Source organism: Puma concolor, chromosome A3 (genome assembly GCF_028749965.1).
Source record: "Puma concolor isolate L17-30 chromosome A3, mPumCon1.1.hap2, whole genome shotgun sequence".
Classification (NCBI taxonomy): domain Eukaryota; kingdom Metazoa; phylum Chordata; class Mammalia; order Carnivora; family Felidae; genus Puma; species Puma concolor.
The window spans coordinates 73,361,072-73,413,708 of record NC_141669.1 but is presented as its reverse complement, the minus strand read 5'-3'; the positions used below and the strand labels follow the sequence as shown (position 1 = coordinate 73,413,708).

General features: G+C 43.5%; 1 protein-coding gene across 5 annotated transcripts; it reads left to right on the top strand.

The window, feature by feature from the left end:
* Positions 1-748: 748 nt before the first annotated feature.
* Positions 749-51,763, top strand: STON1 (stonin 1). 5 transcript variants are annotated; one of them, XM_025932130.2, is made up of 4 exons: positions 749-843; positions 36,559-38,533; positions 46,215-46,417; positions 48,733-51,763. In XM_025932130.2, exons 2-4 carry the CDS (start codon positions 36,604-36,606, stop codon positions 48,805-48,807), a joined length of 2,208 nt encoding a protein of 735 aa, XP_025787915.1. In that variant the 5' UTR covers positions 749-843; positions 36,559-36,603; the 3' UTR covers positions 48,808-51,763. The 5 variants fall into 5 exon arrangements, with proteins under 5 accessions (XP_025787915.1, XP_086557267.1, XP_086557268.1 ...); XM_086701141.1 differs by lacking the exon at positions 749-843 and adding an exon at positions 9,743-10,345; XM_086701142.1 differs by lacking the exon at positions 749-843 and adding an exon at positions 16,999-17,338.
* The last annotated feature ends 874 nt before the right edge of the window (positions 51,764-52,637 follow it).

The following is a 52,637-nucleotide window of genomic DNA, read 5'->3' as shown; positions in this document are numbered from 1 at the left end:
CTAACCTCTCCTGGGGAGACAAACTCCCCTTATCTCTTCTGTCCTCTGCAGGCAGCACGTAGGAGGCATCTTTAAATATTTCCATCCTGCCCCATCCACACAGCTTGGCCCTTCACAAGCCATCCACGGCCCTCCTCATAAGGACTGACTGTACCTTTCATCTTATCCTGACCAGTGCTGGTTCCACCTGAAGGGAAAAGAGGAGGCACTCAACAGAGACTTCAAAAATAATTCTTTAGTTCTCCTAATCACAAGAGAAAGCCAAACAAAATAAACCAAAAAAATCTCTCAGTGGAGCAACGTGGAAAGCATGCCCACAAAGACACCCCCTCCTCCATCATCCCACCACCTAGAAATGATGACAAAGGCCCAGAAAGTGCAGGTTGGCCTCAGACCTGCCAAGGGTCCCAGCCATCTGCTTCAAGGGGGCTCACACACTCATATATACTGTAGCTCCCACACTCCCCTCCCCACCAACTTCTGCTGGAGGGAGCGTGTTCTCCCCTTCGTGGGGGCTGGAGACTCAGGGGAAGGAAGATGCGCCAGAAGGAAGAGAATGAGAATAGGACACCTGAAAAGACTTTGGGGGATCCAGGGCTGGAAAGAGAGTGGGGAGAGAAAGGGGGCCGGCAGGGTACTGAGAGGAGGTGGGGCGGGGACTGGAGTCCCCGCGGGGTGGCCGCCCCCTTCCCTCCCCGCCACTCCTGCAGGCTCCACTCCTGCTGGCTCCGGGCCCTCCCCCTCCCCCCTTCCCCCGGATCCCCTCCCCCTCCTCCTCCTCCCGCTCCTCCTCCTCGGTAGTGGATGGCGGCCGCCGGAGTCGGAGACCCAGCGGCGTTGCGGGTGAGTGACCAGCCCCAGGGGACAGTCGGGCAGGCAAGGGGATCCTTCTCTGCAGGGTGGGGCCACACCTACTTGGCTGGGAAAGTTTGCGGGCGGGGAGCGCGCGCGCCCCCGGGTCGCGGGCATCTCCCGGGCTCTCTGGGCGCTGTGCGCGGGCGCCCCATCTCCCTCCCTCCGCCTCTGCCGCCCCCAGAGGCATCCCGGGAGGGCCCCGACCGGGCTTCCCCTACGCACGTCGGCCCTGGGGCTGCTGGGACCTGGGTCCGGCTGTAAAGAGAAAACTCAAACAGCAAAGAAAATCCAGACACACTTTCGAGGGCGGGGGTGGGGGGCGCCTAGTAACCCGTGCGCGGTCCGGGCCTCCCCGACCTGAGTCACCCTCCCTCGGGGGCTGTGGATTCCCCCCGCGCCCAGGACTCTCACCTGCTTTCTTCCTGGCTCGCGTTCTTCGTGCTGCAGCCCCTCCCCCGCCCCTTTCCGCGGGAGGCTCTGGTCCCCCTGCCTCGGGCCACAGCTGGTGTCTCCGGCCGGCTGTCCCCTCCAGCTCTAGTAGGTGGTGACCCGGGACCACCGGCAGCTGTCCCCTCCAGCTCTAGTAGGTGGTGACCCAGGACCAGCGGCCGCTGTCCCCTTCCAGCTCTAGTAGGTGGTGACCCACGACCAGCGGCCGCTGTCCCCTCCCAGCTCTAGTAGGTGACGACCCAGGACCAGCGGCCGCAGTCGCAAGGGACCTCCACACTTGCCCCAGCATTTCCTGCAGGAGTGACGTTCACTGAGATTTGGTGTTGGGTCCCCTGGACTCACAAACTCTCCCTTGGTGGGTCCAAGGGGAAATTAAAATATATTCCTACTTAGGCTCTATTTAGGTTTTTACTATTTGTGTTGGTTGAACTTTTTTTTTTTGTAGCCTTTCCTCCTATATACTTTCTTCCATTAATAATGTTACTTCATATAATTAACCTTTCTAATTCCGAAAAAAAATTAAATTAAAAAAATTTAAAAATAATAAAGAGATAAAAAGAATGCTTGCTAAAAATACTGAGCAGAACTTGATCTTTGGAAAATAAAGACTTCATTCCACACTTAACTGTTGTGGGAGACGGGAGTTCAGTGTGGCTCGTTTTCAGACTACCCCAGACTGTTAGGCCTCCCCCAGGCCAGAAGTTGTAATTTGCCTGACACAAACCGCAGTGTTTGTTGGCGTTTCCCAGGCTGGCTCCCCATCTCTCTCCCAACTCCCCCGCTCCCACTTTCTCATAAACAGTTGTGAAGACAACGGTGGAAGGCGCTAAAATGAGTAGGACCACAAAGAAGAAAAACAGCCTTGCTTATTTTATTCCTGAGGCTGTTGCTGTAGCTTGGCTCCGATTGGGTGGAACAATGTTTAGTTCATTTGTGCGGTTTTATGTCGGTTCTCATTATGGTTGAATCAGTGTTTCCATGACAGGCTTAGTTCTCTGGGTGCTTAGAAGGAGCTCGTTAATTCTCAGATGGGTCTGGACAGATCGAGTCTGGAATTTGGAGGGATTTTGTTTTGTTTTGTTTTGTTTTAGGGTTTGATCTGGGTTGAGATGGCAAGCGTCTGCCCACTCACTCAGAACTGGAGGGAGGTGGGAGGGAGCCTGAGCTGAGGTTTGCGTCCACATGACTAAGAAGAAAACACTTCCCTGAGGGGTGAGCTGTGTGAGCAGGATCGCAGAGGGTGTTGAACACTTATTGTCTTTAGGGAGAATGCTCTTCTTAAGAACTTCAGCTGTTTCTGTTTCTATAAGAATGCTAAATGTGGTTGTAACAAATGTATTAGGATCAAGCTCTGAACAACTTGTCAAAACAGGTCAAAGTGTTGAACTATTTGGAAATAAAGATTTCTTTTTTTAAGTTTATTTATTTTTGAGAGGATGCGTGCTCGGGGGAGGGGCAGAGAGAGAGGGAGAGAGAGAGAGAGAGAGAGAGAGAGAGAGAGAGAGAGAGAGAGAGAGAGAATATCCTTTGTCAGTGTGGAGCCAGATGCGGGGCTCCAACTCACAAACCAAACTCATGAACTATGAGATCATCACCAGAGGCGAAATCAAGAGTCAGATGCTTAACCGACTGAGCCACCCAGGCGCCCCTGGAAATAAAGATTTCTTAAAAAAATTTTTTCATTGGAGGGGCGCCTGGGTGGCTCAGTCGGTTAAGCGTAGGATTTTGGCTCAGGTCGTGATGTCATGGTTCATGGGTTTGAGCCCCATGTCGAGTCGCATTGGGCTCTATGCTGACAGCTTGGAGCTAGGAGCCTGGAGCCTGCTTTGGATTCTGTGTCTCCCTCTCTCTCTGCCCCTCCACCACTCGTGCTCTGTCTCTTGCTCTCTCAAAAATAATAAACATTAAACTGTTTTTCACTGGAAATAAAGTTTAGTTTAAAAAGGATGTAAATTCATATTTCTCCACTGATGCAGTTTGATAGTTCCCCATTAGTATGAATTAGTTAGGTTTTACTGTGGTCTTAAAATGTCATTGATAAGTAAGTGTTGTTACTTTCATTCAAATAGAAAGCCTGTAAATTTTGAACTTGTTTGGCTCTGTTGCTTAGGAAAACAATGCACGCAGATAAAAATCTTTTGTCTCTTCCTCTTCCTGAGGATTTTTAATACTGTATTTAATGCCCTAGAGGTCAGCCTTATACTGTTGGGAAAGAAATTGCCTTTCTGCCTTGTTTAGCTTCTGTGCCACCTCATGGAATCTTGAGTGGTTTGGCATCAGACACCAATGTTTGCTGTGTAGCCCAACAGGCCCCTCTGCATGATGGGGATGAATGAAGGCCAGTAAAGTGAAGGCTAAGGAGCGGGTCATCTGGATGGTAAGATGAAGCCTGCATCCCCAATTAGCCGATAGATAGCAGCCAGTTATCATCTGGGAGGGTCAGATGAATTGGAAATACATGAAGTGTGGGGCCTGCAGAGAGGAAGAAGGGCAAGGGTTGTTAAGAAGTAAAATAGCCCAAAGGGCTATGATGTGGCCTTTAAAAATCGTATTGTACAAGAACACTGACTTACATAGAACATGCTTAGGGTACGGTGTTAAGTTTTAAAAGCAAGTTATGAAATAGAAAGTACTATAATCTCACTATTTGAAAATACATCAAAAAAATACTGGAATTACAAACATCAAAGTGGATGGTAGGATTACAGGTGCTTTTGAGGGTTTTTTTTTTTTTTTTTGTGCTTGCCAGTATTTGTCAAGTTTTTGCAGTAGTAATAGCTAACATTTATTGAGTATAAACCACTTGCATATGGTGTTTCATTTTAAAACTCTGTGAGGTAAATACTATTATTATTCTCATGAAACTGTTATTCTCATGAAACTAGAATCAGAGGGGTAACTTGCCAGGGCTGCATGGCCTCTGTGTACTAGAATGAGATCTTGAATTCAGGTCAGTGACCGAAGTCTATGCATCTTAATCACTACTGTCTACAATCTTCCTGCCATGTATTCTACATTAAGAAAGAAAATGTAGAAAAGGAAAGGTGAAGTATTTTGTACTTTAGTAAGAACTAATGTTTTGGTTAATTGTAAAATGTCTCTGCCTCTCATCTTTTCTGTGTCTCATTGTCACTTCTCTTTGGAAGTCCTTGGGAATTGCTCCAGACTTAGCCAGAGGTAGCTCACCTTCCCAGAAGAGTCAGCTGTACCCACAAAAGGTATCTAGAATTCCTCTGAAGCTTCCCAGGCAGCCTGGAGTTCCAGGAACCCCCTGGGATTCTGGAGCAGTCCTGGTAGAAGGCAGGATTTTTAAAGTAGATCAGGCATGTTATGTTTTCAAAGCTCTGTCCACATGGGCTTTTGTTGTTCTTGGCATTGTCAGGGGAGTGTGATGGATAGGAAGATCTGGGGAAAGCTCCCAGGCTCGCTTTTGCCTATGTGTTATATGGTGTGTCAGGATAGGTAGGTCATGGATTTACCATTGAACAGGAAAGAAGAGCTTATTATGTCTTGATGCTTATTACTAAAAAGCACAGCAATAAACTATTTTTCGGAAGCCTGGCTGTGTGAGTGGTTCCATGCATTGGCAAAATGAACTGGTTTAGTGGAGGTGGAAATATTCAGCGTGAGTGATTCTGGGGGTGGTTTGGGAAAAAATACCCACATCCTGTACCACAATGTACCCTCAAAAGGAGCCAGGCCCCCCAAGGTCACCTTATCCATCTTCCTCCTGGAAAATACCTAAAGATCCACAGAAACTTGGGCTTTTCTAAAAACATGGTCATTCAAATAACACACCTTTAAGTAGGAGGCTTTATCTCTTCTATTCTTCAAGGAAGAGATTCTGGAAGGCTGATACTTCTTTTTTTCTTTGTTTTTAAAGTTTATTTATTTATTTTGAGAGAGGCAGAGATAGCACGAGTGAGGGAAGGGCAGAGAGGGAGAGGGAGAGGCAGAGAATCCCAAGCAGGCTCTGCACTGTGAGCGCAGAGCCTAATGTGGGGCTTGAACTCACTAAACCATGAGATCCGACCTGAGCCAAAACCAAGAGTTGGTCACTTAACCGACTGAGCCACCCAGGTACCCCAGGAAGGCTGATGCTTCTAAAGCAACTTCTTATTGGAAAAAAAAAAATTGTAGGAGTCAAGGACCCCTTTCCCAAATTATCACATTCAGACCAATGTCCCAGATCTTGTATGCCATTAACTATATGGGAAAGGTCTTCCTGGTCTCAGTGTGAGAAACAGTTCTTGTGAGCAACTTGGCTGTTTTGTCTTGTGGATGCTGTGAATCCTTTAACTGATGTTTCTCACTTCTTATTTGGCTAAAAAGAAGTACATAGCCAACTTAGTTGCCTACTTCTCACATGTGTGTAGGACTTTATGGCCTGTATTTTCAATAACTAATAATGTTATTTATTAGACACCTCTTATTTCCTACCTTTACTTTTCCTGTGGTCCCACTTTCCTCACCTACTTTATAGGCACATCTCCGAGATATTGCAGATTTGGTCTGGACCACTGCAGTGGAGTGAATATTGCAAAAAAGTGAGTCAGATGAATTTTTTGGCTTCCCAGTGCATAAAAAAGTTATGTTTAGGGGCACCTGGGTGGCTCAGTCAGTTAAGCATCTGACTTCGGCTCAGGTCATGATCTCACGGTTTGTGGGTTCAAGCCCCTTATCGGGCTCTGTGCTGACAGCTCAGAGCCTGGAGACTGCTTCAGATTCTGTGTCTCCCTGTCTCTCTGCCCCTCCCCTGCTCACATTCTCTCTCTCTCAAAAATAAACATTAAAAAAAAAGTTTGTTTACACTATACTGTACTTTATTAAAGTATGCAATAATTATGTCGAGGCAAACAATGTACATACCTTAATTAAGAAAATATTGTTAAAAAATGCTAACCATCATCTGAGCTTTCAGTGCGTAGTAATCACTGATCACAATCACCATAACAAATATAATAGTAATGAAAATGTTTGAAACATTGTGAGACTTACCCAAATGTGACACAAGGACGTGATGTGAGCAAATGCTGTTGCAAAAGTGCGAATAGACTTGTTCGATGCAGAGTTGCTGCAAACCCTCAATTTGTAAAAAATGCCATATCTGCAAAGTGCAATAAAATGAGGTATGCCTGTGCATTGTTTTGTTTCATCAATTCAATGCAGTTTGGAGACTGCTCCTTCAGACACCCCACTTCTTCCTTCTGAGTTCATTTTTCTTCATGTGAATGTAAGTTTAGAAGAAGTTCTTTCGTAAAGAGCTTTGGTAAACTTGAAAGTATTCGTTTTCCTGAAAATGTCTTTATTTTGCACTTACAAAGGAGAGTTTGAGTGTAGAATTTTTGACTCACGATGATTTCCCCTGAGTACTTGGGAAGATATTGCACCATTGTCTTCTTGCGTCTGTTGCTACTCCTAAGAGTACCAAGTAACCTTGGACGAGTTACCTAATTTCTCTCAGTCTCTTTGTCTATAAAATAGATAATAATATCCACTTCAAGGATAATTGTGAAGAGATAATGTATGCAAAATATTGCCTGTCATATAAGGAAACTCAATAATATCTAGCTTTTAGAATTACTTTTATTTTTTCATAATTTCTTGGCTTTCTTAGATTTTACTAGTTCATATAAACGTTAGTTTGTCTAGTCACACGCAAAGACAAAACCACATTGGGATTTTTATTGAACTTGCATTCACATTATATTCCAGGGAACCGATACCTTTACAATATTAGGTCTTCCTATCTGCTCCTTTTATTCAGGTGGATGGTGTTTGGTGAGTTCCCCTATCAGTGTCTTACACAACTTTTGCTGTATTAATTTCCTATAGGTTTTGTTGATATTTTACATATCTTTTATTATATTTTCAAATTGGTTATTTGCTGGCCTATAGAAACATTTCTGATTTGGGGATTTTGATCCTGCATCTAGCATCCAAGCTGACTTCTCTTAATAGTTCTAAGAGTCTGTATGTAGATATTATTGAATATTTTATGTAGACAATTACAAAACAATACTAATTTGTCTTTTCATTCCTTGTGACTTAGATCTTTTTCTTGTCTTATTGCATTGGGTAGACCCTTCAGTACAATGTTCAATAATAACATTGATGGCTGACCAACCAGCATCCTAACTCACATTTATGTTGAAAGGAAGACTTTGTGAAGCAGATGTGTTCCCTTGGGTCATGATGGTGATGTTCTATCTCTGTTGGGCATGTGTATTTACTTGTGTCTGTTATAACAGTGCAGACAGATTTATACTGAATGATCGATTCTTTATATGCAGCTGGCAGCATCTCCGGGAATGTTGTTTGATATCAGCTGAGCCTGTTTATAGGAAATGTTTAAGGAGATTTATGCAAGCATATCTTTCCCGTATCTTCCCAACAAATCTATTCTTTTAAAGAACCAAATCAGCAGACACTTTTGGCCTTCTCCCCTGGTCCTCACATCAGCCCTAGGTGTTAATGGAAAAGAAATGGACTTTGGAGTCCGGCAGATCTGGGTTTGATTTTAAGCTTTGCCACTAACTAGATGTGTGGCTCTATTTTAGTGTATTTGGGCTGCTGTAACAAAGTTTAACAGACAGGGTGACATATAAACAACAAAAGTTGATTTCTCATGGTTCTGGAGACTAGCAGTCCAGAATAAGGGTGCCAGCATGGTTCCAGTGAGGACCCTCTTCTGAACTGCAGACAGCCATCTTCTCACTATGTACTCACACCATTGAAGGGGCAAGAGATCTGTCTACATCCTCTTCTTTTAGGGGCACTGATCTCATTCATGAGAACTCCATCCTCGTGACTCAGTTACCTCCCGAAGGCCCCATCTCCTGATACCATCACCTTGGGGGTTAGGATTTCAACATATTAATTTCAGGCAGACGCAAACATTCAGACCATAACAGTGGCCTTAGGCAAGTTACTTAACATCTCTGAGGCTAAGTTTCCTTTTCTATAAAACAGTAGTAACAAGACCTACCTCAATAAGTTGTTCTGAAGATTAAGTGAGATAACAAGAAATAATATGGACCAAGTTCTTGGCATATGTTAAAGCTCATAGATAGTGGTCTCCTGTTATCTCCCCTCCACTGTTCTGTCTCTTTCAAATCAGGATTGTGCTTCAGAAGGTCTAACCAGAGAGACTTTTAGGGAGAGGCCATGGGAACACCTCATAATAACTTAGGTTTTCTTGGTAATCAATGTAGATTTCTCTTGGATGAATTTCCTTAAAGCCTTGAATCACCATTTTGCTTTTGCTTTTGTACCAACAGCTTTTAGTTGTCCCCACAACATGTTGATGGACATTTCTATAGAATAACTGTGTTGTTATTTGAGTGTCTTTCTTAACCACAAGTATCTCTTTGCTTTAGTAGTTGGTGTTCCTGTCCTTCTGAAGATAAAAACCCTTCATTTCATTATTGAAAATAGCATTTTAAATGCAAAGACCAGGGGGTTCCTGGGTGGCTCAGTCATTGAGAGTTGGACTTTTGATTTCAGCTCAGGTCAGATCTCGTGGTTCTTGGGATCGAGCCCCATGTCAGGCTCCTTGCTTGACAGTGAGGAGACTGCTTGGGATTCTCTCTCTCTCTCTCTCTCTCTCTCTCTCTTTCTCTGCCGCTCCTCTGCTCTCCTCTCTCAAAATAAATAAATATACTTAAAAAAATTAAATGCAAAGACCCCAGAGAGAGTATATAAGGAGTAAATAACAAAATGACTTCTGGGATTAGGTTTTCCCAGGAGGGATTATGAAGTTCCTGAGTAATTAAAGGGTTTCATTGGGGGTGGGGAATCGACAAAGGAGAGGCAGCCATAGTGGGTAGAAGAACTGAAGGTATTCCTTGAGGGTTTCACAAGACCAAAAATCTGCCTGTTTACAACGTCATTTGTCTGGGCCCTGTGGAATCTGTACTTGGCCCAGAGCTTTTTTGCAAGTGTCTTATCAGAAATAATAATGATATCTATGATGGCTCTTAAGTAGAGGAAAAGAGCATCATGAAAACAAAACATAATTGGAATTATGGGGATGTGCCTCCATATAAATATCTGTGGCCTGGAGCATAAAAATAACTTTTCCATTGCAGAGCTAAGCCAAGAGTTTCACAGAAGCAGCATTGAGAATCTAATTTAAAACAGCTATGGCCCAGAAATTCAGAGACGGGACTGTCATACTGGCCTCTGTTCATCCCTTTGAAAGTTTTCTCCCCTAGCTCACTGTAATGCATATTCAGGGCAAGTTTGGAGGCACTAGAAGACAGTAATTGATGCTACAAACCTTGCTTTTGTTGGCCTCAGTTTAGCGTTAATACCAACATAGAGAAATGTTTTAATCTCACATCTTCACAACTGAGAACCTCCCCTAGTGCAGCTCTAGGCCTTTTGCTTGTTTGTGGTTCAAAGCAGAACCTCATAAATTTTGTGAAAATCCCCCTGGTGGCTGCCAGTCTAGCTTCAGTGGAAGGTGCCTCGTTGGGGTCATTGTAATTAGTAAGGCAGCTACTTACCAGGTGCTTCTGATTTTCATAAAATTATCTTGAGGGAAAACAAGTGATCAGGCTTTCCTGGGAACTGGGTGATAATGTCAGAATCTTCCAGTCCAGAGAAAGCTCAGACTTGCCTAGATGAACATTTCCCCCCTCCGCCCCGCCCCAAAGGCAGAAACTTGTTATTTTAGGGTTCCAACCTCATCCCCTTTATCATTTTTCTTTGACTATCAGCTCCCAGTGGGAATGGCTCTGTACCACACGTGATGGGGTTTACCCAGCTTTAAACAGCCCCCTGCTTGTCTGGATCTGCCTGCTTCCCGCCCACACATTCCCCTCTCCTGCCCACATGTGCCCATGGGCAGGTGCACACAGGCCTTAGTGGGCTGTGTTCGGGCACCCTGCTGCAAACTCCACCACTTGAGGCCTGCTTGTTGCCCGTGTGAGAGGAGGCGCCTTCCTGGATTCTCATGAGAGCACTGTATGGGCTTCCCCAGCAGCAGGCTGCCTCCAGAGACAGGAGACCCACAGACTCTTACCGCCTGAGACAGGTGCTGGCTCCTTTCTGGATTTCCTAGTTTGTCTGAGCTGTTCGCCTGCTATTCTTGTGAAGAAACTTTTGTGTTTGTTTTTGTTTTTGTTTTTAAAACACCTTTCCTCTTGGAACTTTTCCTGTTTGTCTTGTTTCTGACTCGTTGCCTTGCTTGGACTTGACTTATCCGTGCTTCTGAGACCCTGATCTTACTTTGTTTAGGACTGCTTCCCCCCCCCGCCCCACCACCTCCCTTTGGATGTATGTGGCTCATGCATGCAGCCACTACCTCCTGAGTGGCTGCTCTGTTTGAGGCTCCTGCACATCGAGACTGGTCATGAAGCTACAGCTGAGATCACTTTTCTGTTGCGAGCAAGTCACTGTGGAGAAAGGTGATGATGATGTGTGTCTGCAGAGCTGTGGGGTACTTGCCCCCGTGCCATGAGAGAGGTACATGAAAAACAGTCTCTCCTCTCTTCTCCTATTTCAGACTTAAATCAAGTGTGTGTGTAGGCAGGAGCTATCAGGTTCAGCCCTGGTTTTCTCCTGCTTTCCAACTATCGCCTCCTATCGGGTTTCCCTGCCCCTGGCCTCACTGCCTTCCTGTCCATCCTCCACTGTAAGAGCTTTCTTTCTGAAATTTTGATCTGACCCTGTTTCCTTTCTCTAAATTCTTTCACTGAATCCCGTTGCCTTTAGGATAAAATCAACTCCTTACATGACACAGAAGGGCTTCTGTACCTTACTCACCTACCTGCCTCTTTATGGCAGCACCATGTTAGGCCCTGACTCCAGCTGGGCCCCTCTACCTGCAGAATCAGGCTCTCTTCTGTGCCTCCCCCCCACCCCCCTGCCGCCTTTGCACAAACACTCACCGCTCTCCAGTCTGCTCTGCCTGATCAATTCATATCAGCCTTCAGGATTCAGTTCATAAGCCTGCTCTTTCAGAGGCCTTTTCAGTCCTGGCAGCATCACTCCCCCACCACACGGACATACGCGTACCATCCATTACGGACACATAGCCATCATTCTCACCGATCTTAACTAAGCACCTGGCTGTGGGTCCCCATAGTAGCCTGCATGAACAAAACATTTGAGAACTGTCTGTACTAGACAGAGAATACCCTGGGGTAAGGGACTGTGACTATTTTTACTTGTACCAGTGTGTAGTATAGTGTTAAGTGTGCTCAGCTATCATTGTTGAGTGAATGTGTGCATGCATGAAAGAATTAATTAGTTCATATACACACACACTACGTGTTCACACACAACAAGATGTGGTTCCCTATGGGACGCTTACTTCAAATCTTACTGAGAATATTTCCAAAGCACTTAGCAGGTGCTTAGCAAAGGTCTGTTGAGTCAAAGAATGAATGCACATACACACAAACTATGGACAATTTACCCCAAATGTACTGAGAAGAGAGCCATAAGATAACTCCACTTCCTCTTAACTGCAGTAGAAGGAATGTGGGACTGAAAAATCAAAGATGAGAGTTCATCTTCTTGGCTGTGTTACCTGAGTGAATCCTTTTACCCCTTTGGACCTCTATTTCCTCATCTGTCAAATGAGGTGTTAGAAAGTATATTTAATGTCTATTGAACATTCTAGATTCAGTCTACTTTAGAAGGACTAAAGTCAAATAACCAGCTGCTTTCTACAAAGTGGCATGAATTTGAGACTCTCATTTTTTGGTCTCGTTGTGGAGATGTTCATGATAAGCCGTTAGCACTGGGCACAGCAGCAGAGCCAAGAAAAGAGATGGACCAGAGTTTGGCCAAAGGGGCAGGAGGCCAAGACCTCTTTGGAAAGCAAACACAACTAGGGGCCATGGCCAGGATGCCATGCTCTGAGCAAGGCAGGGGCAGCAGTCAGCGTTCCATGGCAGCCTGAGGTCAAAGCTGGTTGGAGATGACCAGGAATGAAGAATTGGAGGGGCCTGGAGATGTGTTTCAGGGGCGTGTGCTCCTCCTGGGCAAGTCTGTGCAAAGACCCGCTGCACATCATCAAGGCCAGCTGTCTTCAGTGTTGTGAAGAATAGGCAGGTGAAAAAGTGTTTAGATTTAGCTTGTGTCCCTGCAGAGCACAAATGAAAGCCAGGAGGAGGTTAATTTGGGGTTAATAGGAGGGAGAAGAGTTTAATCGTGCCCCAGTGATAATGAGATGAACTCCTCATAAAGTGACATGGTCTCCATTAATGGAAGAGTTCATGCAGCAGCTGGTTAATTCCTCTGCAGAGATGTTGTGTTAGAGATTCCTCTCTTGTGAAGGTTGGATCAGACGATGTTTCAAGTATTTTTCTGATTCTAAGAGAGCCTTTGCTTCTCATGTCCTCCACAAATCTTGTTTAGGGACACACTTTCAGATTTTATAGCCCATCCTTCTGTGATGTGGTTTCAGCACACCCCACTATCCTGGTGACCAGCCTTTGGGAACTCTGTAGTCTTTGACTGTCCCCCTTAAAGTGGAGCACTCTGGATTGGACGTCATGTACCAGGATGTGGCCTGGCCAGCTCCTCTCTGGGGACATTACACAATTTTTGTAGGTAGTGGACCTATTAATTCCTCATCTCTCTTCTCACTCTGAGCTGGGCTATAAAAGCAAACAGCAGCGAGCCTGGGCTTCTGGTATGTCTCAGGCCACTGCAGGTGGTAGATGGACTTCATTTCCTTCCATCCACTTTTCCCTGCTGGAGTTGAACCTCAGATGTCTCTGTGGTGGAGCTTCTAATCCAGACAGACTCTCGGGCTTGGGGGATACTAACTGTACTGGAAACTTCCATAGCATTCCATCTGGGGCTTCTCAAGTGCCTCACATTTCACCCCAGATGTCTTCTTGCTTTATTATTTGTTCCTTTCCCCCCTTTAGTTTTCTTTTCCATCTCTTCTTTCTCAACTCCAAGCCCACTGAATACTACAACATTTCTATTTGTGCAGTGTTTTTCTTTTCAGATTCTTTGCCCTCTTGGCATCCTAGTGAATAGGAATGCGGGTGGCTTGTCAGTTCCATTGTGCATATGAAGAAAAATGCCCAGAGAGGTTAAGTGATGCGCTTAATTTATTGGCAGGGCCAAAGAGGCCCGGAACCTGGTTTCCTGACTTCTGTCCCATCCCCTGTCCTGGAGCTCATACTGCATTTGCTCTTAGCACTGGAAATGCAAAAGGCATCAAGCTTTTCTCTCTGTGTGTGGTCATTGTACCAAAAGAGTTTCCCCCGGGGGAGCAATCCCAGGCCCGTAGTGACTCTTAATCTGAGACCATATTGAAGTAAACAAGCAAGAGTAACAAAAGCAAAAGAATTTATAGTGCTTCATATTTTTCAGAGAAACTTCTGAGTTCTTCACCTTATATGATGCTCCCCAAAGCCCTTTGAGGTAGAAGAACTTGTGCAAGCCTTGTTTTGCAGGGGAAGGTCATGAGTGGAGTCCAGGTCTGAGGTCGAGGGAGGAGGCCCTGAGCTCCTGGTCCACAAATTTTCCACATGGCTGTGCTTCACGAAAACCAGGAAGAGGGTGTAAGTTGTTTTCCTCTGCTATCAAAGGCAGTGGAGACCCATGGTGCAGGCCTAGACTTCTGAGTTTGGAAGTTGGCCTAAGATGTAGCTTCGTGTCATGAACTGGAGTGAGAGCTGGGCCAGGGGGCTGGGGCAGGCTTTGACCCTGGATTTCAGGCTGGTGAATATAAGACCAGATGGGAGGGGAGCGTGCAGGCTGGGAGAGTTGTTTTTTTTTTTTTTTTTTTTAATGTTTACTTATTTTTGAGAGAGAGAGTGCAAGCAGGAGAGGGGCAAGGAGAGGGGACAGAGGATCCAAAAAGTCAGCTCTGTGCTGACAGCAGCCCAGTGTGGGGCTCAAACTCACGAACCATGAGATCATGACCTGAGCAGAAGTCGGATGCCTAACCGACTGAGCCACCCAGGTGCCCTGAGAATTGGTTCTTAAGATATGGGTGAGAAGGGCTCGGCCTCCTGCGGAGAGAGGTGGTCTTCTAAGATCCGGTAGATGCACTAGTGGGGATTTCCTAGTGTGAAGAGGGACTGTTCTCACCAAATGTGTCTTGTTATTGTCTTGGTTTTTTTTGCCATTTATTCAGCAAGCACCTACTGAACATAAGTAAATCTCTAATATATTTATAGTTTAGTTTTTCTTATGACGACTTCCCATATATAAGTGTGTATCTATATATCATCTCACATATAGTTATTCTCATTAATGCACATAACCAAATCATGGGAGTACAGACTATTTTCCTTCATTTATCATTATGAAACTGAGACCCAAGGAGGGTAATTAGTTTGCTTAAAGCCCCACGATTACTTAGAAGCTGAGCCAAGTTCAAAAATCCATGTTTCTTGAACTCTTTTATTGGTACTTATAACTGCCTTCCACATGTAAGCAGTTTCTAACCTTCAAGGTGTATGCTTTGAAGAGAAATAGAGAAAAACACCTTTGTAATTATTACTTGGGGTTTTGCTTTATCTTTAAAGGCTGGAAAACCTGAATGCAGAGTTGAAACATAACATGAGCCCTTTTTGTTAAACCCCAAGTGGGCATTGTATGGTTGTTACTCACTCTTTAAGTCAACCAGAAATGAGTCCTCTTCTTAGATTTGGAATTAGCTTCTGTGCTCTGGTGCATCCTGACCTGTGTCGGGCACCTTAGTTATGTGACCAAATGGAGCAGTGCAGCAGGAAGAGAATGTTGGCTTTCCTCAGCAAAGTAGTTACCGGTGAGAGGGCAGGGGTCATGGTACAACCAACCTGGCTCCCCCTGTAGTGAAGGAAGGTCATTGTCTCAGAGCTCCCAGGGCTCAGATATGTGACTCAGCTCAGAGTTCAAGTCTCCCTTACAGCCCACCATAGCCTGTGCCAGGCCAAAGGGCCGAGCTCCTCTAACCCCTCCTGCTCCTGTAATGGACACACAGAGCTCTACTGCCCTGAGCCCTGGGAACTGAGGCTGACATGCTAAGCAGGGCTGGTGCCTAAGATACCTCATCCTGTTGGCTCAGGCTGATGCCCAGCACACCCTTCCCAAGGGGCCTCCTCTTCAGATAGAAGTCTCGCTACGCTGCCTGGGTCAGGGTGGTACTTTGGTGGAGATCCTGCTCTTCCCAGGGAAGCTGTGGGTTTTTCCCCTGTCAGATTGTCCTGCTGCTGCTACCTCCCCCTTCCATTTCCAGCCAGAAGCAGCTGTTTTCCTGCATTTTCCTTGGCACAGTTCTTGCCCTATAGGGAACCTGTAGGAGACTCTGATATGACCCAGAACCTGGCTTCAATGTCACGTACATTTTTCAGTCATTCACCAAATGTTTATTGAATCTATCAGCCTGTGCCAGGGCAGGCACCCAGGCATGAACAGGGTCCTGCCAGTCCCTGTCTGGGGGTGGTGCCCAGCCTAGAATGGAGACCCCAGGAGGCAACCAGCTTGCTGTGATGAGTGCTATTGGGAATTCCAGCCTGGATTCCTTAGTCATCTACCCTGGGGGTTAGTGCCCTGGTGCTCTGTGTTTCTGCCAGACTTCCCAGCTCTTGACATCTGCCTTAGGGGCCTTGCTCTGCTGTACCAGGCCTGCATTGCCCAGTGCTCCGACTGTTTATTGCTGTAGAACAACCACTCCAAAGTGTAGAGGTTTTCATCGATGCATGAACAGACAGGCAGACTAGTGTACATATGCACTGGAATATTGTTCAGCCTCAAAAAGGAAGAAAATTCTGGCATGTATTTCAACATGGATGAACCTTGAAGACATTATACTAAGTGAGATAAGCCATTCACAAAAGGGTAAATATCGTACAATTCCTTAGATGAGGTACTTAGAGTAGTCAGCTTCACAGAGGCAAAAAGTAGAGTGGTGGTGGCCAGGGGCTGGGGCGGGGCATCCAGAGTTAGGGTTCAGTGAGTCCAGAGTTTCAATTCGGGAATATGGAAAGTTCTGAAGATGGATGGTAGTGATGGTTGCACAACTATGTACTTAATACCAGGACTTTACACTTGAAAGTGGCTAAAAGGGTAAATGTTATGTTTATGTGTATTTTACCACACAAAAACATGTAGAGGCTTAAAGATCACAATTTAACATGATCTCTCCTGGTCGTGTGGGTACACTGGGCTCAGCTGGGTGGTTCTGGCTTAGGGTCTCTCATATAGTTCTAGTCAGATGGCAGCCAAGGCTGGAATCACTGAAAGGTAAGGTGGCTGGATGTCCAAGATGGCGCCTCAGTGTGGCTCCCCCACGTAGCCTGGGCTTCTTTTGTGGTGGCTCAGCACTCCCACAGAGCAGGAGGGGCAGCTTCTGGGGCAGTTCAGGCCTATGCCTAGAATTGCCACAGTGTTACTTCTGCCACACTGTATTGGTGGGAACAGTGACAGGCCCACCTTCAAGGGAAGGGGAAATAGAGCTTCTCTGCTCCATGGCCTTTTAGAAGAGCATTAGGTGGGAGATACTGTTGTGACCACCATTAGAAAACTTTCATCCTGAAGCATGGTTGCAGGAGTCCTAAAGAGATTGGATAGGAACGGGTCTTCAGGGAGGCACACACTTCTCTGTACGACCTCTTTTTCAGGAGAATTCATCTTCACAGATTGGTAGAATTTTAATGTTCATAAATTGTTAGGACTTTTTGAAACCAGTTGCTAGCAATGACTTGTTCTAACTTACAGAGACAGAATGAAGCAGAGCTGGAACAAAACCTCCTAAACACTGGCCTCCTGGCTTCCAGGCTGGGCAAACAGCTGTGGAGACCTCACCCAGAGGCACATTTTTGTGCTGTGAGCAATAGTAGAAGGTCTGGTGGAGAGAGGGGTATGGCGAGAGAGGCCCTGGGCATATCCATGGAGGTCGGCCTGCATCTTAGAGCTGGGTGAGCCCCTTGCTGTGCTGTCTGGAGCTCATGGACATCACTGAGCAGAAATATGCACAGGCACCTGGGTGTTCTGAGAGGACACTGGGAGTTACTCATTTACATGGAGATTCAGAGTCCAGAAGAAGGAGGCCATTCAAGCACCCTGGTTGGTATGTAGAGTTAGTAAGTTGTTATTATATTTTAATGTTTATTTGTTTTTGAGAGAGAGAGGCATCACAAGTGGTGGGGGGGGGGGGGCGGGCAGAGAGAGGGAAACACAGAATCTGAAGCAGGCTCCAGGCTCTGAGCTATCAGCGCAGAACCCAACATAGGGCTCAAACTCATGAACTGTGAGATCATGGCCTGAGTCGAAGTCAGAGGCTCAACTGACTGAGCCACCCAGGCGCCCCATAAGATTTTTTTTTAAGTTTATATATTTATTTAAATAATCTCTACACCCAAAATAGGGCCAAACTCACAACCCTGAGTTCAAGAGTCATATGCTCTTCTGTCTGAGCCAGCCAGGCACCCTGTGATGTGTAAGTTTAAATATAAGCTAATGCCCATCACTGAGAATGTCAGTGGGCAAATCTGTTCATTTATACCTACTTACATGTTTCTTTTTGTTTTTAAATATATGTTTTTAAATGTTTACTTATTTTTGAGAGAGAGAGACAGAGCATGAGCAGGGGAGGGGCGAAGAAAGAGGGAGACACAGAATCCGAAGCAGGCTCCAGGCTCCGAGCGATCAGCACAGAGCCCAATGCGGGGCTCAAACCCACAAACTGTGAGATCATGATCTGAACCACAGTCGCTTAACTGACTGAGCCACCCAGGTGCCCCCCTACTTACACGTTTCTAATCAGACTTTGCTGTAAGTGCAAAATTCTTTGTTAAAACCTTTAGTGGCCTTCAAAATGCAGTAAAGTTCACAAATACTTTGTGTGCACTCCCTGTAGCCTGAGAGGCACAAATATTATTTTTGTGTGTGATATCTGCATTTGAGACCCAAGGGCCCAAGTGAAAGGTTGATCTTGTGTACTTAGTTTGTAAATAGGACTTTCATGAGTGATTTTTAAAATCTTAGAATTGTTCAAGTTACATATTTATACATGTACATTCATTGAATTGCCGGGAATGGTGAGGATTGAAGCAAATGTGCTTTGGTTCTCTGTAAGTCAGTGGTTCCTGCCTATGTATTCAGTGATTCGGGCATTTCCAGGTGCGCTTGGTGGACTGGCCACAGATAAACCAAAATGCATTTGATGTGAGGCTTGCACACAGCCTGGATTACTTCTGATGTCGTTCATCTCTGGGGCTTGTGGTCCAGTTTGGGCAGCTACGGAGGGGAGACCTGCCGTAGCAGCAGTCAGCCTGTGCACAACTGGGTTTCATGGATGAAGCCAGGCAGGAGACAGTCCCCTATGCTCGTATTAACTGGCGTGTAACCCACATGCACAGAAACATGGGCAAGAGGGTATGGTCACTGATGACTCATCTGCTGCCCCATGTCTCTGCCCAAGCATGTGTCCCCTCCCCAGAGAGCCTGCCTGCCTCTGAGCCAGGGCTGTCCTCTCCCAACCTCCCAGTACGCTTTAGTGCGGGAGAGTGAGCACATTCTTTCATTTGTTGTTACCTCTGGTCTTTCTTACTAGGTTATAAGCAGCTTGGGGGCAGGAATCTAGTGAGAACAGCCTCTATTTATGCACCTGCCATCTTATAGGTGTTACTTTATTTAGTGTCTCAAGAACCCTCTCTCTGTTTGCTCTAGCTACCATGTCAGAAAACCACAGCCTCTGTGGTTTAAACAACAGAAATACATTTCTCACAGTTCTGGAAGCTGGAGACCTAAGATCAAGGTGCTGGCAGGTTTGGTTTCTTCTGAGACCTCTCTCCTTGGCTGTGTCCTTACGTGGCATTTTCTGTGTGTCTTCCTCTCTGGTGTCTGTCTGTATGTCCTCACTTCTTATAGGGACACCAGTCAGATTGGCTCAGGGACTACCCTAACAGTCTCATTTTCATTGAAACAACTCTTTAGAGGCCCTTATCTAACCACAGTCACATTCTGAAGTACTAGGCATTAAGGCTGAATTGCAGGGCACAATTCAGCCCATAACAAACAGTAAAAGTTAACTATGATTATGCTTTTTTTCACACCTGGGGAATTAAAGTAACTTGCCCCTGTCACACAGCTGGTCAGTGGTGGGGCCAGGATTCACACACAACCTAACTTCTAAACCCTTCTTTCCCCACCACAGGAATCAGGTCATACTGGTTTCTGTTGTCTGCATGGTGTTTCACCCAGGACCCAGCACTTGGAAGACACTATTTGCTGAGTGAATGCGCAGGGGTTGGGGGTACAAGAATTTGTACCAGAACATGCGGCAGAAGAGCCCCAGCATCCAAGGATGAAGGTCCTGGGTCTCTCCCAGCATGTGATGGTCCTTAACTTCTCAGACCATTCCAATCTGAACGCAGCATGATTAGTGTGTGGGAGGGAATCACATTCTAAAGCATTAAATATCCTTTCTGGGCCATTTAGCTGCAGCTTCTTCTGAAAACACTAAAAATAATTACATGGTAATTAAGATAAATTACTTGACCAGGTTTCATAGCAAAGTGGTTGATTTTGTCCCCCACCCCCAATATTTAAGTCCAGAGAGAGATCCTGGATCCAGAGAGTTCTTTAAACTTCCAGGACTTTCTGCTTATCTTCAGGAGGGCCCTTGGGCCTGCAGAGAAGAGGGTAAGGAGGAGATTTGCATGTTTAAGACGTGTGATCTGAGCCAGGCCCCTTCAGCTGACTTTATCCCACATCTTTTTCAAGGTTTCCTTTGAGAATGCAGACTTTATCCCACATCTTTTTCAAGGTTTCCTTTGAGAAGGCAGAGTTGAAACCCGGGAGCCACCATCCAGTAACCCCCCCAGCCCTGGGGGCCCCTGAGGAGATAATGCCCTTTCTCATTTCCTCCTCTTGAGTGCCTAGCTCTTCCCACTGGAGAGCCCACAGGAACATAAATACCAGAAGGCAGCCTTGAAAGCAGGCCTTGTTTGTTGGCCCTCGCCTGCACGAAGGCTCGAAGGCTCACTTGTCTGCCTCCTTCTCCTGGCCAGGGGTGGGCTGGATTTTTTGGAGAGTGGGAAGCCCTGGGGCCTTTTTGTGCTCCTGAGACTGGAGTGTAGGTAGGGTTTGAAAAGGCGGGCTTTTGCTAGGGTTGCCAGAAACCAGTGCACCCAGGAAACAATGCAGCCCCAGAGCTTCCCAAACCAGGAACTGGGGGCTGGGGGATTGAGGTGGCCAAGACATGGACCGCCAACCGCAGCCTCTGCCTGTGGGCCCCAGCATCTGTATTCCCTTTGCTTCCAGACTGGCAGCCTGGCCTCACCCCCACCCACTGGTGAAATTGCTACCACCCCATCCCTACAGACCCTGTCACTAAACCCAGATGTCTCTCACCTCTGTTTTCCCTGCCCTCTGCTGCTCTTCAAGGCCTCATGAGGACATTCTTTCCTGCCTTAGGGGTCCTTTCACCTCCAGGTTTTACCTTGACCTCTTGGGTGTGTCTCCCTTTCTCTCTTTTTTCCCCTCCTCCTATAAAGTGACCAGTCCTCAGCTTTGGATGCTATGTGGCCTCCCCTGTTTTCTCCTGCATTCTGCTCTCACCTAGCCTAGAAAGAGACCCAGCTCTAGATGTGTAGCCTCTGGTTTTCTCTCCAAGTACTGTCTTGTGTTTCTAGCTCCTTGCTAGATATTTCCACTTGGATGTACCTCAGACCTGCCCCTCTTGCTGCCTCTCCTCTGGCTCTACTTTTCTAAGTGCCAGATTCCCCCTTTTCCTGTGTTTTTTTGAGATCACTTTGGTGTCCAAATCCTGGCAAGTCTTCTATATAAAAACTTTATCTGCCCTCTCTCCTGTTGTGACTACTGCCCTGGTAATCAGTGTGGTGTAGTGGAAAGGGCGTGAGATTTGGGGCTCAGACAGGGTTCGATTCTGACAGCACCTTTTTCTGGTTGTGTCACCTCAGGCACATTGCCCAACTTAAGCTTCCAATGGATTATCTACAAAGTAGACAGATGCAGAAGGGCAGATATCCTGCTTGGCATACTCAGCTCACTGGCCTTCTCAACAAGGAGCAGGGGTTCTCAACCTTGGTGCTATTGACTTTTTTTTTTTTTTTTTAATTTTTTGAGAAAGAGCGAGCACAAGTGGGGGAAGAGCAGAGAGAAGGAGAGACAGAATCCCAAGCAGGCTCTGCACCAATAGCACAGAGCCTATGTGGGGCTTGAACTCACAAACTGTGAGATCATGACCTGAGCTGACAAGAGTTGGACACTTACCCAAATGAGCCACCCAGGTGCCCCAGTGCTATTGACATTTTAGGCCAGGTAATTTTTCGTTGTGGAAGCTGTGCTGTGCATGGTAGGATGTTAAGCAGCATCCCTGCCCCCTACCCACTTGATGTCAGTAGTACCCACTGCCCCTGGTTGTGACAACTTAATGTCCCCAAACACTGCCAAGTGTCCCCTGGGGAGTTGAGTCATGCCAGTGGAAGATCGCTGGGACACAGCCATGCTGAGTCTCCGGTATGGGTGATGAGTGTGGTCCCAGGGTTTCACCTTACAACTGTCAGCCACACGTAGAAAAGCCCTACATCATTTTTGATCAGTCTTTTTCGTGATTACTTTTGCCATCTCCAGGTGCTGTGCTGACTTGCTTAAGTTGTGCTTTTTATTTCACAGCTCAGTACACGCTGGGCTTGCACCTTGGTTTTCTCTTGCCATAGAATGGGAGAACCAGTTTAGGACTAGGCAGGAAGCCCTGGGCCCTCATCAGTGTCACCTGCGGGCCTGGCCCAGCCTGCTGCTCGGCCTGGGGCTGCTAGCAATGGTCAGTGCTGACTCAAGAACTCCTCACTTGTAAGCACTGTGCTACTATTTTTTGAGTGCCTATGATACAGCATTTTACTTATTAATTTGGCATTAACTTATTTAGAACTTGGGAAGTAGGTGTGATTCATTTTCAGTTTATAGATGAGGACCCTGAGAATGTTAAGCAACATGTGTCAGGGATAGTAAGTAGAGGAAGTGAGATGAGAGGCCAGGTGACTTGGGTGTGAGAGTCTGTCCCCTAGACCTCCATGCTCTTCTGCCTTTGTGGGTTGAGCCCTTGCTGCGACTAGAGGGCAGGAGGCCATGCACAAGGAGCTCCTCTTAATTGTGGCTCAAGAGGTCCCCATTTGCCACCTATAGGTCCTAAGGACAGAGAACCGACCTTTGGGGCAGGCAGATGGCTGGTTGAGACCATGAGTCCCAGCACCGTGTCTACCACCAAGAAGACTCTGATTGAGGTAGTTTCCTTCCTTCACACTTTGGACAAGACTTGGCTGTGGAATGTGCTGGGTGCTCACTCTTCCCTAAGAGAATAGCCCAAGGGTTCAGTGCCACTCACTAAAGGGGCAGATGAGAGGTTGGCCCTGGCCCGTAGCCCCACACTGTTCCCTCCTGGACCCTCTGTAGTAGGAGACTGAGGAGGGTCCCAGAGGCCCGTGAAGGGAAGATGACCTTGGGCTGGGGCTTCGTGGGGTTGGGGAGAGAAAGGCTGAGGCTCCACGGTTCCAGGGGTGGAGTGTGCCCTGGGCATCATGCAGCATTCCAGAGCCTGATTCGCATAGAGGGTCTGAGACCTGGGTGGGTTCCCTGCCTTGGCCGAAGAGGCCAGGACCTGGGGTGGGAGGCTTTAGTGCTGCCAGTGAAGAGAGCTGCCAGATGCCACCCTCAATGCCAGAGGATGACCTGGGGATCAAAACTCTCATATGCTTGCTGAGGTCAAAGGCAAAAGAGTTCACTCCAGTCATGGCCTATCTGGAAGCTCTTTGGTCTCCTGTCTGGGTAAGCAAAAGGGGTATGTCCTTCCATGAGAACTGCTGGTGTCCCGGGGGAAGAACCTGGGGTTCTCTTGTTCTGAGAGTGATGCTGAGACTCTGCTAAACTAGAGAAGCTGTCTGGGCCTGGAGCCAATCTTCATGGTCAGAGCAGAGACGGTGGTGGCAACAGAATGAAAAGGCCAGGGCATCAGGAATTAAAGGTGGACTGTGTGTTTCCTAGCCCCAGACACTTTATTCTTAGAAGAGCATGTTCCATGAGCCTCGCTGGCTCAGTCGGTTAAGCGTCTGACTTCGGCTCAGGTCATTATCTCACAGTTTGTGGGTTCGAGCCTCATGTAGGGCTCTCTGCTGTCAGCACAGAGCCTGCTTTGGATCCCTGTCTCTGTCTCTCTCCCCCTCCCCTGCTCTTGCTCTCTCTCTCTCAAAAGTAAATAAACCTTAAAAAAAAAAAAAGAGCACATTCCAGAATGTTCTGAGGCAAACCATCCATGTGGGTCTTTGAGGATGGCTTCCTGTTATCCCATCCTGGAGCCCATAAGAAAGTTAGCTTCTGAAGGTTCTGGGAAGGAATGCCATGAAGAGACATGTAAACCCTTGCTTAACCAAGGTTTCTCAAACACATTTGACCATGGGTCTTTTCCCCAAGCCTGTTAACTTCTTTCTGTTTTGAGAGATTCCGTCTTCAAGGAGAAACCCTGAGCAGGGATTCAAGCACAAGGGACTAAGGAACAGATCACATCTGGAGAGCAGGATAGAGGCATAGTCATGTGCCAGACAGAATGGACACCTAGTTCTAGAAAAGGATTTGTAACAAGTTGACCTGATGCTAAACCAAACTGCAGAGTCTGGGCTTTTTCCTTTCTTCCTGACTTGAGAAAGGAAGGCTAGAATGGGAGACAGGGAAAACAGAAAGGAGAAAGACAAAGAGAAAGGAAAACTATATGTACCAAGTACCCATAACGTGGCAATTTACATATGAGGCAAATATCACCATTTCACAGATAAAGAAAGTGAGGCTCAGAGGTCTCTGCTTAGTAAATTCCGTAGCATTTATGGCAGTGATATGGATGTGGTGTATGTATTCCATAAAAGTGTCATGGTGAGGGGCGCCTGAGTAGCTCGGTTAGTAAAGCACCAATTCTTGATTTCTACTCAGGTCATGATCTCATGGTTCATGAGTTTGAGCCCCACATCAGGCTCTGTGCTGACAGTGCAGAGCCTGCTTGGGATTCTCTCTCTCTCTCCCCCTCTCTCTCTGCCCCTCCCCCCATCTCAAAGTAACTAAATAAATATAAAAAAGTGTCACGGTGAGAATAACATTCTGAAATCAGAATGGCCCACCCAGCCCAAAATTTTTTCTTTGTTCACATAAAGACCGTCTCCTGGGACTAGTTAGTTTGGGTTACTATCTGTTTATACTACTCTCCAGATTTAGGAAATGAGAAGATTATTAAAACAAGGTTTAAAAAAACGGCCAGGACCCAGATTCATCCTGGAGAAGTGGAGGTTAAATCCACAGTGGGGGTGGGGGGTGGGGGGGTGGGGAGTGGCGCTGGGGAGCTGAGCTGGAACCAGCACAGATAATATTCAAAGGCACGGGTAGGTTTTGCTGCGGGTTAGTATTTTACAAATGGTATTTCCTGTCACATAGCTGAACTAAATACCACACATGTTTGTGATTAAATATGATGGGCTGCAGAACATCTGTGGTAATAATACAGGCAGTACATGCAGCGGGCACTTCTGTGACCTAAGGTGAGGGTGTGCTCTGCAAGCGTTTTCACTTCACATAGGGTTTTTGTGTTGCCTTATGATTAATTTCTGTTTGAAAAGTTTGGTTCTCCTTTTAAAGGGAAAAATTCTACAGGAATGATATTTTAAACACTATCTTAGCAAACCTTCATGGATGCATTTTGCACACTGGGCTGTCCTTGTCTTTGGCTTTGTTTCTGGGATACGCATCCCAGAATAGTAAGGAGGGTAACTAGATTGCAGACCTCCAACCAAACAATCACAGGGAGGCTTTGCGAATGCTGCCCCAGCCTAGCTCCAGTGTTGTAATTGAGGAATCCAGCACTGGGAGAGTCAGACAATTCCTTCTTTGGGGGGACAGCCAATGAAACCACACAGATACTGACATGAAGACATTCTTTCTCTAGATTAGGCAGCATTGTTGTGGAGCAAAAGAGGCATAGGCATAAAAGGACTAAATCCAGCCTTTTACAAAGGCAGGGGCATTGTTGAGGGTCCAGAGGTGTTGAGGCTTGAGTGGGAGTCAGCCTGACAACGACAGTCGGGTGGAGCTAATTCCAGGAGGTTACTGCTAGGCGCTTGTGATGCTTTCCTGAGCTGAACACTTCTTCAATGTCCATCCTCCCCCAGGATCTGGCAGCTACAGAAAAGCCAGATCCTAGGGACCATCTGAGAGGGTGTTGTTCTCCACAAGGGAGGACAGTCTTCAGCTGCAGATGAACAGGGATGCTGATTCAAGAGCCGAATGCGTCCAATCTGATTGTGATAATCTGCAGGAAAAGGTAGAACTTCATATTTATACTTTATTTGAATGGTTTCTGAAGAAAAGCAAAGGAAATCTGTGAAGAACAGCAGGAGTACATCCTCCAGAGTAGGGGGCGAGGTGGGGTGGTATGGAAGGACGAGGCAGGGAGTTACATGAAGTTTGGGGAATTCAATGTATACCAAGATGGCCTGGTCCTAGAAGACAGGGTGGCACCCGAGTGTATTTGTTGGGCAGCAAGTCTGAAATACTGTTCATCGCTAAGGGCGGGGTGGCTTTTTGCAGTTGAAAAGGGACAGGAAATGGGACAGGCTGAGTTATGAAAGCCAGTCTCAGAATTGACCCAAATTGCTACTGAGCTGTTGTTCTTGAGCGATCATGGGGAAAACATTCTCTGAGCTTGTCTTTCTCACAGCCTGATGTCCAAGCGGCAGATACGCGTGGTGGGCTTTGTGGAGAAATAGGCTCTTTCCAGGTGAGAATAGAATCTTTCCAATTTAGAGAATGCCTCCCTGCAGGAACTCTCCTTAGTGAAGGTGGAGTGGTGGCAAGTGCTCGGAAATGGGAATGTCCCCATTGGGAATGTCCCCAAAGGACACCAACGCCAGCAAGTCATTGGATCTCTTGGGACCTCTGGGGTGGTGGATGGTCTGGAGCATGGACTTTGGGATCTGCCTCTTTCTGGTTGGGTGACTTTAGGCAAGTAGCTTAACCTCTCTGAGCCTTATTTTACTCTTCTACAAAGTGATGTTTATTACTTAATGGGGTTGTGAGGATTAAATGCACACCCAGCCCTTAGCATACCCTAAGTACATAGCAAGTACTTGATACATGTTCGTTGAGCAGAATACCTCCAATTTCTGTCTGACTCTGAAATGCAGTGATTCTTTGAACTGAGGAGGGCAGTGTAGAGATTTACTTTATGGGAAACTGGAAAGACGATTTAAAATTATTCGATCAAAAACGTATTGAACTGCATAGTGATGTCAGATATTTGTAGACAATGTGGAAGATGTCCTAATGAATGAGACATAATCCCTCCCTGCAAAAGCTTCAGTCTGACTCACAAACTTGATAATTATTAGCCTCAATTCTTTTTGGTGAGGTAATTATTCCATACCAGTGCTGCTTTTTCATAAGCTTATTGCAAGTAATTTGCAATATTGCTAATAATATATAAGGTGTTGCTATTTTTGAAAGATTTGCTTTTTATTTTTTAAAAAAAAAATTTTTTTTTTCAACGTTTATTTATTTTTGGGACAGAGAGAGACAGAGCATGAACGGGGGAGGGGCAGAGAGAGAGGGAGACACAGAATCGGAAACAGGCTCCAGACTCTGAGCCATCAGCCCAGAGCGTGACGCGGGGCTCGAACTCATGGACCGCGAGATCGTGACCTGGCTGAAGTCGGACGCTTAACCGACTGCGCCACCCAGGCGCCCCAAGATTTGCTTTTTAAAACAATTTAGAATAAATTCATTATCTCCACAATACTCTCATAAGAATTCCAGGATGATTTCTTTAGTGGCAGAAAGGGGTGGAGTCTCGGATTTTATCTAAGTGTGGACTTTCTTGTGTTTCCTATGGCCTGTGGCCTACCTTTGCTGATCCAACATTTAGAAAGGTGGGGATAATTATTTCAGGACGTCCCTCAATATTTTGGGGGTTGTTAAACTCTGGGTACACCCAAGAGAATGTGCTAGGCTTCTGAATGCCATCTGTCATATGTGTTGAGGTAAAAGGTTGAAAACCACGGTCTACCTACATCCTTGTTGTTCCCAGTGTCAGTAGGCATGTGCACTTTTAATTTGTTCTTGAATTCAATGTATTCGGCAGTGCAAAAGAATGTCTGATAGTTTTTTTTTATTAAAAAAAATTTTTTTAAGTGTTTATTTTTGAGCGAGAGAGAGAGAGAGCGAGCGAGCATGAGCAGGGTAGGGGCAGAGAGAGAGGGACACAGAGAATCCGAAGCAGGCTCCAGGCTCTGAGCTGTCAGCACAATGCCCAACATGGGATTCGAACCCATGAACCATTAGATCATGACCTGAGCCAAAGTCGGGTGCCCAACCGACTGAGCCATCCAGGTACCCCAAAGGATGTCTAATAGTTATAGGAGAAGCAAACACTCCCCTAGAAACCTTCAAACCTCAGAGATTGGTTTCTAGAAGCTTCCACCATAAGACATTATTCTTTCCTATCTGCACCTCATTCAGAGTCTTGGTGTCTTGTCCTATCTCTGTATTTCGTCTGGCATTGTCTTCCAGGAGTTAGCAAGATAGTCCAGATTGACTGAAAACAGATCTCTGGAAGGATTAGGGCATGTGGGGTAGGATGTAGTCCACACCTGAGGAAAAAAACCACAGAAGCCAATGAGAGGAACCTTTATTTTGGAGGAAGGCAGCTGGGGACGTAGTGCCAGGGGTCCTGAGTTCCCAGTTCTGCACTAAATGGAACCTGGACTTTAGAGAAGGTGCCCCCAATGCTGTGGTCTATACTCTGGGTTGTCATAAATTAAAAAAAATTTTTTTTCTTGTTTTAATATTTGTTTATCAAGAGACAGAGAGAGACAGAGCATGAGCATGGGAGGGGCAGAGAGAGGGGGAGACACAGAATCCGAAGCAGGCTCCAGGCTCTGAGCTGTCAGCACAGAGCCCGATGCGGGGCTCGAACTCACAAACTGCGAGATCGTGGCCTGAGCCAAAGTCGGACACTTAACTGACTGAGCCACCCAAGCACCCCTGGGTTGTCATAAATTTAAATGAGATGTTGCCTGTGACAGGGCTCTGTAAATGGTAGGATTTAGGGTGCCCTGGGAGGCATAGACACATATTGACATCCTGCCTCATTTGCAATGCAGAAAAAATCCTGAGGTTAAATAGGTGTTGCTGCTTGAGTACTTTTGGTTCCAGTGTCTTGAAGGAGATGGTGAAGTTGCAGATGACTAAGGCAGGACATATTCATGACCTCTCCACTCTGGGCTACTGCATCCCTCCCTGAGACCCAGAGGGCCTGGACAGACCAAGGCTCTGGAAAGGATGTGGCTGTTTCCCTGCTGAAGGTGGGGGTGAGTTAGAGAAGGAAGAAGGAAAGCCTTAGATGGAATTGATTCTAGTCGTTGACTTTGGGAAAAATGACGGTGGGGGCTTTGAGACTAGAATAGAAAGATGAGGTCATATACAAGGAAGGGGCAAAAGAGGTCAGAGAGAAATGAAATGAGTGTGAAGAGGAATGATAAGGAAGGGCAGCAAGAGGGATACGGAAGAGGAGCAAGAAGAGAATAGTGGGAAACACACCTGCACTTGACCACAGGGAGCCAGAGCCTTAGCCCCTCATCCCAGGAGCATCCAAGTCCCACCTTTTAAACAGGGACAAAGGTTTGGGCTCATATTGGGCACAATGCAGAATTCCATTTGGTTGTATTAAACTCACAATACATTTGCTGAGTGCCTTCTATGGAAGAATCCTGCATACAGGGGAAGAGTATACTTTGCATAGATTTTTGTGTTTAAGGTAGGAGTTTTCTTGCAAGGTGTTCTCTTTAAAGTTCAAGGGTCACTTAAAAGGTCATGGAATTGATTTCTCTGGTTTATGGAAATCACTTTTTTTTTATAATATGCAAAAGCTCTGATAAAACCAGTATCACTGCTCAAAATTTTGAAGATAGCAGTGGAAAACAGATGAGGCAAAACGTTTTCTGTAGATCAGAATAAGATTCCATCCAAAGCGTACTTATTTCTTCTCTTGGTCTTCTCTTTTTCTTTCTTTTTAATAAACCCAACTAACATAAATATTTACACAATCTCTCACCCTAAAGAGAATGGAATGGGATGGGTCAAGAAACATTGCTGCTGATTTCCTGCCTCTGTGCCTCCTGGTGGTATCCCATTGAAACAGGCTGTGCCTGCTTGGAAGGGAAAGTGCTTTGTGGAACTCCAGCCCAAGGGCAGTGACAGTGAAATGCCCTCCAGAGAGAGCCAGCTGGCCTGGACTGCTGCTCTACTGTGTGTTTTTGTGCCCTCAGGAATGTGCGGATTTAGCAAATGACAACAGTGAATGTGCCCTGTCCCCAGTGGAGCCCCAGGCTTGCTCTCTCTGTGTTGGCTCTTTTCCAGGCTTGAATGATTGCACTGGTAGAGCCCTCATTATCCACAAGGGGAAGCGGGAAGGCTGGCTGGAGGGAGAAAAATACGCCTTTCTCATGGCTGTGTTCCAGCAGGTTTTGAGTTTTCATATCAGTACATCTCATGGAGTTTTTCTCTCTGTCAGTTTGGAAGTTTGGTCAAAACTCCCAGCAGTAGCACAATTTCTGCTTTTGAAAAAAATTTCGGTTGGATGTCAACCACCATAGAATTATTTTAGAGTGGGAAAGGACTTACCTTAGAGATGATTCTACTCGAATCACTGAATGTCCAGAGTGGCTTTGCCCCATAGCTGGTGAGTGACAGAGCAGCACCCGGCATTCAGGGTACCCAACCCCCCAGGTCTGTGCTGTGGCCTATACAGCTCATTGCCTCTGATGCCATTAGAATGATCTCAATAGTTTATATTGTATTAGCTCAGGATGAAGTGATCTGTGCTCAAATCCTGGTTCTTTCCAAAGTTAGGTATATACCCGAGAAAAATGATCACACCAAAACTTATATATAACTTATACAAAAACTTACTATTCATAATAGCTAAAAAAATAGAAATAAACCAAATGCCCATCAACTGATGAATGGATAAACAAAATGGGGACTATCTTCACAATGAAATGTTATTCAGCCACCAAAAGGAATGAAGAAGTACGGATACATGCTACAAGACAGATGAACTTTGAAAACATTATGCCAAGTGAGAGAAATCAGACATAGAAGGCCGTATGTTGTAAATCCTATCTATATAAAATGTTCAGACCAGGCAAATTAAAAAAGTAGATTAGTGGTTGTCAGGACTTGGGGGTAGGGGTGGGGAGAAAGGGGAGTGACTGCTAATAGGTACAGGTATATTTTGGGGGTGATAAGAACATTCTGGAAATAGTGGTGATGGCTATACAACTCTGAATATACTAAACACTACTGAATTGTCATTTTTTTTAAAAAAGGATAAATTTTAGTGTGTGAATTGTATCTTAATAAAGTTGTTATTAAAAAAAATCTTAGTTCTGTCTCTTATCAGTGGGACAGCTTTAGGCAATGACTCTAAACCCAAGTGATCTCAGCTATGAAATGGAAATGATATATACCTCCCAGGGTTGTTTTGATAAATTAGGTCATGAATCTCAAAATGTTTCAAACCTATAAACCTCACATATTTGGGGGGCTGTCAATAGGTTATAGGTTCATTATAAATTGGGTTTCTATCTTCTGTATTTTCTACAACACTAGTAAGGTCTGACTACACAGTCCTCATTCATATACTTCCTGAATTGATGAAAAAGTGTTGTAGGTTTTTTTTAGTGGTGGTAAAAAATAACAAATTTTTAACAATTTGTTTACCCTCTTAACATTTTTAAGTGTATAGTTCAGTATTATTAACTATATGCACACTGTTTTACAACAAATTTCTAGAACTCTTTCATCTTGCACAACTACAACTCTGTACCCATTGAACAGCCACCCCCTTCCCCTCTCCTCGCCCCACCCCACCATTCTCCTTTCTGCTTCTATGCATTTGGTCTCTCTCCTTCTCTCTCTCTCTTTTTTGCATTTGACTACTTTAGATACCTCATGTAAGTGGAATCATAGAGTATTTGCCTTTTTGTGACTGGCTTGTTTCATTTAACATAATGTTCTTAAGGTTCATTTATGTTATGGCATGTGCCAGAATTTCCTTACTTTTAAGGCTGAATAATATTCATTGTATGTATATATACCACATTTTCTTCACCCATTCATCAGGCGATGGACATTTAGGTTGTTTCCACCTCTTGGCTGTTGGGAATAATGCTGAAATGAACAGAAGAGTGCAGATATCTCTTGGAGATCCTGTTTTCAATTTTCTTGGATAAATTTACATAAGTGGGATTGCTGGCTCATATACATGGTAGTTTATTTAAAAAATTTTGAGGGGCCTCTATGCTGTTTTCTCAATTCCCACCAACAATCCACAAGGGTTCTAATTTCTCCACATCCTTGTCAACACTTGTTATTTTATGTTTTTTGTTTGGTTTTGTTTGGTTTTATTTTGGGTTCATTTTGGTAATGGCCATCCTAACATGTATAAGGTGATATTGTGGTTTTGATTTGCATTTCCCTGGTGATTAGTGATGCTGAGCATCTTTTAATATACCTGTTGTCCATTTGTGTGTGTTCTTTGGAGAAATGTCTACTCAAGTCTGTTGCCCATTTTTAAATTGTTTGTTGTTGTTGTTGTTATTGAGCAGTAGTTTCTTATACCTTTTGGATTTAAACCCTCATCAGATATATGGTTTGTAAATATTTTCTCCCATTCCATGGATTTTCACTCTGTTAATTGGTTCCTTTTCTGTACAGAAGCTTTTTAGTTTGATGTAGTCCCACTTGTCTATTTTTGCTTTTGTTGCTTGTACTTTTGGTATCCTGTCCAAGAAATCATTGCCAAGACCAAGCTTTTCCTCTTGTTTTTTTTTTAATAGGAGTTTTATAATTTCAGGTTTTATGTTTAAGTCTTATGCTTTTGTTTCTTGTACTTTTGGTACCCTATCCAAGAAGTCATTGCCAAGACTAATGTCATCAAACTTTTCCTCTTTTTTTTTTATAGGAGGTTTATAATATCAGGTCTTATGTTTAAGTTTTAACGTTTATAATCCATTTATAATTGTTTTTTGTGTATGATATAAAATAAGGGTCCAATGTCATTTTTTTTTTTTTTTATTACATGTGGATATCTGTTTTCCCACCACAGTTTGTTGAAGAGACTATCCTTTCCTCATTGTATAATCTTGGCACCTTTGTTGAGAATCATTTGACCTTGTGTGTGGGTTTATTTCTGGAATTAATATTCTGCTCCATTGGTCTCTTTTTTTTTTTTTTTTAATTTTTTTTTCGACGTTTATTTATTTTTGGGATAGAGAGAGACAGAGCATGAACGGGGGAGGGGCAGAGAGAGAGGGAGACACAGAATTGGAAACAGGCTCCAGGCTCTGAGCCATCAGCCCAGAGCCCGACGCGGGGCTCGAACTCACGGACCGCGAGATCGTGACCTGGCTGAAGTCGGACGCTTAACCGACTGCGCCACCCAGGCACCCCATCCATTGGTCTCTTTATCTGCCTTTATGCCAGTACTATACTGTTTTGAGTACCATAGCTTTGTAATATGTTTCAAAGTTAGAGTGTGTAAAGCCTCCACCTTTATCTTTCTCAAGATTGTTTTGGCTATTCAAAGACCTTTGAGATTCGATATGTATTTTATGATTGTTTTTTCTATTTCTGCAAAATGTCATTTTGATAGGGATTGCACTGAATCTGTAGATTGCTTTGGGTAGTGTGGACATCTTAACAATATTAAGTCTTCCCATTTATGAATGTGAGATATCTTTTTGTTTATGTCTTCTTTAATTTCATTCAGCAACATTACTTTGTAGTTTTCAGTGTAAAAGTCTTTTGCCCCTTTAAAAAAAAAACAGGGGCGCCTGCATAGCTCAGTCTGACTCTTGCTTTTGGCTCAGGTCATCGTCTTGTGGTTCATGAGTTCAAGCCCCCACATCACACATGAAGCCTGCTTGGGATTTTCTCTCTCGACCGCCCCTTCCTCTCCCCTTCCCCACTTGTGTGTGCACATGCATGCTATCTCTCTCAAATACACTTAAAAAGAAGTCTTTTGGGGCACTTGGGTGGCTCAGTTGGTTGAGTGTTCAACTTTGGCTCAGGTCATGATCTCAAGGTTCATGAGTTCGAGCCCAGCATCAGGCTCTGTGCTGACAGTGCAGAGCCTGCAGCCTGCTTCAGATTCTGTGTCTCCTTCTCTCTCTGACCCTTCCCTGCTCATGCTCTGTCTCTGTCTCTCAAAAATAAACATTAAAAAAGAGTCTTTTGCCCTTTTTTGTTTATTTCTAAGTGTTTTTTTTTTTTTTTTTTGATGCTATTGTACATGGGATTGTTTTCTTAATTTCGTTTTTGGATTGTTAATTGTATGTGTATAGAAATGCAACTTATTTTTGTTTGTTGATTTTGTATCCTGCAACTTTAATTTGTTTATCAGTTCTAACGTGTGTGTGTGTGTGTGTGTGTGTGCACGTGTGTGGAATTATTAGGGCTTTCTACATATAAGGTCAGATCATCTATAAACAGACAGAATATAACTTCTTCCTTTTTAATTTAGTTGCCTTTTATTTCTTTTTCTTGCCTAATTGCTCTTGTTAAGACTTCCAGTACTGTGTGAATAGAAGTGGCAAGAGTGAGCATCTTTGCCTTGTTCCTGATTTTAGAGGAAAAGCTTTCAGTTTTTCACCATTGAGTATGCTGTTAGTTACCATGGGCTTTTCATAGATGGCCTTTATTAGGTTAAAGTAATTTCCTTCTATTCCCAGTTTGTTGAGTGGTTTCTTATCATGAAAAGGCATTAGATTTTGTCAGGTGCTTTTTTTTTGTATTTATTGAGGTGATCATGTGATATTTATCCTTTGTTCTGTTGATGTGATGTATTGCTGTGTTGATTTTCATATGTTGGAAGTATCCTTGCATCACAAGGATAAATCCCACTTGGTGATAGTGTATGATCCTTTTAATCTGCTGTTGAAGTTGATTTGCTAATATTTTGTTGAGGATTTTGCATTCATGAGGGATATTGGCCTATAGTTTTCTTTTCTTGTAGTGTCTTTGGCTTTGGTGTCAGAGCAATGCCGGCTTCATAAAATGAGTGTGAAAGTGTTCCCTCCTCTTCAGTTTCTTGGAAGAGTTTGAGAAGGATTGGTGTTAATTCTTCTCTAAATGTTTGGTAGATTCTCCAGTGAAACCATCTGGGTCTGAGCTTTTATTTTTTGGGAGGTTTTGACTACCACTTCAGTCTCTTTACTAATTACAGATCTGGTCAGATTTCTTGTTATTTTATGATTCAGTCATTGTCGGTGTATGTTTCTAGGAATTTGTCCATTTCTTCTTGGTTATCCACATTGTTGGCATATAGTTGTTCATAATGGTCAATAATAAAATAATAAAATAATCATTTATTTTATTTCTGTGACATAAGTTTTTTTTAATTCTTTGTAATGTTTATTTATTTTTGAGAGAGAGAGAAAAAGCGTGAGCTGGGGAGGGGCAGAGAGAGAGAGAGAGAGACAAAGAATCCGAAGCAGGCTCCAGGCTCTGAGCTGTCGGCATAAAGTCTGATGCAGGGTCCGAACCCACAAACTGTGAGATCATGACTTGAGCCAAAGTCGGATGCTTACCCCTGAGCCACCCAGGCGCCCCTCTGTGACATAAGTTTAATGTCACATCTTTCATTTCTGGCTTTGAGGATTTTCTCTTTTTTTCTCCATCTAGCTAAAAGTTTGTCAATTTTGTTGATCTTTAAAAAAAAAAAAACAACTCTTAGTTTTCCTTTTTTTTCTATTTTATATTCTCTACTCCATTTACTTCTGCCATAATGTTTATTCTTTCTTTTCTTCCTTTAACTTTGGGTTTAGTTTGTTTTTCTAGTTCCTTGAGCTGTAACATTAGGTTGTTTATCTGAGATCTTCTTTTTTAATAATAAACTCCACTCTTTCTATTGCTTTTGCTACATCCATAAGTTTTGGTTTGTTGTGTTTTCACTTTGCTTACCTCAAAATATTTTCTGATTTCCCTTTTGATTCTTCTTTGGCCTATTAGTTGTTCAAGAGTGTGTTGTTCAATTTCTACATTTGTGAATTTTCCAGTTTTCCTCCATCTGTTGATTTCCAGTTTCATTCTGATGTGGTCAGACAGGATATTGTGTATGATTACAGTCTTCTTAAATTTGTTAAGACTTGTTTTGTGACATAACATGTGATCTGTCCTGGAGGATGTTTTGTGTATGCTTACGAAGAACATGTATTCTTTAAAAAAAAATTGTTTTTAACGTTTATTTACTTTTGAAAGACAGAGAGAAACAGGGTATGAGCAGGGGAGGGGCAGAGAGAGAGGGAGATACAGAATCCTAAACAGGCTCCAGGCTCTGAGCTGTCAGTAGTGCAGGGTTAGAACTCATGAACCGTTAGATCATGACCTGAGTCGAAGTTGGAAGCTCAACCAACTGAGCCACCCAGGTGACCCAAGAACATATATTCTGCTGCTGTTGTGTGGAAATGTCCACTTGGTCTGTTGTGTTGTTCAAGTCCTCTGTTTCTTTGTGGATGTTCTATCCATTATTGAAAATGGAGGATTGAAATTCTGATATTATTGTGTTGCTGTTACTGTCTTCAGTTTTTTAATGTTTGTTTCACATATTTGGGTGCTCTGATGTTGGCTTTACATATACTTGTAATTGTTATATCTTCCTGGTGAACGGGCCCTTTTATCATTATATATGTCCTTCATTGTCTCTTGTGACAGTTTTTGATGTAAAGTCTATTTTATCCAATGTTAGTATGGCCACTCCTGCCTGCTCTCATTTTGTTTCTGTTTGTATAGAATATCTTTTTACATCCTTTTACTTTCAACTGAAAGTGTGTCCTTCAATCTCAAATGAGTCTCTAGTACACAGCATATGGTTAGATCTTGCATTTTTTAAAAAAATCCATTTAGCCATCAGAAGTATTACAGTTCTTAAACATTTATTTGAACTCAGTCAATCTGTAAATCTTGTTGCTTTTATTTTTATTCTTTTGTTTTTGAACTTTTATTTGTGGCAACATTTTATTTTATTTATTTATTTATTTATTTTGTAAGTAAGCTCTATGCCCAGAATGGGGGCTTGAACTCATGATCCCGAGATCAAGAGTGGCATGCTCTACTGACTCAGCCAGCCAGGTGCCCCTGGTTGCTTTTAAATCACCTATTTCTCAGAACTAAAGTAACTGGAATTTTCTCCTCCTCCTCATTTAATATTCTTATTATCTCTTTCTCCTTTAACAGACACCATATCTGATTCATTGACAAGACCACAATCTGATTCCAAAGATGTGTTCCACAAACCCAGGCAACTGGGTCACATTTGATGATGACCCTGCTTTTCAGTCTTCTCAAAAGTCAAAGAATTTACCTCTGGAGAATCAAGGCATTTGTAGGCCAAATGGACTTAAGCTGAACCTCTCTGGTGCTAAGGAGTTTCCCAGTGGATCTTCCTCTGCCAGCAATACCCCCCTCTCCTCTCCCATCATAGACTTTTACTTTAGTCCAGGACCTCCAAGTAACTCTCCTCTTTCTACACCTACGAAGGACTTCCCAGGTATTCCTGGCATCCCCAAAGCAGGGACGCATATGCTTTATCCTATCCCAGAATCATCCTCAAACAGTCCACTTACAATATCAGGAGCAGGCTCTTCCTTATTGCCTAGCAAACCAACTTGTTTATCCCATGCTTCCTTACCCAGTGACCACTCATGTACACATCCAGCTCCCAAAGTGGGTCTTCTGGAAGAAGTTAGCCCTCCCCAGGCTGAAAGCCTAGGGTTTCAAAGTGATACTCCCCAGTTTCAGTATTTTCGGGAGGACTGTGCTTTTTCAAGTCCATTTTGGAAAGATGAAGGCAGTGCTTCCCAGTTCATCTTTGACCCTCCAGGAAGCAGAAAGGCTTACCCACCAAGAGACAAAGAGATGCCTATCGATCAAAAAAGCTTAAATCAGTGTTCACTCAACTATATCTGTGAGAAGCTTGAACATCTTCAATCAGCTGAGAACCAAGACTCATATGGAAATTTGTCTATGCAGTCTCTGTATGGTGAAGACACTGCCTCTTCCTTTGTCCCCCCCATGCTCTTCAGGAGTCAGCCAAAACCCGGATGGTCTTTTATGTTGAGAATTCCCGAGAAGAAGAACATGATGTCTTCCCGTCAGTGGGGACCAATTTTTCTAAAAGTCTTACCTGGAGGAATTTTGCAAATGTATTATGAGAAGGGGTTAGAAAAACCATTTAAGGAGTTACAGCTCGATCCACATTGCAGGCTTTCTGAACCAAAAGTTGAGAACTGTAGTGTGGCAGGAAAAATCCATACTGTGAAGATTGAACATGTGTCTTACACAGAAAAAAGGAAATACCATTCTAAGACAGAAGTAGTTCATGAACCAGACATCGAACAGATGCTGAAGTTGGGGTCCACAGAGTACCATGATTTCCTTGACTTCCTGACTACTGTGGAGGAGGAGCTGACAAAGCTGCCAGCTGGTTCAAAACCAAAAAAGAACTATGAGGAACAAGAAATTTCCCTAGAAATTGTGGACAACTTTTGGGGCAAAATCACTAAAGAAGAAGGAAAATTGGTTGAAAGTGCTGTCATAACTCAGATCTATTGCCTCTCTTTTGTAAATGGGAACACAGAATGCTTTTTAACCTTGAATGACCTCGAGCTGCAGAAGCGAAACGATCGCTACTTTGAAAAAGACCCAGAAAAGAAGGGGATTGATATTCTCGACTATCATTTTCATAAGTGTGTGAAAGCACAAGAATTCGGGCAATCAAGAATCATTAAGTTTGTACCGCTGGACGCCTGCCGGTTTGAACTGATGCGTTTTAAGACTTTGTATAACGGGGAGGATCTTCCCTTTTCCCTGAAGTCTGTAGTGGTTGTCCAGGGGGCGTATGTGGAGCTTCAGGCCTTTGTCAACATGGCCCCATTGGCTCAGAGATCTTCCTCTGCCAGTTCCTTGAGGTCCTGTGACAACATAATGATACACTTTCCTGTCCCATCACAGTGGATCAAGGCCCTCTGGACCATGAACCTCCAGAGGCAGAAGTCCCTGAAAGCCAAAATGAACCGCCGGGCATGTCTAGGGAGTTTACATGAACCTGAATCAGAACCTGTTATACAGGTCACTGTGGGGTCAGCAAAATATGAGAGTGCCTACCGGGCCGTGGTATGGAAGATAGACCGGCTTCCTGATAAAAATTCAAGTAAATATTCAATACCCCAAGTTGATTTTCACATGAAATAGCTTAAACGTTTTCACTTGTCTCCTTGGGTTGAAACCAGGCTGAGATAGATAACTTCAGTCCATTGAGGCCTTGCTTACATTGCCTGGTAGGAGGTGGAACATTTAGTCAAACAGCTGATTTATTTTTGTTCTCTGTGCCTATTTCTACGAGATAAGTTTACCTTAAAACAAATTTTTTTTTTAAAACAAATTTTTTAATACCATAAAAAAAAAATCCTAAGCTAAGATTTTGTTGTGAATGGTGGCACTGAGGGAAAATTTCTAGTTGGTCTTTTTGACATCAACCACCAACCTCAAATATTAAAAATATTGCTCACAGAGCTAAGATTCCCCAATTAACCTTTAAAGATCTCTCATCTGTGAATATACCTGAACTTTTTTTGTATTCTCAGCCAGTACCACATTCTCCTTAGGTTTTTTTCCCTTCTATTTCAAAATAAGATTGCCTTTCAGTTTTACCCAAATTGATTTCATTAGCTGAATTAATTTGGCCATATTGGCTAGTTGTTTCAGAATTAAGTAGATAACAGCCCAAGCATTAAAAATTCAGTTAATTTTTAAATTTTTTTTGCCAAGAAAACAATGAATCTAGAAATTCAGAACTTTAAAAATAGAGTCCTAGCACCGCATTTATTTCAGAATAGTAACTTAGTTGTGGGTGTATATAATAGAGCAAAAAAGCAAACTTTGAAATTAAGGCTGCTCCCTGTTTTAGTCCAGTTATTTCTAGCAGAACATTGGGTTATGGAGCTAATTTGGGGGATCTGAGTTGATGTATTCACTCATTCAGTCAAACCTTTATTGAGCACATCAGGTAAACCAAGCGCCACATTGGGTGCCGGGGCTAAAGATAAATAAGATCTGATCCCTGCTTCTAAATAGTTCACAGCTGGTCTAGTCCTTCAGGGAAAATTAATTTCATTTTAGGACCCTTCAGGCTGTGGACTTCAGAAGAAGCATTTTTATTTGGGGCGGACCTATAGCAGTGTTTCTCAAACTTGGCTGTATGTTAGGATAGCCTGAGAGCTTTCAAATAATTTTCATGTTCAGGCTCTACTCCATGCCAATTAAATTGGAATGTCTGAGGGAGGGGCCTAAGCACCTGTATGTTTCTAGGGCTCCCCAGGTGAACCTGATGTGTGCCAGGGTTGAGAGACACTGCTCTGCAGGCCTTGCAGTGTTTTGGGGGAAGGAAGAGCAAGCTCCAGACTATGATGGATTTGAGGGGTAGCATGGACCATGTCTTTGGGGAGTGCAGGACCACCTTGTCTGACTTGCAGTTTGCTGGCTTAACACCTGTCTTCTGATTGTAGCTCGGGCAAGGGACAGGGCCCAGTAGGCGAGAGACACAGCCGGGTGGCTGAAGAGTCCCAGGCCCTTGTGCAAAAGGGAAGCCCCTGCGCAGTCGTCCTCCCTGACACTGCCCCCACTTCTCGGTTGATGGCGAATTCTGCTCTGCAGTGTTCTCATGACTCATATTAGTTACGGTTCTAGTCCCAAGGAACATCAAGGACAGCTCAGGCTTAAGGCAGGGTGAGGTGGTGATGGGGTGGCATGGTCACAATGGATGGCTTCCAGTGGTGCCTCCTGGTCAACTCCTGTGTGATGGGAATATCTTCCGTGACACAATCCACAGAGGTGATGTTTCCTGCCTTTTATAACTTTGCTGGAGAAGCAAGTTAAAACCATTCTCAGGTTATCTTCATCCTAGGGAAACAAGTTTTGAAGTTTTGAGTACAAAGTTCCAAATGATCTGTTCTCAAATTCATCTGTGCTACTTTTAGATGAAAGGGGTTATAGAAATCATAATATTATTGCTTTTTATTTTGCTAAAGGTAAAGGGAAAGAGAGGAAGGCAGGCTGGAATACCTACTGTAATCTCCTCAACCCATACATGTCTCCTGATGGCTGGGTGATAACCTGACTCCTGATAATGCCTCAGAGAGGAACACTAGGGGCTCATCCTGCTGGCCTGTCCAGGTGGGGTCAAGAGGGACGGGGGACAGGCTCACAAAGAACCCATTCCAGCTGTTCTGCCTCAGAGCAGACACTCCTGCTAGACCCAATCAGGGCAACCATGCTTATTTTTCAAAGTGAGAACCCACAGGAATCATTTATTTGGAAGGAGAACAACATGTAAATGTTCTTGTGAAAATGATCCTGTTTATAACCTGTATTTTCCCAGAGCTAATGGTATAGTTAATTGATTCATTCACCACGAATTTATTGAGAAGAAGACCCATTCATTCCACAAACTTCCTGTAGGTACTGGCTCTGTGCTGGGTGCTTGGGAGACAGATGCAGACATGCTTCCCACTTCCAGAAACGTAGCAGCCTAGTAGGGGAGACTGACCTGGAAGCAAGTATGAAAATACACTATGTGGAAGTGTGCTGTATGCTAGGCATGTACAAATGTATATAGTAGGGATTCCAGAGAAAGGAGTGATAAACTGCAGGGGACACTAGAGTTAAACCTGGTGTGGAAGAATCAGTAGGATTCTATCAGGGATAGAAAAAGCAGAATCAGACATGTAGGTGGGGGATCTTAGTTATCTTTTGGGACTGAGGCAGGAAGGACGCTGTGAGCCATGCCTTGGGGTATGGAGTTTGTCAGCAGGGCTTCTGGAGTGTTTTCAGGCACTACTGTGACAGAATCATCCATGTTTCATCCATCCTTTCTGTTTTAGGAAGTCAGGCGTACAATGCAGAGGAGAAATTCAGGAGCAGATTATAGACATAGGGAGGCCTGATGAACAATGCCAGTGGCAGTGGGAGCGCCCAGAAGGAGGGAGGGATGGGTGAGAAATTCAGAGGAGGTGCCCCCAGGAAAAGGACAGATTACCTGTGGGTATGGGGGACAGAAGGGGTGCAAGGAGGTTGAGGGCTCTGGCTTTGGTGAATAGGTGATCCATAGTGCCATTGGCTGAGATCACTTGGGATCCTCTCTTTACTCCTTTTAAAATCTGTTTCTCAGCCCTGGCAGCATATTCGACTCCTTAACAATCATTAGAGCTTTAAAAACAGACCCGTATTTAGGCCCCATCCTGACCAATCAGGCTCTGTGGGAGTGAGGCCCACATACTGGTGCTTGAAAAAGGCATGCAGCCAGGGTTGAGAACCCCTGACCTGGTAGCTCTGCTGTGACACCTGTTCTGGTCCTCTAGGCACAGGTCCTTCCCCCCTGCTCTGTGTCCCTGGGTCTCCTTGAGTCTTTCTTGCCTACCACCCACATTTGCTAGCAGCTAAGCTCGCTATGAACAGTTTCGAGAGTGGATGTTCCCAGAGAGGCTGGCCTTCAGGAATTCTAGAAGACGGTCATAGCACCAGGCATTCCAGTCAATTATATGGTGATAATTCACAGAACAAATCCTTTGGGATCAAAGATGCTTTGTTCAGATCAGATCTGTGGGCCAAAAGGGGGCCTAGACAAAAGGCAGGGGGGCTGTGTCAGGTGCAGTCTAGAGGGGCAGGGAGAAGCTGGGCTGGAGCAGGACACTGGTGATCCTGTGGTCTGTCTGTCATGTGGCTTCACCATGTGGGTGGGGAGGGTAATGCAAAGACTGAGAGGGTGCCTGGCAATTTGCCTGTGGAGGAGAAGTGTAGAAAGAGTAAGGTTGGGGCAGAGAGGAAATCTTTATCCTAAGACAGTGCTTCTTAAACTTTTGTGTGCATGTGAATCGCTTTTAATTTGAATTATTAAAAAAAATGTTTATTTATTTTGACAGAGAGAGAGAGAATGAGCCAGGAAGAGGCAGAGGGAGAGGGAGAATCCCAAGCAGGCTCTGAGCTCAGATCCCAATGCTGGGCCCAACCTCATGACCATGAGATCATGATCTGAGCTGAAATCAAGAGTTGGACACTTAACTGACTGAGCCACCCAGGTGCCCTGTGAATCACCTTTTTAAAATGTAGACTGATGGGGTGCCTGGGTGGCTCAGTCGGTTAAGCGTCCAACTTCAGCTCAGGTCATGATCTCGCGGTCGGTGAGTTCGAGCCTCGTGTCAGGCTCTGTGCTGACCGCTCAGAGCCTGGAGCCTGTTTGGGATTCTGTGTCTCCCTGTCTCTCAGACCCTCCCCCGTTCATGCTCTGTCTCTCTCTGTCTCAAAAATAAATAAACGTTAAAAAAAAGTTTTTAAATGTAGACTGAGGTCCCCTGAATCCCACACTGCTCAGGCGATACAAATGCTGCTGGCTCACGGGCCATGCAAAGAGTAGCAGATTATTTGAATGCATCTCTAGTTCTCTATACAATTTTTAAATCAATTGGGTGTTTAAAGAATAGGGTCTTTTTAAAAAGTCTTTAAAACATTACCCTTTTTAAGCAAGTTTCTGAACACCCAGTACTATTAGAAAAAAATATTTTAAAACTGGAAACTGAAAGAGAATATATGAACTAGTCTACTAGTTTATATAATGCCTTTCCTCCTGTGAGTTTTTGAGATCAGGATTGACCTTTCCTTTTCACTTCCATGTGATTTCAAGGGAGGTGGGAAGGGCTACTGGCCTTTTACCAGCATTCCAGTGCTTAATATTCTTTTAACAAAGTGGGCAGGTCTTTGATTTCACAGCAAAGGATGGCCTGGTAGCCCCATCCTTTGTGGGGGTGGGGGTGGGGTGGGGAGGACAGATGGGAACACTGATTAGTCACAGGAGGTGCAGAGAGCATAGAATTAGAAAGGGGAGTGGGAGTGGTAAGGGGGGTGCCAATTAATATATCTGTCTCTTACCTTCCCATGTTACCAATTTTTAGAGAAAGCTTGCTTGTTTTCATGCTGTCATCTGCACATTGGTTGCCCTCTCCCCACTTGTGTCAGCCTCCTGCCATTCATTCCCTCCAACTCTCAACAATTCACTTCCAGATGTGAAATATTTTAGTTCAAGAAGGACCGTATACTTAGTAGACCGAGGTGGTTTGTGATTTACCTTCCCAGTCGGAAGAAATTTGGAGAGTAACCATTACCAAAGCCCTAGAGTGCCCCCTGCTGGAAACTACTGAGATAGATAACCTGATTTCCTTCTACCTTCTATTCATTTGTTCATGAATTTGACAAATATCCTTTGAGCCTTAAATGTGCCAGACATTGTGCTAAGGACAGATATGATACCTCTTTGCACAGAGATCAAAGTCTAAAGGGGGAGTGTGTGATTAAACACTGTAGAGTATTTAGAGTTTTAAAAAGCCAGGAAAAACATGCCAGAAAACTTGAAGGGAAAAATGCTCTCCTTTATCTTTTACCAATTTTTTAGGAAAGCAGGTAGAAAAAGTTTGTTTCTAACATTTTTGGAATACTACTAGGTCTTCAATGTGAGTAATCTCGAGTGCAAAAGTTCCAAAAGAATTTTTTCCTTTAAAATGTGAATATCAGGGGCACCTGGGCACTCAGTCGGTTAAGTGTCCAACTCTTGGTTTTGGCTCAGGTCATGATCTCACGTTTGGTAAGATCGAGCCCTGCGTCAGGCTCTTTGCTGACAGTGCAGATCCTGCTTGGGATTTCCTCTCTCCCTCTCTCTCTGCCCCTCCCCTGCTCACTCACGTTCTTTCTCTCTTTCAAAAGAAACTTAAAAAAATCTGAAAGATTAAAAAAATAAAATGTGACTATCAAATTAGACCATCTCCAATATCATTTCCAGTCTGAAAGTATAGAATTCACGGTCCCTTCGTTATCAAAATTGTAGTAGTTAAATAAAAATAGTGGATTTATAATTGAAGAGCATTTTGCAAAGTAATCATATGCAGCCAGCACTTCTGTACAGCTATAGTATACCATGGCTCTCATGCTCCACGTGTGCCCACTGGTTTGTTTAATCCTCCGAACAATCCTGTAAGGTTCATGTTATCATCACCAACATCATAACTCCCATTAAAAAAAAATTTTTTTTAACGTTCATTCATCTTTGAGAGACAGAGACAGAGCATGAGCGGGGAAGGGATAGAGAGAGGGAGACACAGAATCCAAAGCAGACTCCAGGCTCCGAGCTGTCAGCACAGAGCCCGATGCGGGGCTTGAACTCACGAACTGCAAGATCATGACCTGAGCCAAAGTCAGACGTTCAACCGACTGAGACACCCAGGCGCCCCTCATCACTCCCGTGTTTAGATGAGGAAACAGGCTCAGACAGACCAAGTAACTTGCCTAGGATTACAGCTATTAATTAGCAGAGTTGGGATTGGGCTGTGCACAATCTGGGTCCAGTGTTTGTGTTCTTAGCCACCGTGCCATAAAGGACCTAAGAGTGCCTGAATTAAGCTTAAATAAGTTTACTGCCTCCTTGCTGCAGACTGCAGACTAGAAAGGGTAATGGATTATGGAATCTCCCCTGGGTGTGTATGTGTGTGAATAAAGTTCTCACTTGCCTGCAGTGATCTGGGTAGCTTAGAGCACCTCAGAGGCCGTGGCTGTCCTGCGCTACATGTAAGTGGTGGAGATGGCTGATGAGCAGCTGTGGGTTAATTGATTGATGACTTCTCAAGGCCTTTTACAGCCTTAGAATTCTATTAGTTTCTCTACAAGGAACAGGTTGTAAGGAGTGAAAGGTAATTTATCTTTTAAGAATTAAGTGGAATCCTTTAAACCCTTGTTTTTGTGCCTAGAGCTATATTCTGATGGAAGTGTTCTTTCTTGAGGTATGTCAGTGGTAAAGTAATCTGGCTTTTCAAATAACTGTCATCTCATACATTTATTTAAGTAAAGATAGCTGCGCTGGATATGTAGGTGCTGTGGACGACACAACAGAATCACACAACTTTGTAGAGTTACTACAGTGATTGCACTGAAAATATATATATTTTTTACTCTGTGGTAACACGTGCACACACACACATACAGACATGTTACACGGCCCCACTTAAAATCGTTGCGTATATCCAATATCCCTGGGTCTGGCGCAGAGCCTGGCCTAGCAGAGGCTAGATGCTCAATACATGGCAAATGGAATTAAGTGGAAACAAATATTAGATTGAAGCACTGAAAGCAAATATGCCTATCTCTACACCGTACATCCATTCCAGGCAAAGCTTTTGGAGGGTGAGCGAGAATTACCCTAGTGAAGAATAATCCATTCTACTGAAAAAAGAATTCTTGGCCTAGAGTAGTTTCCAAAATGTAATGCAATTTTTGTAAACTTTACTTTAAAAAGTTAGAAATTTTAATGATGTGACCCAATTTGGGCTGAAGTTTACCTTTGCATTATCTATCAAGAAACAGTGGTGAGAAAATGAATAAGTTAAGAATTATTGTAAGAGCTTATTCAGTCTACTTAAGGGAAAGAGTTTTTTTTTTAAAACACATTCCATGTATATTATAGCCAAATAATGACGCTTAATATAAATATTAGTCATATGTAATTAAAGAAACTTAATATGCTTTTAATTAAAAACACTTTAGGAGTTAATATATCATATATATAGTAATGAGTTTGTACTTCTTTTAAAGCTAGTAGTTATAAAATGCAGATAGATTTCCCCTAGTTGGTGCAAAATTGTGAATTTTGATGCTATGTTGTTTAAATGGAATTTATGCCACTTTCATTATAGTGCTAACAGAATTGTTTATTAAGGAGAGGGATGGATACTTCTTACGCTTAGGAGAAATGTTCAATGGCCATTGAAATCCTTTGATCATTTGCTTTTTTCTTCAAGGTCCTGATCATCCCCATTGCTTGTCATACAAACTAGAACTTGGATCAGACCAAGAAATTCCCTCTGATTGGTATCCATTTGCTACTGTTCAGTTTGGAATGCTTGACACCTGTGCCTCAGGGACAGAGGTCAGGTCTCTGGGTGTGGAGAGTGATTTCCAGCCACAGAAACATGTTCATCAGAGAGCTTGCTACAACATTCAGGTATATCCCAAAGCTCTTTGGTTGAAGTTGAAGCTTCTGAAGCTGTGGCCTAATTTGGCATTAGATATTTGTTTTGCCCTTTTGAGTGACTGTGTATATGTATATGTATGCGTGTTTATGTGACCTAGAAAAGAGCCCCGTCCTGGAAACCTGATGGTCACCAGTAAGCCAAGTTTCTCTCAGTTCTAGAAAATGTCAGGAGCTTGAGCACCAGTGCCACTTAATTCAGCACTCGATGAAAAACAGGGCGTTAAAAACAAATTCACATTCCAGAAGCATCTTTGTAATAAAAATTATGTTAGAATAACATTTCTCAAGATGTGTTCTATGGAACACACATAGTGATCCAAGAGAAAAGTAAGTTGGGGAATGCTATACACTAAATTAATGCTAAGTGAAGGCTCTGAGAAGTCCTGCAATAAAGAAACTTGTTAGACTTAACTCAGTTTCTCCCAACTCATTGCTTATTGATTCTTGTCTCTATGGGCATGTACATGTGGAACACCTGTCAGTATCTTCTGGAATAGTATTCTGTGGAGCACCCTTTGGGAAATACTGAGTTATTCTACCAATGTTAAGTGTTTACCATCAGCTCTTCTGCATTTTTATGCCAGATGAGTTAAAGAGTGACATACGCTTCCATCTGTTTCTTTCTTTCTTTCTTTCTTTCTTTCTTTCTTTCTTTCTTTCTTTCTTTCTTTCTTTCTTTCTTTCTTTCTTTTCCTTCCTTCCTTCCTTCCTTCCTTCCTTCCTTCCTTCCTTCCTTTCTTTCTTTCCTTGCACCTATTTCTAAACTTGCTTTTCCTTTTCATCTTCAAAGTTAGTAAATAATAGAGGTAACTTCTGTCACATATTTCCCCCAGTGTCTTGAAATGGTGTGATTATATAAGACATCATCAACACCAATGGGTGGGTTTATGATATACTAATAGAATTCAGGGTTTTTTCTTTATTTTGGACCATCTGTTTATAAGCCGATATGTTTGGGACCAGTGATTTTTTTTTTCTATTGATAAAATTAATTATGGGTGAGTACCATTGTGTGCAGCCCCTTTGGGATGGAAGGACTTAGTCCCTCAGCAGCTGGGAATTGCCCTGCTGAAGAAAGCTGCCTTGGCCTGGGTCACACCCCCTTCCTGGTGGATGCAGGTGTATTAAGACCCTCTTGCCTCAGCTTGGGTTAACTCTGCAGCCCTCCTAGCTCCAGCTCACCTGGCTAGAGCCTTTATGGTGACTGCATTACAGCCCGACTTCTTTCTGTCTGCTTCCTTCCCTCCCTTTCCTCCCCCAACAGACATTGACCCCGACAGTATTCCCCAGTACACTTTCCACATGCCGGTCTCCATCTCAGAGTCTGCTTCTTGGAGAACCTGACCTGTCACACTAGGTGTATCAGTACTAGGTGTGACTGAAATGTGGGTCAAATACAATGGAGAATTCATTGATCCCTATTTTCCTATGCATGGGTCCTTCCAGTTTCCTATTGTTTTAGAGGACAGCCCAAAATTATATAACAGAGTCCCTGCTGCTTTAATAGTATTTACTAATTGATCCACACTTGGTGACAGGCGGTTTCAAAAGGTCACCTTCTATTTAATAAGTATTTGAGCAATTTCAAAGTGCCAGGTACCACTCTAGATGCTGAAGACACAAAAGTGAACAAGACACAGGTCCCTGACCTCGTGAAGCATACCTTCTAGTCGGGGAACAAAACATAGTTTGTAAACAAATAAATAGTTTCACATAGTGACAGATTCTACGAAGAGAATAAAATAGGGGACTAAGATAGAGAATGATGGAGGGCTTCCTTATCTCAGGTGGTCCAGGGGGGCCTCTCTGTGAAGCAGTAACACTTGAGATGAAATGAAAAAGATGAGGGGCAGGTGGATGGTTCTGTCCATCTGGTTTACTAGTTTGTAAAGTAGTTCATTTTAATTAGAAGATTTTGGGTGAGTTATAAATTTCAAGGGGGCCAAAGGCTCCATATATGATACTTGGGGGTATAGTTGTTCACACATCTATCCAGGACTCTAAATGTCTTATCAGTGTATGTATTCTGTGTACTTTTCTAAACCCTATGTCTGACTTAGAAGGGAGGAGAGTTTCAGTCCTCTACAAGATCTGACCCTAGAGGGAAGGATTTGTGAAGCTCAAGAGGAGAACAGGCTGCCTCACTCGGGGCTAGCATGACACCGTGGAGGCACTGTGTGTCCAAAGGATGAGGTGGCTGCGGTCCTTGCCACATGCATGAAGTAGGACTGAACAGTGTTAGTTCTGTGTTTGCTAATGCTGCCATGTTTCGCTTTCGCATACAGGTTGAAATAGAAAAGAAGAGGATTAAAATCGATGGAGAAGACCCAGATAAAGCTGGTGACTGCGTAACTCAGTAGAAGTGGCAAGAGTAAATGATGACCCACTTTTCAAATATGCAATTGACAGAAACCATACAAAGATCTGCTCTGTGCCGTGGAAATGACTTTTTTATAGAGGGGTTCGGACAGGTCCAATGGCCTTGTTTAGAGAAGTGGAGACCTGAAAGCAAACAATCTGTATTTTATGCTTTTGATATGTTTGTGCTGCAGGAGTTTCATCTAAAATGTGTCTATAGTTTGTGTGATGTCTTTGTTTCCCATTAAAACTCAGAGTCACTGTTACTCAATGTGTTACCAGACAACCAGCTTGGCTAAAGGGTTTTGGAGTTTTTCATTACTCAGTGGCTCACTGTTTTGCACTCTGCATCACCTGGGGGCCACATTTATTATCTTCCAGTCCCGTCTCTTCTTGCTCTTCTTAGCACCTCTACTGGAGGGTGAGGCATTCAAAGGAGACATAAAGCGAAATACTCAATTTTCCCTCTTGCTCATCTCTGGAATGTGGCTAGGTGTAGAATGAGGCTGAAACCACAGGCTAAAATGGACATGTGGAAGCATCTGATTTTGAATAATTTATCTTCCTGTCCTCTTCCTACATTGGTGAGTAATCATCGACTGTATTTGGTACCTGTCTTTCCCCACAGCGTTATCATTTTCAAAATGTATTTGTGTTCTGGTGTGTGTTGCAAAGAAGCTATTTCTGTTGATATACATATTTCAGTACAAGTCACTAAGACATATTGCCTTTTGCTTGGAGAGATTCCTTTCAGAATGGAATGGTATTGGACACTAGTTAAAATATTTATGTATATTAGAGATGAATTTTTAAAGTTCATGAATATTGTCTCCCAAAAGTACAGGCTCTAAGAATGTATTTTTGATAAAGTATTATTTGTAATTAACATAAGCCTCTCTTGAGTAGAAGTCTAAATGATATTATGATTATTTTATGCTTGTGCTGCTATCGTGCTATTTATGCTAATTCTGCTTAATTTAGAGTATTTTTCTTTAAAAGATGAAGAAAATAAAAGACACTAGATTATTTTACCTGAATTTTTACAAGGTGACATCTCTATTCTTCCAAGTCAGGTAAATGCTTGGTTTCTAATAAAAAACCAATAGCATCAGCAGTTCAAATTCTGTTTATAATTTGACAGTGAAAGGTCAGACTTAAAATGTACGAATTCCATATTCTACAGATTTTTTTAGTCCAAAAAAACAATGCCCTCCATGTGGTATTATACACCTTCAATTTATATTGAATCTTAAATATGATTAGGAGGCATATTTCCCTATTTATCAGATTTCTTTTGAGTCAGAGCTGATGATATAATAATGTTCTTTCAAACAACATTTATTTGTTGGCCCACAGACTTGATGTCATATGTTTTATTTAATATTGTACTACATTCATTTTAATCTGTTCAAAACAGATTAAAAACAAACACTTCTGATAATCTGTATCAATCAGCAGATTTTATTGCTCATCATTATTTTACTTTAAAAACAGAGAATGCAAAAGTTGACTGTTAAAATGAATTGGTATTGTTCTTTTAAACTTCACTTGATACAGTGTGCATAATGTCATATGTTGGAGACTCACTGTTGATTGCATGGGAGGGGAAATTTGTGTGTGTGTCACTAGAAAAAAAATTCCACTATCTTTCCCCATCATCTGGTGTGGCACATTCTGGAGTGACTGCAGTCATGCTCAGAACAAATATGGAGGCAGGCTGGACCTGATGCCGTTCCATGATCCCAGGGAAGTCAGCTGGGTTAATTACTGCCATTCCTTTTAAATCTGTTTTATGGCATCCTGCCCATAAAGAACTCAGAGTCTGATTCAGATGAACTTAATGAATATTTACACTTCCAAATAGTTTCAGCAAAGCATTCAATTAATCACCTCTCATGCTTCACAGGTTGCCCAGTATTTGTGCGTACCTCACTGCTGGGGTCATTTACCCACCAGCCACCCAGCCTTTGGAGCATCTCAAGATTCAGTGTTGAAAACGCAGTAACAAAAAGGCTGACTAAAGCTCAAATTGGTTTCTGCAGCAATGCAAAGGTTGATAGCATTAACAGCAGGGTGCTACAGCATAATTGTTAATTTGCACATCTATTAGGATCTTTAAATATTCATTACTTAGCGTTAAATTAACATTCTGTGAAGGGAGGAGAGGCTTTTTAATACAATTCTTCTGACCTCAGAAATGGCAGAAGGTCAAATGTGACCATGGTGCTCTAAGTGAAAAATCAGGTGGAATTCATTTAGACTTACAAATTAAGAAGTGAAATTTCCTTTGTCAGAAACTAAATGATAATCTTCAAAACAACAACAACCCCCCTGCTTTTAAGGTTGGGGAGGGAGGAAGGATGTGTGTGAAGGAGGAAATCCTTTCTAGCGTTTTAATTTAGGTCATTTAGATCAACCCTTTATGAGTTTGACCATTTGGGGATCAGTTGTTTGATGGACACAATGGCAGAGTTCCAAGGAGTTGACCAGTATGAGACTAGATGTTCTGCTCTGGTTGCCTTACCAGTCAAAGGATGATACTAACTGTGTAAATGAATTCATGGCTTGATGGTTACCTGATCATTTGTACAGGTCTGAATTTAAGTACATGTCCTTTTTCTATGAGAATAAAAATAGTTGACCCATTAAATGTATGAAAATAATTACTTTGCAGCACATAAATAAAGGCTAGCATTTTGACCTGATTTATATATTGGGACAGTTTTAGGGTTTTAGTTTCCTCCATTCTGGAACTGTATTTATGATACAGCTCTTTTTCTTATAGATTCAGTTAGAAGGTCTTCCTTAACAATAAGTATTACTATATCTTACTCAAAATATGATTTTATGTCATAGCAATACAAATATAAAACAGGTTGAGCCTTAATAATCATGTAACAAAATATTTTGTAGATTGCATATTGATTTTTTAAAATTAAAGATGTATTTCAAATGGTTCTTGCTGTGCAATGGACTTATATCTGTTTTTGCAAGGTCTGGGACTGTTTTTTTTTTTTTTTTGTATGAAATCAATTTCAAGGATCTTAAACAATTGACTCTCTGTCGGGCAAATGTGTACTGCTTCATTATTAAAGAGTCACTGAACACGGAGTCTTGGCACATTCTGGAAAAATAACACCATCAGACTACAATCTGTGATGTGAAAGGATGATTTTTTTTTTTTTTTTTTAATTTTTTTTTTCAACGTTTATTTATTTTTGGGACAGAGAGAGACAGAGCATGAACGGGGGAGGGGCAGAGAGAGAGGGAGACACAGAATCGGAAGCAGGCTCCAGGCTCTGAGCCATCAGCCCAGAGCCCGACGCGGGGCTCGAACTCACGGACCGCGAGATCGTGACCTGGCTGAAGTCGGACGCTTAACCGACTGCGCCACCCAGGCGCCCCAAGGATGATTTTTAAAAGAGGGTATAGTCATTACTCTCATAAAAAAATATACATATATATGTGTGTGTATATATATATATATATATATATATATGGATGGACATGCCCAAGTTTTAAGTTAGCTCATTAAGTAATGAGGGAACTGGTAAGATGTTACATCTGGTTCCAAGGACAATTCAAAGAGCAGAGACACAGGCAATAAGGATTCTGAAATCAGCTTATAAATAGATGCAAAATGGACCTATCCATAGGGCAATAATCAACAATCAATTTACCTACAATTACTTTGCATTTGTTTTTTTAAAATTTAATTGTCTTTAATATTTATTTATTTTTGAGAGGGGAGGGGAGGTTCAGAGGGAGAGGGAGAAACAGAATCCGAGGCAGGCTCCTGGCTCTGAGCTGTCAGTACAGAGCCTAGCATGGG

Excerpts from the sequence above, each read along its gene's own strand:
- STON1 (XM_025932130.2), top strand. The coding sequence starts at position 36,604 with ATGTGTTCCACAAACCCAGGCAACTGGGTCACATTTGATGATGACCCT. Across the intron at positions 38,534-46,214 it reads GCTTCCTGATAAAAATTCAA|GTCCTGATCATCCCCATTGC; the intron begins GTAAATATTCAA and ends TTTTTCTTCAAG. Across the intron at positions 46,418-48,732 it reads GAGCTTGCTACAACATTCAG|GTTGAAATAGAAAAGAAGAG; the intron begins GTATATCCCAAA and ends TTTCGCATACAG.